We start from the raw sequence: 72,089 nt of genomic DNA, 5'->3' as shown, positions 1-72,089 counted from the left end.
AACTTCATGAGAATCATAGTCATTTGTTTAATCCAGCAATCGTAACTTCATGAAAATTGAACTTTTTACATGTGTGCACATGCTCTGACTTCCGATGGAGTGATACGATATTCAATAAAGTATTTTTAATGAATCCATCGGGTCCACAATATTATCGCAATTAGAGGTTTTAATTGTGACATTCCTTCAACACTTGCGATATGGCGGATGCGATGTTGTATTATGACATATTGTAATGGAACCATCGGGTCCACAATACTTCTCAGATATCGTTGTTATATTAAGGCGGATGCGATATTACATTAGGGCGTGTTTTATTGGAGCAATCAGGTTTGCACCTTATATTGCAATCGCAATTTTAGTGTGACACACGTTCAAGACTTGCGGTACATAACTTCCAATGCGGTGGACACAATATTACAATAAACATGTGTCGATAGTCCTATCAAGTCCATAATGCTCATATTTCATTGGGGATTTCAACATGACACATAATAAAGCTGCTGATATAATTTCTCCGATGCGTTGTGGACTTTTGTTAAAAGGTTTCCACGGTTTGTTTCTCGAATTAGATTCTTAGCTCCTCTGATATCGTTGTTCTTCCCTTTAACTCTTTCTCCACTTATGTGTTCCTCTTTTCTCTTTCTCTTTCTCTTTCGATGGCTTTCAATATCTTTCCTCCTCGGGTGCAATGCTTCTATTATGTCTATATTCAACCCTATCTCATCATATCATCATTTAGTATCCCAGAATATTGCTATATTGACATTAATGAAAATCTAGATCAAAAATCTCCCCCTTTTTCATTGATGACAATATTATTCTTCTCTCTCCCTTTGACATCAATGGCAAAGGAGTGCACAGACTCCCCCTGTCGAACTGCTCCCCCTATCAAGGTTCTTCTCTTATTTATGAATAATAGATTTCATGGGTATGTTACTCCCCCTGTCATGGTGCTCTTCTTTTTTCTCAAGATAGAAGGATTGTTGCCCATATTCAGTTGTCTCCATAGTCATATTTAAGAGGTCTTCATAGTCTGAAACAAGAGAAAATGCCACTGAAATTGTATTTCTCACTATGTTTCTTCAAATCTAAGTTCCTCTGTATTTCTATGCTTCTTCTTAAGTCATTGCCATCCAATATTTTAACATCATTGCATTTGGATGAAATGGTGAGAGGTTGTGCCTCACTGTTGCTATTTTTCGAAGTGACCAACATCAAACTGAGCTTATATTCGATTGTGCAACATTCTTCTTTCTATAGTCCTTTTGATGAGTCATTTTTCCTTGTGTTCTAGTAAAAGTTTTTGCAAGTTATCTCGACTAGCAAATCGATTGCCTTTTAAATTCTTCCTACTGATTGACAAATTTTTGCAAAACTTCAATTATGTTTGATGCTGCCAATTGCTCTTGCTTCAAGATTCATTCCCAAATGTATTTGTTTGTTTGAAGGTTGTCTCTATTTGTATCCATAACTTACCTGTTCTCACACTAAATCCATGAGTTGAGACATTCAACTTCTGTAATAACAACAACATAGTTATTTGCCCTATTTCTCTAGTATTAGATGGCCTTCTCTGCTGCTCCAATTTCTACTTAGTAATCAAGTGGAAGGACATCTTCAACAACAATCCATTGGATAGGTAAGAGATCATGTTCTTCAATGGAGTGTGAGGAATGATCTATCAAATAATGATTTTCAATATAGCTCAACAATGATTTCATAAGGACCCTTTCACGGATAGCTTCTGCAATAATGATCAAGAATAACAAGCTCCCCCTAATTGTATGCATGATCTTTCTTTTTGGTAGAATCCCATCATCAAACACTCGGAATATCAAGGACATCTTCATCAGGTCAACAACATGTGTTGTTGGCAGGAGAGTTCAGGAGATTTTTAGATTGTATTTGCTTTCTTCTCCATACTTGTGTAACTTTCTTCTTTGGCATAGTTCTAGATTGAGTAGGTGCCCAAGTCAAGTTACAATCACGTGCCATATGCCCAATGTTATGACACTTGAAGCACTATATGTTGTTCATGAATAAGAATTCATGATTTCTTGCAAAATTGCTTCTCGGAGATTGTCGGGGACCATAATGTCTATCTTTGTGATATGCCCTACAATCTTTTGCCATGTGTCCAAAGTTTGTACAAGAATATCAATAAGCAAGAAAGATACTTTTGTACCTGAGAGAAGAGGATTCCCTTGATGTACTTCTGAAGTCTTTTTACCTTGAGATCCTTTTATTATAACCATTGCTTCTTGCATCCTTGACATCATCTACATTTCTTCTTGGAATGAGACTTCCTTCATTGTTGCCGTGACTCTTATCCTTGCCTTTGGCCTCAATATTTCTTTCTAGCTTCCTCACATCCTTGTTCTTTGAAGCATTATCATTTTTGCTTGAGCATTTTCCTTCATAGCCAAGATCTGATTGATCAAATGAGGATCTTTGATGGTTGGGCATGTCATCCAAGGCTTGGGAGCTCTTAAAAAATATGTCCATCCCTTATATCTTTTTCCTGAGGGAGAAAATCTCTTGTTCCAATCTTCCAAAATCATTATTCTTCTTAGCAAGTTTTTTCTCCAACTCTTCCTTGATACATATTGCTTCATTTGCTTTTATTTTAAGGGAGATGATATCTGATTTCATTCTTAGGATTTCTCCATTTTCCTTAGCTAGATAGCTCTCCATTTCTTCCATGATCCTTGTAGCTTTACATGTTTCGGCCTTGAGAAGGTTGAGGTCAGATTTTAGTTCGAATATATCTTCATCCTTTTCTTTTAGTTGGCATATCATGGTGTTTCTCTCATTTTTTGCTTCATCAACCTGTCCTTCTATGATTACCAATGCTTCCATTGTCTTCTCAGTTCCTTGTACTTGTTTCCTTGCTTCTAGTAGTTGTGATCTAAGGGACCAGACCTCTTCCTTGTATTGACCAACCTCTGCTTCAAGTTTTTTCAAGCTCTTGTGCCTTTTTTCAAGGTGGCTTGACAAGTTATCTTCCCATTTATTTGCCTTATCCAATTGATTTGTCATGGATATGACTTCTTCATAATGCTTTCTTTTGTTTCGATGAAATTCCTCCTTTAGCTCGACAAACTCTTCATCTCTTTCTTGTACTTGAAGCTTGACAAGGTCAACTTCCTTCCTTGCTTTTCTTGCACACCAGCTAGTGTTTTCTTCTTAAGTTCTTTGTTTTCCTTTTTCAAATGTAGCCATAAGTTTAGTGAAGAGATCTTCTTCAAAGTCTTTTTCATTCTCTTCATCTTCTAGGTCTTCTTTAGCCTTGATGTTATCACTCTTATCTTCAGCTTCCAAGATGGGTTCTAGATTTCCTTCTTGCTTTCCATCATCTTCTTGACTAGTGGTCGTGGTCAATGCTCCTTTTGAGTGAAGGTCATGAAGTTTGTTCTATATACCCTTTGCTGACAAACACTTTTTTAAATTGTCCTTTATAGGATCTGGTAACCCATTCAAGATTGCCTTCCTTGCTTTTGCATTGTACTCCTTGGATTCTTCACCCATCATGTTATCAACAATTACTGATTTCCAGACTTCAATGCCTTGAGTCTTTCAACAATTCTTCATTCTTGCTTCCCATATATCAAAGTTTCCATTGAACGATGGAGCCTTCACAAGTTGATTGATTTCAACTTCGGTGGTTGAGGGAGACCCATCTTTAGGAGGATTGGAGACTTTCTTCCTTGGCTTCACCATTTGTGTTCTAATTGATCAACCTTCAAGATGTTAGGCTTTGTGTGAAGGTACTGGCTCTGATACCAATTGTTGGAAATACAGAGAGGGGAAGTGAATAAGTATTCCTTTTCAATTGTTACTTATACTAGTTAAATCAATTATATTTAGAACACAAAATAAGAAATAGGAATAAATTCTTTTATTAATATAATCTTTATAATGAATCAAGTACAATATATAGGGCTCCAACCCTTAATGAACACAACAATCTTCAATTCCCCAGGTTCCAACTTGTTGCCAAGCACCAACTTGGTCTTTTGTGAGGCTCCAACCTCTAGGGCTCCGACCCTATCTTGTTAAGGCACCAACCATGGATTTAGGAGCACCAACTCCAAGGACACCAATCCTTCCAATTTTGAGGCACCAACCCCAAGGGCTCCGACCTTATCTTGTCAAGGCACCAACCTTCGATTTAGGAGCACCAACACCAAGGACACAAACCTTTCCAATTTTGAGGAACCAACCCCAAGGGCTCTGACCCTATAGTTTTGCTTTGTCAAAAAATGTTTTGATTGTATTGCACTGCTCTCAAAATTGTCTTCATTGTGTTTTGTCAATCTACAGCTTCACTGTAGTCTCCATGCTACATCATCAATGACAACCTTGACTCATAGAAGGTGTCACCATTGCTCTTAATATTTACCCAAACAAAGCCTGCAAAGTTACCTCGTGATGATTTCAACAATGCATCATGATCTTCAATACTGTCTCCAAGATCTGCTAAAGCTTTTCAACAAGACATCTTTAATAGACTGCGCTAAGCCTCAATGTTTGTACAAAATCAATTCTTTGTTTTCAACCCTCTGTTCTTACTGTTGCGGTAACTATTTTAGATGTGATTGATTCTTACTGTTCTTACTACCGCGATAACTTACTTCCAAGAAACAAACTCACAAATACTTCAATGATGGTGTTGTCTACCGCTCCCTTCAAACGATGACGAATGAAACCTTATTTCGCTTCACAAAATTGTTCTTCAGGTTGCATTATGTACTTCTTCCATAGAGTAGCTCATCATAGGTCCAAGCCTTTTAAAGATTAACCCAATCAACAGAATTGCTCGACCTTCAGCTTCCTTCTTTCCTTCTATACCTTCAGCTTCCTTCCTTCCCGCTCGATCTTCAGCATCCTCGGTTTCTTCAAATTCATGATTTGTGAATGGTCCCTTCTTCTCTATAATTCATACCCGAGATTCTTACTTGAGGTGATGCATTTGACTTGTAATTATACGAGTTTCACTAATACCCAGAAGACATGTTTATTGGAGGGAGGCCGACTTGTATATTAAAATATATATTGGAGGTCCTTTCATCCAATTATATCATAGACTTGTTTATTCATGGAAACCACATAGGAGAGGCTATACCCACATGTAGGTCCCACATGCCACATCATCACCTTTAATCTCGCAATCGCAAATTCATGAGAATCAGAGTCATTCCTTTAATCCCGCAACCACAACTTCATGAGAATCAGAGTCATTCCTTTAATCCCGCAATTGCAACTTCATGAAAATCAAAGGTTTTACAAGTGTGCACATGCTCTGACTTCTGATGGAGCGATACGATATTCAATAAACTATTTTTATTGAATCCATCGGGTCCACAATATTACCACAATTGGAGGTTTTAATCGTGACATCCCTTTAACGCTTGCGATATGGCGGATGCGATGTTGTATTACGACATATTGTAATGGAACCATTGGGTCCACAATACTTCTCAGATATCGTTGTTATATTAAGGCATATTATATTAAGGCAGATACGATATTACATTAGGGCGTGTTTTATTGGAGCAATCGGCTCCGCACCTTATATTGCAATCGCAGTTTTAGTGTGACATTCCTTCAAGACTTGCGGTACATAACTTCCAATGTGGTGGACATGATATTACAATAAACATGTGTTGATAGTCCTATTAGGTCCGTAATGCTCATATTGCATCAGGGATTTCAACGTGACACATAATAAAACCGCTGATATAATTTCTCCAATGTGTTGTGGACTTTTGTTAAAAGGTTTCCACGGTTTTTTTCTCGAATTGGATTCTTAGCTCCTCCAATATCGTTGTTCTTCCATTTAACTCTTTCTCCACTTATGTGTTCCTCTTTTCTCTTTCTCTTTCTCTTTTGATGGCTTCCAATATCTTTCCTCCTCGGGTCCAATGCTTCTATTATGTCTGTATTCAACCCTATCTCATCATATCATCATTTAGTATCCCAGAATATTGCCATATTGATATCAATGACAATCTAGATCAACAATCTCCCCCTTTGTCATTGATGACAATATTCTTCTTCTCTCCCCCTTTGACATCAATGGCAAAAGAGTGCATGGACTCCCCTTGTCGAACTGCTCCGCCTGTCAAGGTGCTTCTCTTCTTTTTGAATAATAGATTTCATAGGTATGTTAATCCCCCTGTCATGGTGCTCTTATTTTTGCTCAAGATAGAAGGATTGTTTCTCGTATTTTTTTGTCTCCATAGTCATATTTAAGAGGTCTTCATAGTCTGAAACAAGAGAAAATGCCACCGAAATTGTCTTTCTTGCTATCTTTCTTCAAATTTGAGTTCCTTTGTATTTCTGTGCTTCTCCTTAAGTCACTGCCATCAAATATTTTAACATCATTGCATTTGGATGAAATGGTGAGAGGTTGTGCCTCACTGTTGCTATTTTTCAAAGTGACCAACATCAAACTGAGCTTATATTCGACTGTGCAACATTCTTCTTTCTATAGTCCTTTTGATGAGACATTTTTCCTTGTGTTCTAGCAAAAATTTTTGTAAGTTATCTCTACTAGCAGATTTTGATATCCAATCTGTGACTACCTTTTAAATTCTTCCTACTGATTGACAAATTTTTGTAAAACTTCAATTATATTTGATGCTGCCAACTTCTCTTGCTTCAAGATTCATTCCTAGATGTATCTGTTTTTTTGAAGGTTGTCTCTATTTGTATCCATAATTACCCCTTCCCACATTAAATCCCTGAGTTGAGACATTCAACTTCTTTAATAACAACAACATAGTTATTTTCCCTCTTTCTCTAGTATTAGATGGACTTCTATATTGCTCCAATTTCTACTTAGTAATCAAGTGGAAGGACATATTCAACAACAGTCCATTGGATAGATAAGACATCATGTTCTTCAATGGAGTGTGAGGAATGATCTATCAAATAATGATTGTCAATATAGCTCAACAAGGATTTCATAAGGACCCTTTCACAGATAGCTTCTGAAATAATGATCAAGAATAACAAGCTCCCCCTAATTGTATGCATGATCTTTGTTTTTGGTAGAATCCCATCATCAAACACTTGGAATATCAAGGAAATCTTCATCAGGTCAGCAACATGTGTTGTTGGCTGGAGAGTTCAGGAGACTTTCGGATTGTATTTGCTTTCTTCTACATACTTGTGTAACATTCTTCTCTGGCATAGTTCTAGCTTGAGTAGGTGCCCAAGTCAAGTTACAATCATGTGCCATATGCCCAATGTTATGACACTTGAAGCACTCTATGTTGTTCATGAATAAGAATTCATGATTTCTTGCAAAATTGCTTCTCAGAGATTGTCAGGGACCATAATGTCTATCTTTGTGATATGCCCTACAATATTTTACCATGTGTCCAAAGTTTGTACAAGAATAGCAATAATCAAGAAATATACTTTTGTAACTGGGAGAAGAAGGTTTCCTTGATGTACTTCTAAAGTTTTTCTGCCTTGATATCCTTTGATTATAACCATTTCTTATTGCATCCTTGATATCATCTACATTTCTTCTTGGAACAAGACTTCCTTCATTGTCGCATTGACTCTTATCCTTGCCTTTGGCATCAATATTTCTTTCTGGCTTCCTCACATCCTTGTTGTTTGAAGCATTATCATTTTTGTTTGAGGATTCTCCTTCATAGCCAAAACCTGATTTATCAAATGGGGATCTTTGATGGTTGGGCATGTCATCCAAGGCTTGGAGCTCTTAAAAAATTTGTCCATCCCTTCTACCTTTTTCCTGAGGGAGACAATCTCTTCTTTGAATCTTTTGCAATCATTATTCTTCTTAGCAAGTTGTTTCTTCAACTCTTCCTTGATACATATTGCTTAATTTGCTTCTATTTTAAGGGAGATGATATCTGATTTCATTCTGAGGATTTCTCCATTTTCCTTAGCTAGAATGCTCTCCATTTCTTCCATGATCCTTGTAGCTTTACATGTTTCGGCCTTGAGAAGGTTGAGGTCAGATTTTAGTTCAAATATATCTTCATCCCTTGCTTTTAGTTGGCATATCATGGTGTTTCTCTCATTTTCTGCTTCATCAACCTGTCCTTCTATGATTACCAATGCTTCCATTGTCTTCTCAGTTTCTTGTACTTGTTTCCTTGCTTCTTCTAGTTGTGATCTAAGGGACGAGACCTCTTCCTTGTATTGACCAATCTCTACTTCAAGTTTTTTCAAGCTATTGTGCCTTTGTTCAAGGTGGCTTGACAAGTTATCTTTCCGTTTCTTTGCCTTATCCAATTGATTTTTCATGGATATGACTTCTTCATGATGCTTTCTTTTGTTTTAATAAAATTCCTCCTATAGTTTGGCAAGATCTTCATCCCTTTTTGTACTTGAAGCTTGACAATGTCAACTTCCTTCCTTGTTTGGTCTTGGTCACCAGCTAGTGTTTTATTCTTAAGTTCCTTGTTTTCCTTTTTCAAACGTAGCCATAAGTTTAGTGAAGAGATCTTCTTCAAAATATTTTTCATTCTCTTCATCTTCTAGGTGTTCTTTAGCCTTGATGTTATCACTCTTATCTTCAGCTTCCAAGATGAGTTCTGGATTTCCTTCTTGCTTTCCATCATCTTCTTGACTAGTGGTCATGGTCAATGCTCCTTTTGAGTGAAGGTCATAATGTTTGTCCCATATACCCTTTGCTAATGAACACTTTTCTAAATTGTCCTTTATAGAATCTAGTAGCCCATTCAAGATTACCTTACTTTTGCATTGTACTCCTTGGATTCTTCATCCATCATGTTATCAACAATTACTAATTTCCAGACTTCAATGCCTCGAGTCTTTAAGAAATTCCTCATTCTTGCTTCCCATATATCAAAGTTTCCATTGAACAATGGATCCTTCACAAATTGATTGATTTCAACTTCGGTGGTTGAGGGAGACACATCTTTAGGAGGATTGGAGACTTTCTTCCTTGGCTTCACCATTTGTGTTCTAATTGATCGACCTTCAAGCTGTTAGGCTTTGTGTGAAGGTACTGACTTTGATACCAATTTTTTGAAATACTAAGAGGGGGGTGAATCAATATTTCTTTTAAATTGTTACTTATACCAGTTAAATCAATTACATTTAGAACACAAAATAACCAATAGGAATAAATGTTTTATTAATATAATCTTTATAATGAATGAAGTACAATATATAGGGTTCCAACCCTTGATGAAGACACTGGTCTTCAATTCCCCAGGCTCCAACCCTTGATGAAGCCACTGGTCTTCAATTCCCCAGGCTCCCACCTGTTGCCAAGCACCAACTTGGTCTTTTGTTAGGCTCCAATCGCTAGAGCTCCGACCCTATCTTGTCAAGACACCAACCTTGGATTTAGGAGCACCAACTCCAAGGACACCCACCAATCCTTCCAATTCTGAGGCACCAACCCCAAGGGCTCCGACCCTATCTTGTCAAGGCACTAACCTTGGATTTAGGAGCACCAACTCCAAGGACACCAATTCTTCCAATTATGAGGCACCAACCCCAAGGGCTTTGACCCTATAGTTTTTCTTTGTCAAGAAATGCTTTGATTGTAATAGACTGCTCTCAAAATCTTCTTGATTGTGTTATGTCAATCTACAGCTTCACTGGAGTCTCCATGTTACATCATCAATGACAACCTTGTCTCATAGAAGGTGTCACCATTGCTCTTCATATTTACCCAAACAAAGTCTGCAAAGTTACCTCATGATGTTTTCAACAATGCATTATGATCTTCAATACTGTCTCCAAGATTTGTTGAAGCTTTTCAACAAGATATCTTTAATAGATTGCATTAAGCCTCAATGTCAGTACAAAAACAATTCTATGTTTTCAACCTTTTGTTCTTACTATTGCGGTAACTATTTCAGGAGTGACTGCTTCTTACTGTTCTTACTGTCACGATATCTTACTTCCAAGAAACAAACTCACAAATACTTCAATGCTGGTATTGTCTACTACTCCCTTCAAATGATGATAGATGAAACCTTATTTTGCTTCACAAAATTGTTCTTCAGGTTGCGTTATGTACTTCTTCCGTAGATTAATTCATCACAAGTCCGAGCCTTTCAAAGATTAACCCAATCAACAAAATTGCTCGACCTTTAGCTTCCTCGGTTTCTTCAAGTTCACGAGTTGTGAACGGTTCCTTCTTCTCTATAATTCATACCAGACATTCTTATTTGAGGTGAAGCATTTGCCCTGTATTTATATAGGTTTCACCAATACCCAAAAGACACGTTTATTGGAGGAAGGCCGACTTGTATATCAAAATATATATCGGAGGTCCTTTCATCCAATTATATCATAGACATGTTTATTCATAGAAACCACATAGGTGAGGAAATACCCACATGGAGGTCCCACATGCCACACCATCACCTTTAATCCTGCAATCGTAACTTCATAAGAATCGAAGTCATTCCTTTAATCTCGCAACAACAACTTCATGAGAATCAAAGTCATTCCTTTAATCCCGCAATCGCAACTTCATGAAAATCAAAGGTTTTACAAGTGTGCACATGCTCTGTCTTGCGATGGAGCGGATGCAATATTCAATAAACTGTTTTTAATGAATCCATCAGGTCCACAATATTATCGCAATCGAAAGTTTTAATCGTGACATCCCTTCAAGACTTGCTATATGGCAGATGTGGTGTTGTATTACGACATATTGTAATGGAACCATCGAGTCCACAATAATTCTCTGATATCGCTGTTATATTAAGGTGGATACGATATTACGTTAGGGTGTGCTGCTTTATTGGAGCGATCTGGTCCGCACCTTATATTGCAATCAAAATATAAGGTCACTATTTTAGGAGTGGCTGCTTCTTACTGTTCTTACTGTCACAATATCTTACTTCCAAGAAACAAACTCACAAATACTTCAATGCTGGTGTTGTCTACTGCTGCCTTCAAGTGATGATAGATGAAACCTTATTTTGATTCACAAAATTGTTCTTCAGGTTGCATTATGTACTTCTTCCATAGATTAATTCATCACAGGTCCGAACCTCTCAAAGATTAACCCAATCAACAAAATTGCTCGACCTTCGACTTCCTCGGTTTCTTCAAGTTCACGAGTTGTGAATGGTTCCTCCTTCTCTATAATTCATACCTGAGATTCTTATTTGAGGTGAAGCATTTGACCTGTATTTATACAGGTTTCATCAATACCCAAAAGACATGTTTATAATAGGGAGGCCAACTTGTATATTAAAATATATATCAGAGGTCCTTTCATCCAATTATATCATAGACTTGTTTATTCACAGAAACCACATAGGTGAGGCAATACCCACATGGAGGCCCCACATGCCACGCCATCACCTTTAATCCTGCAATCGTAAATTCATGAGAATCGAAGTCATTCCTTTAATCCAACAATAACAACTTCATGAGAATAAGAGTCATTCCTTTAATCCCGCAATTGCAACTTCATGAAAATCAAAGGTTTTACAAGTGTGCACATGCTCTGTCTTCTGATGGAGTGGATGCGATATTCAATAAACTGCTTTTAATGAATCCATCAGGTCCACAATATTATCCCAATCGAAAGTTTTAATCGTGACATCCCTTCAAGACTTGTGATAATGGCAGATGTGATGTTGTATTACGACATATTGTAATGGAACCATTGGGTCCACAATACTTCTCCAATATCACTGTTATATTAAGGTGGATGCGATATTACATTAGGGAGTGCTTTATTGGAGTGATCGGGTCCGCACCTTATATTGCAATCGCAGTTTTAGAGTGACATTCCTTCAAGACTTGTGGTACATAAATTCTGACACAGCGAACACAATATTACAATAAACATATGTCGATAGTCCTATCGGGTCCGTAATGCTCATATCGGATCGGGGATTTCAACATGACACATAATAAAGACGCAGATATAATTTCTCTGATGCATTGTGGACTTTTGTTAAAAGGTTTCCATGGTTTGTTGCTTGAATTGGATTCTTAGCTCCTCCGATATCATTGTTCTTCCCTTTAACTCTTTCTCTGATGATGTGTTCCTCTTTGCTCTTTCTCTTTCTCTTCCGATGGCTTCCGATATCTTTCCTCCTCGGGTTCATTGCTTCTATTATGTCTGTATTCAATCCTATCTCATCATATCATCATTTAGTATCCCAGAATATTGCCATATTGACATCAATGACAATCTAGATCAACAAAAATACACTTGAAATACTAAATTTTAGTGATCCATGGTCAAACAACTTTTCTTAGAAGCCGAAACAACCAAAACTTCACTCGTTGCCAATTCCAAATCAATGTTTTTAAAACTGGAACCGGTGACCGGACTGGTCCACCTAATGAACCGATTTACCGACTGGAACTGGTCGAACTGGAACTGGTTTGGTCTAAATGAACCGGTTTTAGAAAAATACATTAAATAATTAATTTTTAATGAAACAAAACTATTTTTAAGATTTAAAACCATGATTCCAAACCAATAGAGACAAAATATGCAAAGATTGCTCATTTATATACCATGTAAAGGTGAATATATCAAAATGGCATCGAGTTCAATACATATCATTGACAAAATAGCAAAATACATACACAATGAGGCTCTAAATGGCCTATAAAGTCCAAAAACAATGCTGCAAGCTATGAGGCCATCGGCCTACTACAAGTCTACAGTGTACACATGATGAATCATCAAGTTCATCATCACTACTAGACACAGGATCATCATCAAGAGCTACATAGACATCATCTAGTTCAGAGTCTAAGGATGCCTCAACCTAATCCGCAACCTCAGTAGCAATGCCACCAATAACAATAGAAGTGGACCTAATGGAAGCACGAGTTTGTCGACCTGCATGACTAGTGCCTTCCATTGGTTCTTTGCCCTTCCTTGATGCCGCTACTGATCCTGGTTTTGATGCCGCCACAAAATCTGCTTCATCCCCTGCTAAAGCCATGTCGATATCAAAATCAGCCTCAAACACAAGATCTTCAGTCTCCTCCACCCATTCTGATGTTGGATCAATATCGTCCAACACAATGGGATCTAGATCGGGTGTTTTGTTCATCATTTGGTTCCTCCTCAGTCGAAGGTTGTATTGCACGTTAACAAGATCATTTAACTATTTTTGTTCCAAACGGTTTCTCTTCTTCGCGTGTATGCACTCAAAAACAGACCAATTGCACTCACAACCTAAAGCACTGCAAGTTAGCTGAGGACTCTAATTGCAAACCTTTGCAATTGATGACACTGGCCACCAAATGACTCCCACCAATGTACTACAAAGAAAGATATATTAATTAGTAACTTAGTTTATAATTTGAATTGTAAAGAACATAAACAATTTTAACTTGAAAAGAAAAAAAAAACAAATTGGAAATTGGAATTGCTTACCTAGTTGATACACATCCCTTGCCGTATTTGCCAAGTTTTTGCCAAAGGTACCACCTGCCATAGTGAAAACAATAAGTTTTCTATGTATTTCTAATGGGTCTTCATGGGTAGGGACCATGCGCTCCAAGCAATCAATCAATCCAGTGCTGACCTCCCCATCATGTAGATCTCCTAGCCGATCTTTATAATGATACTTTGCGTTCAAAAAAAACCCAGCTGCATGTATAGGATGATGGAGTTGATTGTTCCATCTGTTATCAATGAGCTCCCATATACGGCCACATTTTTCTAACCTGTCCTTGTAAGTTGCTCGTATCTGCTCCTTTGCCTGATCCATAGCCTCATAAATGTAGCCCATGGCCAATTTTTCCACATCCACCATCCTTAGCACCTTAAGAGGGGGCTCGGTAATTTTCAAAAGCTCTACAAACCTCTTCCAAAAATAATTGTCAAACACTTTCTTTTTGGCATCTTTTCCATCTTGTCTACGAGCCCGCCGAGTTTAGACCATTCTTCAGAAGAAAACATTTTCTTCAAGTTTTTCAAATCTTGTAATTGCAGGCCTAACAAGCTCTTTGTCCCCAATGTTTTTCCTCATTAGGTTAAATACCCATGAGTGGTTGTAAATGTATTTTGTAATGCACTTGGCATGCACTTGGCATGCTCTAAAATGTTTTTTACCCACTCCACTTTGCCTATGTCCTCAAGCATGAGGTCTATGCAATGTGCAACACATGGAGTCCAAAATATGGTCCTATATTTGGACTCAAGCATCTTTCCAGCAAGAACATAGTTTGAGGCATTATCGGTGATGACCCGCACAACATTCTGCTCCCCAACTTCCTGAATAATGTCATCCAAAAGCTCAAATAGAAGGGCCGCATCCTTCACCTTATTAGATGCATCAACTGATCTAAAAAACATGGTTCCTTGAGGGCAAGAAACAAGGAAATTAATGATAGTGCAGTTCTTTCCATTGGTCCATCCATCTGACATGATGGAACACCCTGTTTTGAGCCATGAATCTTTAAACTCAACCAAATACTCATCAATGGAAGATATCTCTTTTTACAAAAGAGCTCCCCTCAAGTCATGCATACTAGGGCCTTTGAAGCCCTTTCCTGCAGCTATAACAAAGTCCCACATAGCTTGGTAATAAGGTGAGCGAGCAGCATTAAATGGGATATGTGAATCATACCACCATCTAGCAATGTATTGATGAGAAGTTTCTTTGCATAGTTTTTTCCAATGTTGATCCAAAGTGGGTTGATGACTTGGCTGGGAGGAAGTGGGATTAGAAGAGGTAATGTTGGCAGAAGATGAGAAAAAACTTTGGATTTTTGTTCTCTTTGTTCCTTTTGATGGTTGGCTAGTGCTATTAGAAGGATGAACATAGTGAAAGGGGTCATTGGTGGAAGGGATAGAAGTTGAGTCTTGAATCTCATAATCATCATACCCACTCTCTTTCATGGCTTCTAATAATTCCCTCTTCCTTGCAATGTCATCTTGGATGGCATTCTCCCTAGCCTTATCCTCATAAAACTTTTCAAACTTGGAAATGTATTCTGCCCTAATAGGACCTAACATTACATTTGGTGCACCACATGTCATTACTTGGCCTCTTATCTCAGCCAAGTGTTGATTCAATCTAAGCATACCCCCACCTCTAATAGATTTATGGCATAATTTGCATATCATTTTTCCATCAATTTTATCACAATGAGCCCATCCACTGTCCTTTCCTTTTGGAGACATGTTTGCTTGAAATAATTACAATTTGCAAAGAAATCTGCCATTTAAAAAAAAATTGCAGCTAAGCAACATGGAAAACCAAAGCTAAATTTAGGAAAACAAATGCACATGTAGGCTACAAAATTTGATAGCATAGAACTAGAGATTTGATAGCATAGATGGTAGAAGTGAATTTTATAATTTTATAACACAAAAAAAATTTAATTCATGGATAGCAGTCAAATGAGGAATTTTCAAGTGAAAATCCTTACCTGACAATGCAAACTAGCTTTCTTAGTCTCCTCTTGAAGATGCCAACTCCACTGACAACTATAAAATATCTCCAAAATAGCTCCAACTCCAACTCCAAGACGACTACTCTAGCAAAAACTCAACACCCTCCAAGCTCCCAAGCAAACTCACAAATACTCTAAACACTCCAAATGAGATGCGTGAGACAAATGAGAGAGAGAAGAGCCTCTTAAAGGCTTGGAGAGGGTGTTTTTAGAGGGAATGGACCCTTACTTTCCCTCCAAAACCCCTAAACTACCTTGGAAAAACCACTTTGTGAGTCCTCGGCGAGCATGGCAGGTAACCGGCCGGTTTAGGATGGAACTGACCGGTTTGCTACAAACTGGCTGGTTCCATCCAAAACCAGCCGGTTAGGGCCAAAATCTCGCCAAACTGCCTCCTTAACTGGGTTTTTCAGCTGGTTCCAACTGGTGGCCCTGCTGGCCGGCCAGTTAGACTCGTAACCAGTTAGCTAAGCCGGTTTTAAAAACAATGTGAATCCAAATGTAACATTATTATTCTCGGTGTATACCTTAACATTGCAAATTACTTACTATATTCATGTCACAATTTTCTTGTTTTCCTTTGATATTCTTAACAATATCAAATTCATTCTCAAAATAAGGACAATTGACTGATAAAGGTCACAAAACCCATGCCTAATTTCAGTTCAGTTGCAACAATGAAAATGACACCAAATACTGAGGTTCTCCAGTCCTCCATAAATTAATATTTGTTATATCTCCACTCAAATGTATGTGCCTCCCAAGGATATCTTCAATTTCAATTTCAATAACTGAAGCTTGCCAGTATTTTAAATACTATGGAAAACTGTAAATACCAAAAAATTTCATCCAACACTCGATTGGGAAATAAATAACTGTTCTCACAAGTAAAAGTGCCACAAATTCTAGTAGTGCTTTTTAATCAAACGAAAAGCACCATCTTTCTCAAGCCCGTTTGCTTTTTGACTTATCTGTGATAGCCAAGGCTCATCCTTCAAGCTCTTTTCTGAATTGCTGAGATGTCAAGTATGTCTCCAAGTGGTTAATCACTGGATTTGAGTCTGGATCATTTTGTGATTTCAGCCTCTCTATAAACTCTCTTGATATAGCATTTAAAAGTTTTGTGAAAGGTCTAGGATATGCTTGATAGAGACACAAACCACCTATCTGCAGAATCAAACAGGGACAGAACTTATTGTATGCTATAGGAACATTAATGATGTGATACCCAAATATTGGCTTTTTAGCATATTACCTTCAAAAATATTTCTAAAGCAGCTGCTGTAAACCTGTTGGGAGGGAGTGCATTGAGAAATCGAGCCATCCAAGACCATCCATCCTATTGTACAAATAACAGAATAATGAAGAAAAAAAAAGAAACTTCAACAGAATAACCAAGACAAGAAACTGAATGGATTGGAATTTGTTATTCAACAATGAATCTCCGCACATTACATTTCATGGGCATTTGTTAGTTTTATATCATCGACCATCGTTACATAACTAATATTTTGGTATAAAACTATAAAAACTATCTAGTTACATTTTACCCAAAGTTACTAATTCGTTGTCAAACTAACAAACTCCACCTTGACAACAATTTTCCTAATTTCTTGCCTATGCCCATTCATCATCTTTTCTGCAAGCCAAGAGAAGCTAAACACCACCGCAAATTCTCTATTGTAATTGGCTTTGTGAACATGTCTGCACAATTCTCTCGCGTATGGACCTTTTGAAGAGCTACTTTTCCGCCATCGATCACATGTCTCAGAAAATGATACCTTACATCAATGTGCTTGGTTCTGCTGTGATAAGCAGGATTTGTAGCCAAGTGAATAGCGCTTTGACTGTCACAAAGTACATTCACTTTCTCTTGCGTCCTTCCAATCTCATCGAGCAGACCCTTTAACCAGATTGCTTCTTTACTAGCATCTGAAGCAGCTATGTATTCAGCTTCGATAGTGGACAACGCAACTGTTTCTTGAAGCTTTGACATCCAACTAATTGCTCCACCTGCAAGAGTAAATACATAACCTATAGTAGATCTTCTTTTGTCCAAATCACCTGCATAGTCAGCATCTACATATCCGCAGACTGATCCTTCACTACCATTAAAGACGATGCAATGGTCACTTGTGCCTTTTAGATATCGAAGCACCCATTTCACTGCTTGCCAATGTTCTTTACCTGGATTTGCCATGAATCTACTGACAACTCCAACTGCATGTGAAATGTCAGGTCTTGTAGATAACATCGCATACATTAAGTTGCCTACATCGTTTGCATATGGTACATGAGACATATACTGCTTTTCTTCATCAGCTCTAGGACTCAAAACCGAAGAAAGCTTAAAATGGGAAGCTAAAGGAACATTAACAGGTTTCAAATTATTCATAGAGAACTTTTCAAGTACCTTCTCCACATACTTCTGCTGTGACAACCAAAGCTTACCATTTTTCCTGTCTCTGTGTATCTCCATGCCCAAGATATGTTTTGCTGCTCCAAGATCCTTCATATCGAACGTCCTAGAGAGTTGAGCCTTTAACCTGTTGATCTCTTCCATGCTTTTGCTTGCAATAAGCATATCGTCAACATACAAAGCTAAGATAATGAATATGCCATTGAAACTTTTGAAGTACACACAATGATCATACTCACTTCTTATAAAGTTCTGGCTCACCATGAAGGAATCAAACTTCTTGTACCATTTTCTGGGAGACTGCCTCAGACCATACAATGATTTCCTAAGCTTGCAAACTAATCTTCTGCTGCAACCTCGTACAAAACCTTCTGGTTGTTCCATATATATCTCTTCGTTCAAATCACCATGTAGAAAAGTTGTTTTAACATCTAACTGTTCTAACTCAAGATTAAGCAACGCAGTTAGTGCCAACACAGTACGTATAGAAACAAGTTTTACAACTGGAGAAAAAATCTCATGAAAGTCTATACCTTCAACCTGAGAATACCCTTTTGCTACCAGTCGCGCCTTATACCTTTCGATACTTCCATCAACTTTTTGTTTCAGCTTGAAGACCCATTTACATCCAACAACACTTCTCCCTTCAGGAAGCTTTACAAGATCCCAGGTATTGTTCTTGGCTAAGGAGTCCATTTCTTCTTCCATAGCCATTTTCCATTTCTTGCTATCTGTATCATCTACTGCTTCCTGATAACAAGAAGGTTCCCCATCTTCAGTAATCAAAGCAAAAGATGAAGCAGAATCTTCATACCTTTTGGGAGTTTTCCTTTCCCTTGTAGACCTTCTCAGAGCGACTAGTTGCTGAACTGGTTCAGAAGCTTCAAAGGCTTCCTTTGTGTCTTCAACACCTTTTTCTCTAGAAGTCTCTCCTTCCTTTCGACTTTCACTGAAAGGTCTAGCCTCCAACTGAACTCGTTGACTTGGCGATAACTGTTCCTATTCAATTCTTTCAACATTTGATTTTAACAAAGAGGATTCATCAAATGTTACATCTCTACTAATGACTATCTTCTGCAATGTAGGATCCCACAACCTATATCCTTTCACTGCATAGCCATACCCAACAAAGACATAACATTTCGTCTTTGGATCTAATTTTGAACGCTGATTTTTCGGAATAAGAGAATAAGCATCACAGCCAAATATCCTCAAATGTGAATAGTCACAAGACTGGCCTGTCCAAACTTCTTCAGGAATTTTAAAATCAATTGCTACTGAAGGTGATCTGTTAACTAAATAACAAGCAGTAGATACTGCTTCTGCCCACAACTCCTTTTGCAAGTTAGCATCGCTGATCATGCTTCTGGCTCTTTCCATAAGAGTCCGATTCATATGCTCAGCAACACCATTTTGCTGAGGAGTATAAACAACAGCTTTGTGTCTAACAATGCCCTCATCCTTACAGGATTGTTTAAATTCAACAGAAGTGAACTCACCACCATTGTCAGTTCTTAGACATTTAATAGATTTGCCTGTTCTTTTCTCTACCATTACTTTAAATTGTTTAAAGACATTTAATACATCAACGTTCCTTTTTAGCATATAGACCCAAACTTTATGGGAGTAATCATCAATGAACGTTAAAAAATACAATGCACCTCCATATGACACAACAGGGGAAGGCCCCCACAGATCAGAATGATTGTATTCTAAAACATCTTTACTATTACGATTTCCAACTTTAAATCTCTGTTTACACTGTTTTCCATACACAAAATGTTTACAGAAATCTAAATTCAAGGATTTCAGACAGGGAAGAGATTTACGTTTCATCAGTATATGAAGACCTTTCTCGCTCATATGACCCAAACGCTGATGCCACAGACGAGTACCTACTTCTTCCTTTTCTGACGCAACCACTGCTTCACTGACCTGAGTACTTCCTTTTAACCTGTAAATATTTCCAACCTTTTCTGCCTTCATAACCACAAGGGCTCCTTTAAAGACTTTCAAGATGCCATCCTGACCTCTAAACTTATAACCATCTGAATCCAACACTCCCAAAGAGATTAAATTTTTCTTCAAATCAGGTACATGTCTAAAACTAGTTAATGTCCTAACTGTGTTATCATACATCTTAATCCTGATATCTCCCATCCCAACAGTCTGACATGACACATTGTTACCCATAAACACAGAACTACCGTTTACATTTTCATACGAGGTAAACCAATTTCTATGTGGGCACATGTGATGCGAAGCACCAGAGTCTAACAGCCAGCTATCAAAACCCTGAGAGACATTACATTCAGGTGAAGTTTCATCTATCATACATAATTCTTCAGTAGATAAAACTTCGTCTATCATACCTGAATCGACCTGATTCGCTTCGTTCTTCGGGTTTTCGGATTCCTTTCGTTTCCAACAGTCCTTCTTCAAGTGTCCAACTTTACCGCAGTTCCAACATTTTTCCTTACACTTCTTTCCCTTCGATTTCGATCTGGAAGACCCCCTTGGTTTTTCTCCTCTTTCCTTTGAGCGTCCTCTAGCGACCATGGCTTCTGATGCAGCTGTTTCTGTTGTAGACATTTTTGTGCCTTACAGCATAGAGCATGAAATGTCAATAATCTAAGGGATCCAAAGTCCCTAAACATGTTGTTCTTACCCTTAGAGGAACAAGGTCAGCAAACCACAGCACTACAGTTCAGTTCTCCACTGAAAAACACTCAAAAACAGGTCAATTTTGGATCAAAGCAGCTGCTCCACTAGGCATCTGCGCTGTATAGCAGGTACAACAAAGGCTACCTGCTATGCATAGCAGGTAGAACAAAGGCTACCTGCGCTGGGCGTACTTGGACATGTGGAGGAATCTTTTTCTCAAAGTGCCAGTGCCCAGGAATCTTCTAAAAAGACACTTGATCATAAGATTCGCCTAATGATGAGTTAAGAGCTTCTAAAACTCCAAGTGGAAGGCAGAAACTCTGAGTGAAGGACTGAAGAACAACTGGAGTTGAAGAGGACAACAAGTCACACATCAAGATGACTTACCTTCACTCCAAAACTCTATATAAGGATCTCATCCCATGGGATCTGGAGGCCGGAATTTAGCGCGAAGAATTGCTGTTGGTTTACAGTTGTGAGCATTGGGTGATTGCTTGAGGGAGGTGAAGAAGAGATTTCTCTCCGTCGGGAAGGTGATGCTGGATTGGACCTCTCATGGTTGTATCACCGCCTGAACCTTACTTCCATATATTAATAAAGCATTTTAGGTTCTTCTATTCGCATGTGTTTCAATAGTGTGTTGTCTTACTTGCGTCTTTGATTTATGCTAATCCTTGAATCAGTTATGCATGCATGCTTCTTGTAGTTTCCTTTCTTTGTCTTGTTTGCAGGATCTCGTGTAGCTGGGCCCGTGAAAAGACTTGGAGCTGGGAGCAAGTGGCAATCAAAGGAGATTGGATCGACCATTTGCGCAAGACATCAGTAAGTGGATCTATCCTTTTTATCTCTTGCATGTCATAAAGAAGAAACTTTAGATAGCTTTGCTTTCAGCTGTTGCTAAGGAACTGTCACCCTTAGAGTGGGTTAGGGTCATTTCGAGTTGGATACTTTCCCCCACAACAGATTGGCGACTCCACTGGGGATCGTGTCTTGTTGGTAGCTTGTGTTTCTTGCTATTCATTTCTTAAACAAAAGAGTACCGAATCGAACTGCATGCGAGTCCTTTGAATGCAAAGTAGAGGGCAGCTACTCTAACCCAGTGCTGGGCATGTTTATGATTTGAAGAGCTGATCCACAAGGACTCTTTTTAGCTCTTTGTGATAGTGTTCATCTTCCTTTAATCATCCTCTAGAGTATACTTGACTGACAGCAACTGATTTGGCCAAAAACCGTTGATTTTTGAGCAAACTGTGAGCTGGAATCTGAGAGAGACGAGAGTTGTCTCATCAGTGCAGCTGCAACAAAGGCTACCTGCACTGCATCGCAGGTCCCGAAGGGGCTACCTACGCTACATCGCAGTTTGACAGTGCAGCACCTGCGCTGATCCAGTTTTGCCTTGTGCAGCTGGGATTCCCCACTGTCTGTTGCCCAGTTTTCAGTATTGTTTTTGCAGCCTGTTGTCAACCTGTATACCCAGCTGAAACCACTTCTCTTTGCCTTCATTCCGCCTCAGTTGTATGAAGAAACCGTGATTGTTCTTATTGTATTTCTTGTTGTCATTCACTGTTTCCCGTAGCGAAAGTGAACTAGTCTTGCTATGACCTCTTGGATCTAGACCTGTGAGAAAGTGTCGTTGTGATTCTAAGAGCTAGTTTATTGTTGTTCATAGCTGCTTGAGCATTTGCTTTCGTTATATGGTTCGAATTTCAGTATTTCTTGTGTTGAAATGAGTGAATCTTAAGGTGTTCTTTTGATTATTGGACAAACACTTGTTGCTTTCGCTTGAAATTCAATTCGAAATCATACAACAGCTTTCTTTTTGTAATACATCAACATTAAGAAAGAAGAAAAGAAATACTTGCATTGTGCATGTGCATTTTGACGATTTGCATGTCGATTTAGGAAAAGTGCATCAGTGTGTGCTCTATGATCTGTTTGAAAAGATGATGTCTTTCTTTTCCTTCAGTAGTTAAGGTTTTCATAAGTTGAAAGAATTGAAAAAGCTTGCTTATCATTCTTAGACTGCATTTAGGAGTTGTAACATACATCACGTGGTGATCCATAAAGGCAAACTGCTAAGCAAGATCAACCTAAAAAGAACTGAATTTATCTAACAACGCTTTGAAACATAACGAAACACATTAGAGGTCTAGGTAGAGACGTGAACCGGCGTCGTTAAACATAGTGACTGTCGATCTCTACGAAGGTGGGTGATTCCTCCTAAGGGACGATAGCACTAATACGGACTTGTGCCCCCGCGTACCGTCGTGTATATTGGGGGACCCCTATAGGAACAAAGCCTTTATCCATAGGAAGCCGTGTCGGCCGCCCTACTGATCGTGATGCAGTGAACACAGCATTCACGAAGATCGACCACTCGTACCGTAAAACGTATTCTGTGGTTTCGCGAAAGGTTTGGCACACCCTTGCCTAGAACTCCAGAGTAGTTTCTTTTGGCCTTTTTCAAACTCTATAACTGAAAAAGTCCATCCGAGCATTTGTCACTTCGGGCTCGTTAATACATCGAAGGAGACTAGAGTCATCTTTAGCTTTTTCTCGACTCTTAAAAAATGAAAAAGCAAGTTGTGTCTTAAAAAGCGTCGTCATATAAAATTCATTCTAAACGGAACATAATCACCCCTTTATTCCTACATTGATCTTAAAGTTGAGAACATGGAGCACACCAACCGAGGGATTCCACATGATGGTACCCCTAGCCCTTGCTCCTCTTGGGGAGAAGTTGGTGCGCCCCACATGGCCACATTGTCGCTTCCAGGACTGACAATTGGCCTGCCAGTTTGGCTATTCTCAACCGCTGTAGTTCAGACCACCACGGTTCCTGAACAGTCGAGTCAACAGTTAGACCAGTCTAGAGCTACCCTCGAGCCTTCCACTTCTTATGAGCCTTCCTCTGCTCCTTCTTCTTCGAGAGTTCAAGCCGCCAAAAGTGCATCTCCCATAGAAAAGAAGAAGGAAAAGAAGAAGAAAGAAAAGAAGCAGAAGGAGCCAAAGGCGCCTGGGGGCAAGCAGAAGGTATCTAACGAAAACCCACACACAGCACGGACCGGGCCCAAATCGCCATGTGTCATATGTAGAGGAGACCACTTCCACAGTGATTGTCCCAGTATTCCCCGGATACTAAGGGACTGGTCCCCTCGTTTGCACGATTCGGAAGCGTCAACCTCTGACAACTAGGTTGAATGCTTACCGTCGACCAGCGAAAGTGAAGGTTCTAGACGACGGAGGGGAATGAGATCCCCCTGACAACTGTGTGAAGGAAATCACACCCTTCGTCATTGTCCCTTTTTAGACGAAGCAAAGAGAGTTTTGGAAGATCAACCGGTGGCACCGGTGCTACTTCCTCCTGGATATCAAAAACTCATGCCAAGTCCTTCGTTGGTCGAAAATACAGCTGCCCCGCTCATAGGGCCAGCTGAAGTGTCAGTCGCTGAAAGTGAACCTACTGAATCCGGACCGGACGAAAGTCCAAAGGTCGAAATGGCAGTTGACCCGGTTCTCCCTTCAGAAGTTTCATCTTCAAATACCACAGTCACTGAGGATTCATCTTCAGTTGACACCCCTACCGAAGAGAATAAGGATGACACCGTCCATATTCTTTTCGTCAACACCGATTCTGATGAGCATCTGGGCAATGCGCCCACTCCTTTATCGCAGGAAGGAGCATCGTTAGGATCATAGCCGGCCGTATATTCGGTCCCACCACCAAGCAACCTAGTTGCGTCCTTTGATTGGAACCAACTAGGCAGACCCCGGTTACCAGCCAGTATACCATTTAGAATTATAGTCCAAATATACAAAATGGTGATGGCTGGAACTATCATTGATGAAGGGGCATCTGTGAGTATTCTGTCCTCTATTGCTTGGAAAGCACTGGGTTGCCCGACGCTTTTGCCTGAGACAAGAAATCTCTCGAGTTTTGACAGAGGAACCAGTTGACCATTAGGGATTCTACCTAATGTGCCTATTACCTTGAAAGGGAAGGCCGTCAAGATGAATTTGATGGTCGTCCAAGGACCCTTGGATTATAACCTACTCCTTGGACGGGACTACATATATTGCATGGAAGCAATAGTCTCCTCTCTCTTTCGAATAATGTGTTTTCCATACGAAGGAAGAATGGTCAAGCTCGTAGACCAACTTTCATTTCCGGGATCACGCATCGCAAATAGTCACGTACCTATCCTGAATGGTCTATTTGATCAAGAAAGGTCTCTACCTCCGGTTCTTCTTCCTGATGAGGGCGAGTGATTCAGGAAAGAAGGCCGGAACCCAGGGGGCATGCATCCTGGTCTGCTCTGGAGGCAGAAAAAACCTTGGGTGTAAAGTAGAATTTCCGCGGGAGAATATGACTAGTCCGTACCCCGTCCCCTCCTTCATCTTTGTGAATCTTCCTCTGAGCCATCCTCTTCGAAAGGAAGAAGAAGGACAAGAAGACAAAGAGAGACTGGGAATCTCAGAAGGGGCTGTTAGGAGTGGGGTTGTTCTAGAATAGGATTCTTCTGTCAAGGTTACTTGTTTAACAAAGGTCATTCACCTTTGTCTAAATAGGTAGGCTCTACCAAAGAAGGGGATCCGTTTGCGGCAGCAAGTAGTAACCATCTTTGGATAAAAGGCAAGCCTCACCCATTAAAACAAATGTTTTAGAGGATAAGTAGGGGCAGCCCCCAAAGAAAGAGATTCTATTGCTGCAACAAATTGTAACCGTCTTTGGATAACCTAATGATAGACATCGCCGAAGAAAGTTTCTGTTTAAAAGAATTAACGGAACAATCTTTGGGTAACCAGAAAGAGGTAGGCCCCCCTCAAACCCACCAATGTTTTGTCTATTGAGAAGTGTTCTTCTCTTGTCGCAAGTAGCTGTTCTCTTGTCGCAAGTAGCTGTTCTCTTGCGATCTCGAAAAGGTCAGTTAAAAATTGGGCTGACGAGAAGACAAGTACCGCGTAAGACCCGTTAAAAATAACGAGAAGACAAGTATCGTTAACATTAGGACTGACGAGACGACAAGTAGCTGTGAACACCCAAAGAAAACCAAAAGTGGGGGAAAGGAGGGGCAACCTTGAAATTATACTTTATACCTGGGGGCATGCAAACCTCTTGGAAGGCAAGCATAGGCGACTTTTAGTTTTAGGTAGGACTAACCCCGCTAACCCGTAGATAAGTCGATACCCAGCTTGCACAAAGAGAGGATATGGAGCAAAGCGTAGGGAGATGAAGCTCCTTAAAAAATAGCAATCTTCCACAAGACCTTCCTACTTTGTGACTGGTAAAAACGAGCAGTTTTGGCAAAGTTCATGCTCGTTAAAAAATAAACGCAAGATACGAGCAATTTTGGCAAAGTTCATGCTCGTTAAAAAATAAACGCAATCTTGTGAGCAGGCTTCCCCCCAGAGTTCAAGCTCATTCAGAAAAAATGAACTGGTAAATAACCATTTGAGACCGTAAATTCATCAGCCATAAAAGCCTTGGTCGTGTTTGTGCACCGTCACCTCCACTTGTCATTTGGCCGATCATTCACATCCACTTGATTGTTTACCTATTTTGAGGAACAGCTGCGAAGAGTGATTCCACCTAGCCATCCTTGTAATACTGTCGTGATTGGAAAATTCCAACCCGTACCTGGAATCTGCTGCTATCCCTGTTTATCACTCGTTCCTCAAAAGACGAGTCTTCTTTGAGCTCTTTTCACTGACTCGTAAAATATGAAAAGTTTGCCGAGTTTTGGCCTTCCAGCTCGTTAAAAGGACCGGAAGAGCTATCCCTCCTCTAGATTTTAATCTTTTTGGACCTGAGGGATTATTGCACAAAAAGATCGAGTGCTTGTCTAGTTCGGCTTGATAAAGATATCGAACATTCATCCCTTCTGTATTGTTTTATACTTTTTTGGACTTAAGGGATTAGATGACGAAAAAGGACCCCTGGAGTCCACTTTATGTACCCTTTTCAGACTCTCTAAAAATGAAAAGGACCGAGTTGTCTTTGTCGCTGGGCTCGTTAAAAATAATAGATAGCGACAAACTTGTCTTTAGACGAGAACGAGTTTCCCTATCGCTAAGCTCATTAAAAACATAGCGATGGGCTTGCCCGAAGGGCAGGTTATAGATCAAGCATATGTTATCCTCCTCAAGCTTGACAAAAATAAAGAGGTACTGGTCAGAAATGACTGGGGAAAAATTGGGAAGAACCTCAAAGCTTAATGGTAGCAAGTCGCTCTTGAACATGACACTTTTGCCTCCGTAAATATCGGGTTGGGTTATTATCATTCACCGGTCCCTTCACCATGGTCTCGCCATACCATCCATACATGGGGTAATGCTACCGATCCATCACATCAGTGTCGTTATATGTTCAAGAGATGTCATTCAGAAAGTGTCAACCGGGTCCCATCCACTACCGTACATCATCTTTCATCCTTCCATGACCGCCACCCTGAATCATATTTCACAGATCGTTTTCACCATCATCACTAGCTCCGTTCCGTGTCACTGATGTGGGATTCATTAAGGCCCTCCTTTGACGGATCACTTCTTGTCGACATCAGCTCACTATCCAAGAAGTTGATCTAGGAACACCCCCTCAGTACTTTGAAGCTTGCATGCCTCAATGGCAAGTTTCTCACTCCCGGCGATAGGTATACATTAATGACCTTCGACCAGGAGAATTTGCGTGGTGTTCGACGTCAAATCCTATATTCACACCACGTGAATTGTGCTGTCGTACCTTGAGGGTCATCATCATTATCGATGATTCCTCTCGCGCTTGTTAACAGTTTACATTATTGACTGGTAATCAAGCGATGTCTTTCCATGTTCGACTTCAAGAAATTCTCACATGGATCGACTTGTACTAAAGTGAAGATCGGACAAGTTTGAAGACCCTGGATCTAGTTTCATCCATCCGGGCTGCGATATATATTCAGGAGATAAAAACATAGACATGTGCAGCAGATGATCATCCTACTAAAAAGGATGATAATTAAAAGCAGAGAATTATCAGTCTATTATCAGACGATCGTCTGTTTATGTACGACAAATGTATTTATAAAGCTGAGCATGGGAAATGCCCGCCTCAGCTAGATCATGAAAAGAAAGTATGAAAAGATAATGTATTGTATTGTATTTTGTTACAGGTCACCTCCCGACGATTGAATGAACTTCGGATCCTCCTAATAAAGCATTTCACCCGATAAACGACCTCATACTTTAGGGGGCAACTGTTGTAGACATTTTTGTGCCTTACAGCATAGAGCATGAAATGTCAATAATCTAAGGGATCCAAAGTCCCTAAACATGTTGTTCTTACCCTTAGAGGAACAAGGTCAGCAAACCACAGCACTACAGTTCAGTTCTCCACTGAAAAACACTCAAAAACAGGTCAATTTTGGATCAAAGCAGCTGCTCCACTAGGCATCTGCGCTGCATAGCAGGTACAACAAAGGCTACCTGCTATGCATAGCAGGTAGAACAAAGGCTACCTGCGCTGGGCGTACTTGGACATGTGGAGGAATCTTTTTCTCAAAGTGCCAGTGCCCAGGAATCTTCTAAAAAGACACTTGATCATAAGATTCGCCTAATGATGAGTTAAGAGCTTCTAAAACTCCAAGTGGAAGGCAGAAACTCTGAGTGAAGGACTGAAGAACAACTGGAGTTGAAGAGGACAACAAGTCACACATCAAGATGACTTACCTTCACTCCAAAACTCTATATAAGGATCTCATCCCATGGGATCTGGAGGCCGGAATTTAGCGCGAAGAATTGCTGTTGGTTTACAGTTGTGAGCATTGGGTGATTGCTTGAGGGAGGTGAAGAAGAGATTTCTCTCCGTCGGGAAGGTGATGCTAGATTGGACCTCTCATGGTTGTATCACCGCCTGAACCTTACTTCCATATATTAATAAAGCATTTTAGGTTCTTCTATTCGCATGTGTTTCAATAGTGTGTTGTCTTACTTGTGTCTTTGATTTATGCTAATCCTTGAATCAGTTATGCATGCATGCTTCTTGTAGTTTCCTTTCGTTGTCTTGTTTGCAGGATCTCGTGTAGCTGGGCCCGTGAAAAGACTTGGAGCTGGGAGCAAGCGGCAATCAAAGGAGATTGGATCGACCATTTGCGCAAGACATCGGTAAGTGGATCTATCCTTTTTATCTCTTGCATGTCATAAAGAAGAAACTTTAGATAGCTTTGCTTTCAGCTGTTGCTAAGGAACTGTCACCCTTAGAGTGGGTTAGGGTCATTCCGAGTTGGATACTTTCCCCCACAACAGTTTCAGTGCTAGATTTCCTTTGTACTTCTTCAGACAGGAGAGCTCCCACGACTGATTCAAACTTCAAAGAATCAGCAGAGCTGAAGCTGATTGAAGTTACGAAGTGACCCCATGATTCAGGCAGAGAACACAGCAAGTTTATGGCTTTATCTTCTTCCTGTATTTTGACTTCCATATCTGTTAATTGACATATTAGTGTATTAAAAACATTCAAATGTTCTGCAATGTTTGAACCTTCGTTCATTTGAAGACTGTATAACTATCGTTTCAGATAAATTCTGTTGGTTAATGATTTTGTCAAATAGATATTTTCAAGTTTTTCCCACAATCCTGACGCCGTAGTCTCTTCAACAATATTGAAGAGAACTTCATCCGCTAGGCATAACCGGATGGTACTGAGAGCTCGGGCATCCAAGTCCTCCCAGTCTGAAGTAGTCATGGTTGCAGGTTTCTTAGTTGCCCCATCCAATGCCTTGTGCAACCCTTGTTGCACAAGCAGATCCCTAACCTTCAGTTTCCAAAGAGAAAAATTGCTCTTTCCGGTGAATTTCTCCACCTCGAATTTTGCATTCGACATCTTGGCCATTGTCTAAGACTCTCAATCTTCAGTCTAGGGTTTTTTCTTTAAAAAATTTCCAATGCCACCAAAGGATTTCCAAGTTTTAACTCTCCCTACTTCAATTCTTTGAAAAAAAATTTGTTGAATATTTTTCGGGGAAAAACCTTTGTTTTTTTTCAATTCAAAGAAAACCCTTTTAAAAAAAACTTCTTTTCTCCTTTCCTTTAAAAAAAACTATCTTCTTTTCCTCACTATCTCACATTCACCACTGTATTCAAAAAAAAAATTGAAACAAAAATTCTTTTTTAAAAAATACCCAGATCCAACACGCAGATCCTGCTGGCAGCAACTGGTAGCGAACAGCGACTGCAGACCACCCTTCCTCCACGCAGGCATTCTGGACTTCACGCAGCACGTAGATCCTGCTGGCAGCAACTGGCAGCGAACAACGACTGCAGACCACCCTTCCTCCACACAGGCGTTCTGGACTTCACGCAGCACGCAGGCAGACACCCTTCCTCCACGCAGGCGGTTTGGCAACGGAGGTAGTTCGACTGTTCACGCAGCACGCAGGCAAACCACCCACGCTCAGGCAGATCCAGCACGCAGATCGATAATACACAGAACAGCGCTTGCCTTTACGCAGAACGCTGGACACCGCAGCTTCTTCACACACGCAGACGAGGTTCCCTCCTCACGTAGGCAGATTCCAGATTTTTCCCTGCAATCTTTATGCAGGCCAACCACTCTTCCTTTCTTACACGTGCTCCTCACGCAGGCAGATAACTGGCCGCAAGCTCTCACGCAGCAACAATCAGGAAGAGGGTTTGGCACACAGAAACCGCTCTCACGCAGGCTGATTGCCTTTTCTTCAACGCGGGTTCTGGACTCTTCTTCACGTAGGCAGGGTCTTCACGCCTTCACGCCCATTCACGCAGACAGCATCAAACCGCTCTCACGCAGGCTGATTGCCTTTTCTTCAACGCAGGTTCTGGACTCTTCTTCATGCAGGCAGGGTCTTCACGCCTTCACGCCCATTCACGCAGACAACATCAATTCTTCACGCAGGCAGGGTTTTCATGCCTTCATGCCCAATCGCTCGGCCCTGTTAGGCTCTGATACCACTTGTTGTACAAATAACAAAATAATGAAGAAAAAACAAAGAAACTTCAACAGAATATCCAAGAAGCTACTCTTAATTGAGCAATAAGAATTTTGGCTCTCCAAGAGATATTGGCCTCTATGTATGCTTTTGGTTGATGACTATGAGTGGTATTAAACACTTCATTATATTAATTTTTCTTTCTTCCTAGCTCCTTATCCCAAGTACGCTTGTGGAACTTTTCCATAACAAAAGATTTTATGTCTATGTTGTTTATGGGATACGCATTCAAGCTAATACCCCATTTACTAAACCATTTGTTATTTTGCTGCATCCAAGTTTTTTTTCTCTTGCACAATCTATCATTAAAGACAACCTTAGGCCATCTACCCTCTTCCATTTGCTCAATTTTTTTTAAATACCTTATGACTCGCACCATAGCAATTGCTTCAATTGATGTAGTCCAACTAACTGTTGTGATTCATCCAAGAAAATATGAATCAATGTTGCACGCCTCGTACTCATATGACTCATCTGGGTATTGACTTGACGAATCGTATAGGAGTTGAGAATGACCCTTATAAGGCTTAGCAAAATACAAAATCCCTCCATTTTCCCTTTCCCTTTCCCTCCACCTGGTGTCAAAAAAAGAAGAAGAAAAAAATGAAATTTGTTGCCAGGGACGGGTCGTATATAGGGCCGTACGAGTTTGATATGAGTCGTATGCGAGTCAATGGGTCCAAGGCTGCTTGGGAGCAAGAGCAAGGAGTGACATTTTCAAAAGCTCCCGCATCGGGAGCAAATTGAGAGCGAATTTTTATATAATATATATTTTTATATATTTTGATGCATATATGTCAACAAAAGCATGTAGAATGATAAATTAGATATAAAAAGCATAAAAAATGGATTAAAGGATATAACACCAATCATCTAGAAGTTATAATCTTCATCAACCACATGTCCACAACTTACAAGTTCTCATTTCTATAGCATGTAAGGGTGCACATAATCAAAAAGTATCGAGTGCAATCTATCTTTGAACCAAAAATACATCAACAAATAGGTTCTAGATGGTCTCTAGCATCCAAAAAAATCATGCTACAACAAATACCTACATATCATCAAAACCATTGCCTATCTTGGGATATTTGTCATTAATATCACCCTCTAAGCAATTAACATAAGATAAAAAAAATGTAACATGTCAAGTCAAGATTTTGTTTGAGTGATGGGTACATTTTAGTAGGGTCATGATAGAGGAGTTCGACAACCAATGTCACTAACATCAAGGTACATAGAGGGCTTGATTAAATACAAGTTCCATACCCTAGTACATGAAAAAATCCAATGGAAACATTGCAATCCTCCCAATATTGAAATCTTAAAAAACTGATAAGTCTGCTGGATTTTGAGTGAGATCTAAAATTCTAATTTCTCCATATGAAATCCATTGAGGTCGGAACCATTCTCAAATGTCCCGAGTCATTTCATAGTAATGTTAAAAATTTAAGTAAAAGTGGAATTCTCCTTTATCTTTCATTTTCAATGAAAGTGACATTCTCCTTTATCTTTTATTTTCATCCTTTTACTTTTACTAAAAATGAAAGATAAAGGAGAATGCCACTTTTCCTTTAAGAATTGATTATTACCATGAATTGTATATCAATACTAGGACCATAGGATTGAATATTAGGCTTCCCTACTCAAAACCTCTTGTTTCTTTGAACTTTTTTTGCGTTTGGAGCATCCTTGTGATACAATTTTTGAGAAAATGATAGGGAGCGATTTTTTTTTGCAGAAGCATGCTTCAGGAGTGGATTTCGGGGGTGGGGGGTGCGGAGGAACACTCCCACACAACCTTGAATGGGTCAACGCGAGTCTTGTGCAAGTCAATGCGGGTAAGAGTCTTATGTGTAGGTTCTATGAGAGTGACTCGCTTTGACATATGATTCGTCAAGACCTGCGAGCCTTGAAGGGCTGTGCTTCACTAAGATGAATCAATGCCTAGTTAGGGTACGTGCATGTGTCCATGCACAAATTCTCCACTTATATCAACCAACAGAGTGTGACAGAGTGATTTGCAGAAAATCAAAGGAAAAATGCATACTCATATGGACTCTATGATGTTATAGAGATTTAGTTCCCTCAACCACAATTGTCTAATAGGAAAAATCATATTTTGAAGCGAACAAAGTTCCTTCTACAGATTAATTACTCCAGAAGACTTGGAATATAAAGATATCCATGAGGATACAAATATTATATATTAAATATGTGAATAAGAATCATTGTACAATGAGAGTGGGAGGCTTGCTTATATACCAAGCAGGTGTGTCTTCATGGAGAGTCATGTCTCATTTAGACATGACTCTTCAACTTAATTATTAATTAACTAATAATTATATATGGTTATTATCATGTACATTATTTTACATTATTTCCTATATATTTATTCATAACATTGCCTTCCTCCTCAAAAAGCTTTGTCCTCAAAGCTTGTTAATGAGAAAAGCTTGATCTCTTTTTCGGCTTTGAATGTCTTTCTGTCTCGGAACTGTCATCTTTGTCGATACATGCTGATATGATATTCTAAGTGACAAAAAAAACTATCGCACTGAGAAGGGATCGAACCATCCTAGATTAATCTTCTGTGTAGTATTCTGATCACTGGAATTTTGTAATTACTTGTCATCATAGGACTGGATTGAGATTACATCACTATTCTCTAGAACATCAGTTTGTTGTTTCTGTTCTGAATGGTCCTGATACATAGCATGGTTGAGTTGTCTACTCTCATGATTTGGATGTCGATAGGGAACTTTTTTAGTTTGACATTCCCTTATTAAGAGTTTGGAATTTTTTTTATTTACTTCAGGGGATGATGTTGCTGAGTTGGTTACACAACCTTCACTTGGGATGTTAATCATCTGAACTGCAAAATCTAAGTGTGTTGTTTCTTCAACTGACTTGTCTTCTTGAGTTGTCATACTCACTGGGTATCCGTTCCCTTATTTTCAACCTGGACTGTTACGACTGGAGATTTCGACACTTCTTCTTGAGTGAATTGTTCTAACTTGTCTTTTAATGCTTTCTTATCATCCTTAAGTTTCTTAATTTGAGTGAGTATACTTTGATTATGATATCTCAGATGTAAAAGTTCTTTGATTTCTAATTTATCAACCTTATTTTCAGTGTTTTGAATTTTACGCTTTTCATCTTTTAGATCTTTGATTTGTTCTAATAAATTTTTATTAAGGTTCTTTAAACACAAGGTTTCCTCTTCTTGTTCTGATAAGTGCTTCTTGAGTTCTTTCTTTGTGACATTAGTCTACTTCGGTTGTGTCAGTGATTTTTTGATGTGGTCCTTGAGACGAGAAATTTCATTGTCTTTTTCCATTATTTCTTTGTAATGCATATCCACAAGATTTTTATGTTCATGTTCTAACGCTTTCTTTTTTCGATGAAGTTTGGCTATTTTGTCATTCTCTTGATATTTTAGCTGCACTTTCTCGGTACACTAGATTACATCGTTTTGTGGGAATGATGATGGACGTTAAACATGGAATAGGGATTCTATTTTCTTTCTCTCCTCATTAAAATCAGCATGTTGTCACTCAAGTATTGTCATTAATTGTTCTATATCGCTTGCGAATGATTGTTTTTGTTCATTACTTAGAGATTTCATATTTTTTTTCTTTTTCTTTTTCTTCACTTCTTGTAACTTTGTATGGCATATGTATATATATATATATATATATATATATATATATATATATAAAATTGAATTAGTTATATGATTATAAAACTATATAATTATAATATATAACTTATATGGTTAAAAACTTAAAACTATATAATAATTTTAGTCATATAATGAACTATATAGCTTATATATATCAGCGAAAAAAATGAAGTCGTGAGTCAACTAAAACAACAGTAGAACGAATGTTGGACGGGCATGACGATTTGTGGAAGAGGCAACCGACAGAACACACGATTAGATATGGTGGTAGAGTGTGTCAAAAAAAAATCGACAGCGGGGGAGCAGTGGGGAAGAATGACAGACTGGAAAAAATGTGTCGGTTGAAGGCGGGAAATCAATGAGAAGGTGGCGGTGGCGATGGTTTTTGAATGCAGATGAGGTTGATCGAGTGGATCTGGTTGGGAGGTTAGTCAGCGAAGAGCGGTGGCGGGGGCAGCAAGGAGTGTTGGACGACTATGAGGAAGGCGGCAGATGACCAACAATGGATGGAACCTAAGGATGAGGTATTTCGACAGTGATGGAGGTTGTCAATAGCGTTGTCGATAGCTATGGGTTTTGTTTTTATTTTATTTTCTTTTGTTGCAGTAGTGCAACCGGGGTAATGGTGACAAGTGGTGGAGCAGGGTGGATGTAATAGGTCAGGGGCAAAGAGACAACAACGAGGTGTGTTGCATTGTTGTGACAATAATCGGTGGTACAAACGACGAACAACGGAGTTGTCGAAATGGACAGAGAGCACAATAGGGATGTAGGTCAACAAGCGGGATGGTGGCATCAAGCAGCGGCAAGGGAAACAGTTGATGCGTGTAGGACGAGAGCATCCACAACAAAGAAGGCAACTAGGAATGAAATGATGGAAGTGAGGTTTGCAACAATGACCAAATAATAATTTTGAATTGGAGGCTTATTTGTAGCACTACATTGAGGTGGGAGGGGACTCACGATGACTTGTGGCAGATTGCAGACATGCAACCAGTAGCGGTGTCTGCAATGGCGGTTTGCAGTTTGATGGAATCATCCAAGCGGCAACAACATCAAGGTTACAATACCTACTGCGACTTCCACTATTGTTGGTACCTATGATTTTGATTTTGATTTTTTTTTTTTTTTTTTTTTAAATTACTCCTTTTTTTTGCCTTTTTTTTTTAACTTGTATGTATGTATATGTATTTTTTTAATATAACTTTTTATTTTTATTTTTTTATAATTTAATTATATAATTGAATTAATTATATGATTATAAAACTATATAATTATAATATATAACTTATAAGGTTAAAACTATATAATAATTTTAATCATATAATGAACTATATATAACTTATATATAGCAGTGAAAAAAAATGAAGTCGTGAGTCAACTAAAAAAATAGTGGAATGAATGTTGGACGGGCGTGACGGCTTGTGGAAGAGCCAACTAACAGTACATGCAATTAGATATGGTGGCAGAGTGTGTAAAAAAAAATCAATAGCAGGGGAACAGTGGGGAAGAATGATAGACTGGAAAAAATGTGTCGGTTGGAGTTGGGAAATCAATGAGAATGTGGCAGTGGTGATGGTTTTTGAACGCAGATGAGGTTGACTGAGTGGATGTGGTTGGGAGGTTAGTCAAAAAAGAGCGGTGGCAGGGGCAGCGAGGAGTGGTGGACGACTATGAGGAAGGTGACAAATGACCAGTGATGGATGGAACCTGTGGCTCAGGTCTTTTGATAGCGACGACAGTTGTCAACAGCGTTGTCGGTGGCCATGAGTTTTGTTTTATTTTATTTTCTTTTGTTGCAGTAGTGCAATCGGGGTAGTGGCGACAAGTGGTGGAACAGGAAGGATGCTATGGGTTGGGGGCCAAGAGACAACAACAAGGTGTGTTGCACTGTTGTGACAGCAGTCGGTGGTAAAACGACGGAAAACGAAGTTGTCAAAATGGACAGGAAGCACGGTAGGGACGTAGGTCAACAAGTGGGATGCCGGCATCAAGCAGTGGCAAGGGAAACAATTGATGCGTGTGTGACGAGAGCGACCACAACGAAGAAGGAGGTTGGGAATGAAACGATGGAAGTGAGGTTTGCAAAAATGACCGAATAATAATTTTGAAGTGGAGGCTTATTTGTAGCACTACACTAAGGCGAGAAGGGACTCACGACAACCTGTGGCAGAATGCGAACAAGCGGCCAGTAGCGGTGGCTACAATGGTGGTTTGCGGTTTCATAGAATCATCCAAGCGGTAACAACATCAATGTTACGCTACATACTATGACTTCCACTGCTGTTGGTACCTATGATTTTGATTTTGATTTTTTTTTTTTTAAATTACTCTTTTTTTTCTGCCTTTTTTTTTTACTTGTATGTACGTATATGTATTTTTTTATATAACCTTTTTTTATTTAATTACATAATTGAATTAATTATATGGTATAAAACTATATAATTATAATATATAGCTTATATGGTTAAAACTATATAATAATTTTAATCATATAATGAACAATATATAACTTATATATAGCAATGAAAAAAACTAAGTCGTGAGTCAACTAAAAAAACAGTGGAATTAATGTTGGACGGGCATGACGGTTTGTGGAAGAGGCAACCGACAGAACACGTGATTAGATATGGTGGAAGAGTGTATCGAAAAAAATCGACAACGGGGGAACAGTGGGGAAGAATGACAAAATAGAAAAAATGTGTCGGTTGGAGGTAGGAAATCAATGAGAAGGTGGCGGTGGCGATGGTTTCTGAATACAGATGAGGTTGACCGAGTGGATGTGGTTGGGAGGTTAGTCAGTGAAGAGTGGTGGCGAGGCAACGAGGAGTGGTGGACAACTGTGAGGAAGGCGTCAGATGACCAGCGATGGACAAAACTTGCGACTCAGATCTTTCGGCAGTGATGACGGTTGTCAACAGCATTGTCAGAAGTCATGGGTTTTGTTTTTATTTTATTTTCTTCTGTTGGAGCAGTGCAACCGAGGTAGTGGTGAAAAGTGGTGGAGTAGGGTGGATGCTATAGGTCGGGGGCCAAGAGACAACAACGAGGTGTGTTGCGTTGTTGTGATAGCAGTCGGTGGTTCAAACAACGAACAACAAATTTCAAACGACGGACAACGGAGTTGTCGAAATGGACAAGGAGCACGGTAGGGATGTAGGTTAACAAGCAAGATGGTGGCGTCGAGCAGTGGCAAGGGAAACGATTGATGCATGTGGGACGAGAGCAACCGCAACAAAGAAGGTGACTGGGAACGAAACGATGGAAGTGAGGTTTGCAACAACGACCGAATAATAATTTTGAAGTGGAGGCTTATTTGTAGCATTACATTGAGGCTGGAAGTGACTCACGACAACCTGTGGCAGAATGAGGACAGGCGGCCAAAAGCGGTGGCTGCAATGGCGGTTTGCGAGTTGATGGAATCATCCATGGTGGTTTGCGAGTTGATGGAATCATCCAAGTGGAAACAACATCAAGGTTATGCTATACACTGCGACTTCCATTGCTGTTATACCTACGATTTTGATTTTGATTTTTTTTTTGCCTTTTTTTTTACTTGTATGTATGTATATGTATTTTTTATATAACATTTTTGTAATAATTTTTTATTTTTTATTTCTTACAACTGCATAATGGAGAAGCTCCTTGTAGCGAATGCTTGATTGACGACAACAAGGTTGTCGGGAGGTTGATGGCCAAAGGCCTAGTGATCAGCCAACGTGGCTCTGATACCAAATGAAGCGAATAAAGTTCCTACTACAGATTAATTACTCTAGAAGACTTGGAATATAAAGATATCCATGAGGATACAAATATTATATATTAAATATGTGAATAAGAATCATTATACAATGAGAGTGAGAGGCTTGCTTATATACCAAGCAGGTGTATCTTCATGGAGATTCATGTCTCATTTAGACATGACTCTTCAACCTAATTACTAATTAACTAATAATTATATATGGTTATTATCATTTACATTATTTTACATTATTTCCTATATATTTATTCATAACAAATTTATACGAAAAGTATTAAATACTCTGATTTCAATATTACCTTGCTGGCTTTCTTAAGTTCATATATACTTCTGCCTGTATCCATTCTGACCAAGAAGAACACCCATTGAACGTACATTGGTCTATTTTAATGAAAATTAACATTTTTAACTGTAACTTCTGTAACTGACGGGTACCACAATACTTTTGATCTAGGTTAAAGCAAGTGCCCCTATTTGAAGAAGATAGCATACCATCATCTTGTCAATTAATTGATTAAATTACTTTTGCAGTTGCTCTTCAATTTACCACTTGCAGGTTCAAGGTAGTTCATAAAATACCCAAGTATATACAATCAAATACATAATTAAAGCCTTAGTTAATTTTATATGAATCAATAAGTAGACAACTCTTCCGAAACTCACAACTATTTATTGATCTATCCATTCAATGTTATACAAAGGAATCCCATTGTCAATTGTAATCATCACTTTGACGAAACCCCAACCTCAGCCTCTAGGGACTGCGTCAGCGTCTCTCTGGCCCAGCGTTTGCCCAGTGTCACTCTGGCTTGGCCTGCGTTAGCCTCTGGAGGCATTGCATCAACCCTCTAGCCCTCTGCATCACCCACGCTGGCCCTCTGAGGCACTGCGTCAGTGCGTAGCTCCTGGCTGCCTTTGCATGAGCCCTGGCTGGCTCTATGTGAACCCCTGGCTGGTTCTGCGTCTCTATCTCGGCTACTACGCTGATTCTCCCGGTGCTATCTCTACCTCTCTGTTTCTGTATTCACTGCCCCTCAACTACAACTCTGATCACTCTCTCAACTTTCTCAACAAACCCAACCCTAGAAAGTCAAAATCTTGATCTCTTGGTGTGTTCTCCAAGTGACCCTCAAGCCTCCTCTTATACTTTTTTCGTTGACAATTCAATGGCCGAGATTAAGTCCCTAATCAATGGCTAAGATTAGATCTGGCTTGATCCATAACTTTTGGAGAATTCTAACACAATTTTATACTAATTCACATTAATATTTTAATTTCGACTCCATTAAAAATATTAATTATTTTAATATCTCCCAAATTGTTTAGAATCTACCCAAACTCTTTATGGGTATTGGAGATCTCATGTGCCTTAGACTCTCCACCAATTTTCGTGACTAAAGCACATCCGATGCTACCCCAAATCACACCCATTTGTACTGAAGAATAGCTGATTAGAAACTATTCCTCTGCTGCACCGGTTTTCCCACATTGGGTTTTTTCGGGGACATTTGTCCAAAAATATCTGTGTTGATGTGTTTGATTCTTGTACATGTATTTGTTTCTATATTATGGTGTGATATCTACAGCAGAATTTATGTTAATGATTATTGAAAGGTTTTCGTAAATAACTTATTGGAAAATAAGTAGGTAAAATAAATCAGTTGTTGCAATGATAGAATTTTCACATTTTAATGCCTCGTTGTGCTTAATAGATCCAGGCTTAAGATGGATCTATACTAGTTATATAATATTTTTATCCTTTATGGACTACACGTTTTGTCCATTTTCTTATAATTCCTGATGGCTCCTTGTAACAATAGTCAAGTCCATTACAGGTGGTATCAAAGCTAGTTTGAGACATGCTGACCTGTAGCCAAATTTGTTGCCAATAGCGGCAAGCTTCCATGCACCTTGCTCTAGTAGCCACTCCATAGTTCACCATTCCACACACCTTGCTCCATACACTCCATAGTCATTATGCACACTTCCTTCCCATATACACAGACAAGTATAGAAACTCACCACAAAAAAGACAATAGCAGGCATGTAACTGTAACCAATCTATGATTATTAAGCTGTAAGTACCTTTCCATAAAAAATACTAACAAAAAAGCTAAAGTCTAGAACATGTTAATCGGCTAATGGAATTTTTAAATCCAAAGAAGGGGTAATGACTCGACGTAATTAGCTAAAGTATGGTACTATAAAATATGTTTGATGTAAAGCAGCATTGAAAGCTAGATTGGGTCTAATCACTAAGATAAGAATTATGTCAGGTTTGCCATACCTTTGAATATGGAATATATTTTGGAACAGTAAAGATGCAAGACTTATGCAACTTGACAAGCACAAGATCCATTGCAATTGGAACCTATAAGAAACAAAGGACCATAAGATCATCATGATAAACTAATCATTATCATAAAATCTAAAAGAAAAATTATTTCTAGAGAACACTAATTCATTCTATGTACACCCTTGTTATATATGATGAATTACAGTTGTGTAAAAGTAAACTGCAAAACAATAGTGTCCATGAATCATAACTTTAACCTATGGCAACTCCCATAACCATCAAGCTTTACATTGTTCTAAACAATCGTAAAAGAAACATGAAATATAGCATACTTTTAGGAAATGAACTTTTTTCGTGGCATTTTAATAAATTTGTTTATTAATTATATAAATTAGCCTAGGTGTTTGGGAGCACATAAATTATGAGATAAGATGGAATTAATGAGATAATTAGATAAAACATTAAAAGCCCAAGATGGGGTGATAGGGAGGGCACTGTGAGAATTTCACTGTAGTGATTGATTTATTTCTCCTACTTATTTACAATAATAAGTTATTCACCAATGCTTCAGTAAATATCTAAATAAATTTAGCTGTAGACTTCACAAATTAAGAAATGAAAATTCAATAGACAAGGGAAACACTAGCATATAAACAATCACATTGACACACTTGTTTTTGGACAATCATTCCTAGAAAAACCCAATGTAGAAAATCAGTGCAACAGATTTGAGAGTAAATTTCTGAATACAATCTGGATGCCCCAGAGAAAAAATGGCAATCCACTCAAATAAGATAACTAATAGATACATAGTGAGAATTTTCTCACACTGAATCTAGAGATTCTACATTGGCCCCAGCTCCTAGATGACCCACTGCGCAGTCTCTGCATGAGCCTACGCAGTCACTGTGTGGCTTCTCCGTGGAGACTCCCTCTTACTGCGTCACCCTAGTTGTTGCTGAGAAATCAAGATTCCTCTTGCCAATCACCCATAGTGATTCCTAGCACTAATCACTCTTATCCCCCAGCAATTCTGCGTCAACCTTCTCCAATTGTTGAGCTGTCTCTCCTTGGCACTGCACTGGCTCTTTGATCCTTCACTGTCTTCTCTGAAGTATATTCACTGGAACTAGAAATCACTTCCTTCCAGTTCTGCCTTTGATCCTCACTACTTGATCACTTGTTCGAATTCCTTAGCAAACCCTGCCCTAAGAAAATCGAACTAACTCATCAACCCTCTGTGTGTCTACAAATGAACCCCAAGCCTCCTTCTTATACTTTTCTCGTTGAGACTTCAATGACCGAGATGAAGTCTCTAATAAACAGATAAGATTAAATCTTGACTTGATCCGCCTTATAGATCACTCTCACCCATATTTTGATTAATACCCATTAATACTTTAATTTTCCTAAGTTTAGACTTAGGAACCTCATTAAGAATATTAATTATTTTAATAAAATACAATCCTGGTGGAATTTCACCAAACGGTTTCTGGGTTCTTTAGAAGTCATGTGCCTTAGCCTCTCTACCAATTTTCATGGCTAGAGAATATCCGATGCTAAAAAAAACTAATGCTCCCTCTTAGCGAGGAAAGTGCTCTAGCAACAATGTCCAACTGCATGTTGCTTTGTTTCTGAAGCATCTCCTTTTCTACACTATTGCTGCCACTAACATTGTGTTGTTGCTTCTGCTACCCATGACATTGCCACTGCCACTGCTGCATCTGTACTACAACTCCCTCTCAAATGCTGCATCACGCTATTGAAAGGGATTTTCCATCATACCTATTTGCTCCCAAAATTGAACAAACTTTGTTCTTCCTAGAGCCTTGGTGAGTACATCTACTACCTAAATAAGTCACCTGACACATGGATTCAGGATTCATGGTGTCAGATTCAGACACGTTGACCCCCGGAACAGGACACATAGGATTCATTATATATTATTTTATTATATATATATATATATATATATATATATTGCTCACTGTAAAATTCCCTTTCCTTCAGTTTTCATAAATTTCAACAATTTTTGGGTTTGTGTTAAAGTTTGTAGAATGATATAAGCAAGATTAAGCAAGAACAATAATAACTAGAATTTTGGAACTTTCACAATTGTGAGAATTACATTTCAGTTGGGTTTATAAATGAAGGAACAATGGAACTTGATTTGTGGCATGAAATATATATCAGTTTCTATCATTGATGATGTGAAAAACCGTCCTTCTTCAGCATTCTGAGCTCAGCAAAAGGTGGCAAGGATCGACCCACTTCAGCGCACTGTGTACTTTGATCAAAAGAGTCTTGCTACAACATTAATACACTCAAATCATGATGCCTTCCAGGAATAATAACGTCAAGCTTGAATCTTTGTTGGATTTGTATGTGATTTTTTTCTTCTTTGACTTGACAGTGAATACGCTTAGCACCAGTCTCAGATTTGGCCCGCAAAGAGTCGTATGGCAATCTGTCACAAGAGACAAATTTCATGTTCCTTGCAATCTTTAATTTGGGCACTTCAAAATGTTAATGTGGTCCTCTACAAATAATAGTTGACCCTGTTAGTGTCAGTCTTTCCAGCCTTCCTCCAGTGATCAAATATGCTCTTACAAAGTGGTCTCAGAGTGTCAAGGTCAAATTTTGTCATTTCAAAGAGTTTTCAAGCAAAATTTGGTCACTAGGCATTAGGTCTAGGGTTTGTTTTCACACTTTTCAAAGTTGTCCAAATTTTAGTCCATGTAATCATTCAGCTGAGCCTATCATCATTCAGAGGGTTGCTATCATCATATTAGGTTCCATTGGGTCATGTTACACCTTATTCATGCTTCAGTTGTGCATAGGCAAGGTCATTTCCCTCTCCTAGGGTTTTGAAGGAAATTTCTCTTGGATGGTCAAATCACCGGCAAAACTTGTTTCTTGATGTTCATACACCTTCCCCTATCCTTAAAGTACCTTATCAAACACTCCCCATCCCTTAGATCCGCCAAATTCCTCATTTTTGCATAAACCCTAGTTTCTAGCTACACCCTGGCAATTTTCTAGGTTTGGCCTGTGTTTTGCCCTTTTGGACCCCTTCCCCTCACTCAATCTATGAGATTCCACTTTCCCCTACTTCCTAACATCCCTCCCTACTCCCCAAAATTTCCCCAAGAATTTAGAAGCCCCTTATCCCCTTCATTTCGCTTCATTTCGACAAAATTCCTTGTTTCACACATCGGGATAAGTTTAACTAAAATGATGTTTCTGAGCAATCAAAGATAATTTTTTCAAAAATGAGAGAGGTTTTTTTCCACAACATGCCAAGGAAGAAAAACCTCCTTCACTTTTTGCACAGGTGTCATGGTTTTAAAGAAATGTCAAAAATACCGGCGAGAATGAAGGTGCTCCAAGGACGGTTGGCTAAAGCACAAAAACGAAGGAAAACGCTCGATCCACTCCAAATTTTGGCCAAAGCCTCTTTGACTGAGCATGGTACCTTATCGGGGACTCCCAGCCCAAATTTCAAGAAATTTGGAGAAAATGTTGTCAAATGTGAATTTTTTGTGCAATTTGCAGGTTTTTCCCATTAACGGGTCTCACCCCGCGCGCGACCCTTCATCATGGCAACTCCTTTTGGCGAAAACTCAGCATTTCTAGATTTTTCATGCAAATTTACATATGCCCATGGATGGACTTGAGATTTTGTGCAGTTTTGGTCCCCCAAAAGGTCAAAAAACTACCAAAAAATGACTTTCTGGCCCTTTTTTGAGTTGCAGAAACCAGTCTTGGGAGAATTAAGTTTTGATAGGGCAAATGAACTCCAAATTCAAAAATTCTAGTTGGGTTGGAAAGTAGACTCACAGAAATTTCCAACAAGCCCACTTTTGCTCAATTTGGACACCTACAAGTGCCTAAAACATCGCTCCAAAGGCGCGCGACCCGTCAGGCAGTTTTTGCCAGATTGCATTGTACAGCCCAGAAAACACAGTTTTGACCCATTTTGACTTTTTGGGGTGGAAGATGATTATCTTTGATGTAATTATTGTAACTCTAAGACACTTTTACTCTTGTGTAACACTTCTAGAAGATTCATTCATGAAAAGGGTAAATATTAAATGAATGAATTGGTTTCCTAGCTTATAGAGGCAAGTTGTTTTGACTGCCTAGTTTGTAGTGCTTAGTTTAGAAGTGGTTGAAACAACTCCTAGGATAGTGAGCTCGACCCATGGAGGCAGGGAAAGAGGTTAGATCATCTATATTATGTACTTTCTTGCTCATTTTCATGGTTGGACTCTTGAGGGAGAAGCTATCATTGTATTATTTCACTTGTATCTCTGCAATTTTTGGCTAAGGAAGACCAGGGTTTTGCAGTCCTTTTTGGGATTCTTGTGGTTTCATGTATTGATGGAGTGCTTCTTAATGTTCTTGTAAGTGTGTTATGTGATTCATCTCCTTTCTTTCCTTCTGCATATTAAACAAATGAAGTGTTAAAGTAAGAATTCATGCTTGCCATGCTCTGCTTTTAAATTTGTTTAATTTCTATGTTTTCTACTGTTTAAGGAGAATTCAAAGTATTATTTGCTCTCCTTAGCTCCTCACCGGTATTTTCCATCCACTCACCTCAATCAAAGGCATCAATACAGTCTCCTACCTCGCCCCAAAGAACCCCCTGCAAAAACTGTGTCAAATCCCCGCACCCAAAATTGCAATTCCTCAATTTGCCACCAAAAACCCAAAAAACCCCAAATCAACCTTTTTAATCAGTTTACTAGCCTAATATCAGTGTTACCTTGTTGGTCATATCATCCCATTGAAGATCTGCCGAGATTGACCGGAGAGAGCCTTCTCCTGCCCCGTAGGGCTAGCTACGAGGCTAAATGGTTTGATGTTGCCTTGAGGTTTACCTTTCTCAGCCTGAGGTGAAACTTCAAGCGCTAACAGACCCCTTCAACATTCTTTTATGGTTGATAGTAAATACTTCATGTCCATGACAGTGTTAATCTTGTCCAACCACTAATATGATCCCGGAGACTTGGCAAATGCCCCGGCTAACCTTACTGCGCACACCAACGCACATATCAATGCTTTTGAACAATGAATTCAGTGTCGCTGTAGACAAATTTTGGGTTTATTTTTTTATTTTTTCTTTTGATAGAAGTTCAAATTGGCTTGCACCTTTCCCCACATGCATTTCCAATCGAATCCCTTTGTGGTTAAGTTGAATGGTGTAAATTTTGTCTCATGACAATGTGCGCTGACCAAAATGAAACTCAATGATATACTCGCCGTCAACAAATTCGGCCCTGAGGCCTCTCGCAAATGCTTTTTCCACAACCGGCTTCCGTCTATGCAAAACTTGATTTCTAATTTGAACGACTTTCCTTCATCGTTTCAATGACAGTAGGTTCGGTGACACAGTCGCCGCCCAATTCCGCCTGACACGATGTCAAAAATCGTGACACGCTGGTGAATTTCATGGCACACTTGGGATTCAACGTGTCATGTTTTTTGGACATGATTTTCGGGTGAATCGTGTCCAACACGCCGAATTTGGATTCGTGGACCCTATATAACGAATTCGGTTACAGGGCTACCTAATTTCCAATGGGAGTATACTCCAACTGTACCACCCCCCGTTGAACACCGTCCCTGATAAAATGACACTGAATAGCAATGTGTTTGGAGTGATCATGAAACACTGATTTTCAGAGAGCTTGATACAACTCTAATTATCACAAAAGATTTTTGCTGCTTCCATCCTTTTTCCCAAATAGATTTACAAGCAGTTTCCTGAGCCATATAGCTTCACATGTTGCTTTGCTAGCTGCCATATACTCAGCTTCAGTCGAACTCAATGCTACAGATTTCTGCTTCTTACTACACCAGTAGGTTATCCAAGATCCAATACTGAAGCAAATACCCAGTGGTACTTTTCCTATCTAGTGAACTTCTTGCCCAAAAACAACGATGTCACTTGCGTGCTTGGTTTTGTTTCCTTCAGTTGATGATCTGCAATGTGTTGAGCATGTACTTGTATTTATTTTCAGTATTTACATGGTAAATAACTTGTTAACTAATCAGAACAAGTAGGAAGAAATAAATCAAAAAGTACATGAAGGGTTTCTAACTATTAGACTTAGAAACTTCAACATGTGGCAACTCATCTGGAACACAAAACTCAACATTAAACATCAAAGATATATGTTTTATTAATAATGAATGAATTGATGCTTTATAGAGTAAGAGGCCCAGGCTTAAATACAACCCTACATACCTCTTGGTGATGCCCTAATTAAACTAATAGTTGACAAAATAATTAATTTTTATATAACATTGCCCTCCTCCCAAAAAGATGATTTGTCCTTAAGCATACGTAACGACGGATGTTGTTGACGAAACACTTCAGTCTCCCAAGAAGCTTCTTCTTCTAGTAAGTCCTTCCACTTGATCAAGTATTCTTTGATTACTCGTGATTGCAACTTCCTTTCCCTACTAGATATGATACCTTTTGGCTCTAGAATAACCCCTCCTTCATCATCTAAAGTCAAAGTGTTGTCTATGTTGATTGATGTTCACCAAGTATTGATTTGGGGTAAGATCGGATGTGCTCTAGCCACGAAATGTGGTGGAGAGGCTGGTGCACATGAGATCTCCAATACCTAGAATGGGTTTGGGTAGATTCTAGACAATTCAGGAGATATTAAAATAATTAATATTTTTAATGGAGTCCTTAAGTCTAAACTTAGGGAAAATAGAATATTAATGTGTATTAATATGAAATTGTGTTAGAATGGTTCAAAATACATGGATCAAGCTAGATCTAATCTTAGTCGTTGATTAGGGACTTAATCTTGTCCGTTGATATGTCAACTGGAGAAGTATAAGAGGAAGCTTGAGGGTCACTTGGAGAGTACAACAGAGTGATCAGTCATTCTATTCCCTAGAGCAAGGTTTGCTAAGAGAGATAGAATCAGTGATCGAGAGTTGTAGCTGAGGGGAATTGAGTACTGAGAGACAAAGAGGCAGAGATAGTTCCAGGAGAGCAAGGCAGTAGCTAGGGAGAGTAACACAGAGCCAACCAGGGCTCACACAGGGCCACACAGAGGCAGCCGAGAGCTGCGCAGAGCCTCAGAGAGGCCAGCATTGTTGACGCAGAGGGCCAGAGGGCTGACGCAGACCCATTTGGGGTGACGCAGGGCCAGCGCTGGGCATAGAGGCGCTGACGCAGTTCAGAGAGAGGTTGACGCAGGGGTTTCTAGGGCAGATTGGTGCTGAGTAGCTGCTGGAAGGATTATCCAGGGTTTTAGCCAAGGGATTTGTTAGAAGCTGAGAGGTATTACTGCCTAGGAAATTCTCTGTTGGGTAGGTCAGTTTCGGCACCCAAATTGTACTCTGATATTGCTTAATAAGAAAACCCTCAGATAGCTGCACCGGTTTTCCCACATTAGGTTTTTCCGCGAACAATGATCAAAAAATAATGGTTTCATATGGTGTGATTGTTTCTGTTTCCTTTAGTTGTTGATCTGTAATATGTTGAGCATGCACTAGTGTTTATTTTCAGTATTTACATTGTAAATAACTTGTTAAGTAAAATAACAAGTAGGTAGGAATAAATCAGATAAAGTGCATGGAGGGTTTCTAACCAAGTATTTACAAATTTCAACATGGTATCAGAGCATGATTGCAGATCACAGGAGGATTAAGGACATCAACTGAGCAAAGAAATAGCAGCAGAAAATAATTGTCCCGAGGTGACAAAAGTTGTTTCTAGCAGAGCAACAACAAGGGAAGGGTGACGCAGTGCCTACATCATGAAGGGTGAGCCAAGAAGAGGTAGCACATAGGCTAAGTAAGGCAAAGGGAGCCTCGGGTAGAGTCATGCAGTAGCTGGGAGGGTTGATGCAGTTGGTCGAGGAGGTCGGGTTGTTGGTGCTGGGATTGCGCAGAGCTTAGGAGCTCTCACCTTCAGGTTGCCGGGGTACTGTAGTCAGAACAGTACCTGACAAAGCAAGGCCAAGAGGAGCTGCTACCGAGGGCTTCTAGCCGAGGAACCCGGATCAGTGGTGTGGTTGCACAAGACAATCAGAGTAGGGGGCATCTCGATAGCGGCAGAAGGATTTCCAGGAGGGAAATCAGGACTCAGAGGGAGTCCAGAAGTGAACTTCCAGACGGGAAGTAGAGACTCAAACGAGTCAAACAGAGAACTTCCAGGAGGGAAGTAGACGAGCATTATGGCACTACACGGAGTAAGAGACCAGGATAAACTGGACAGAGCATCGAACTTTGCAATCTGGAAGGCCAGAATCTTATCCGTACTTGACAGAAATCGTGTCAAGAACTTCGCCTTGAAGGTAATAGCTATCCCAATCAATCCCAATGATAATGACAAGTACGAGGAGGCAATGGCGAGGGCCAAGAGCATCATCCTTGATGGGATCAAGGATCATGTAGTACCACACATAGCTGAGATAGACACGACATTTGAGATGTGGGAGGCTCTCAAGAAATTGTACCAGTATACTTCTGTGCAGAGAAGAATGCTACTTGAGAATCAGTTGAGGTCATATCAGATGAAGAAGGGAGAGCCGATTGACACCTTCCTCGGAGGGCTGAATGAGATTCGAGATCAGTTGACTGCTATAGAAGCGACACTAGATCAGGAGTTGATGGTGAGGACATCCATGAATGCTGTCTTAGAATATTGGGAGGTATTTGTCCAGAGTATACTAGGCAGAGGAACTCTCCCACCTTGGGATGAGATGTGGGCAGCTCTTCGCCAGAAGAGATCAGACAACAGTCAGAGATGGGTAGTAGCAGTAAGGGGATCAAAGTCAAGCAAGAGGAGGAAGATGTTTCCCTAGCATCTGCGGGAAAGCAGGGAAAGTGGAAGAAGAAAGAGATCTCCAAGATGAAGTGCTTCCACTGTGGGGAGCTGGGTCATTATGCGACCCTGTGTCCAAGGAGGAAGAGTAAGGGAGAGTCTTCCGAGACTAAGGAAGTGCCAACATGGGTAGAGAAGGAAGTTTTGACAGACAATGATTGTGCCATGAGTGCACACACACCACTTGAGCAGAAGTGGGGAGACATCAAGCTGTAGTCAGGCGGACTACAGGTGATGAGGGGCAGGATCCTCGAGGTACCCAGCCTCTTGGATTAGACCTTGCTACGGGAGACCCGAAGAGGAGTAGCAAGACTGGCTGATGTGGGTAGAGACAGATGCAGATGGAGTGGCAGAGAGAGCTACCGTGCAGGAGTCCCAGGACAACGCAAGGCTAGCAAGCTGCAATAGTGCGATAAGCACAGGAGTGTTGGACCAGTGCAGGTTGGCATCGAGAGGTGTGCAATGGTGCGAGATGTAGGGAGTTGTTGTAGCAGCACAGAGGTTAGAGGGAGCACTTGTCAGCAGCAAAGGGAGCTTCAGTATCAATGGGTGTCTCTAGCCCAACAGGGAGGTCAGATTGGGAGATCAGTTACTTACTTCTCAGTAACCGAGTTGCAGTGCAGTAGTGGGCAGCACAATGCAACATGATGTGAGGAGGTGCAATGCGGATGCAGTGCTGGGAGAAAGGACTAGCAATAGCACGGATGTAGAGGGGCTTGTCGTATAGATGCAACAATGGAAGTGGTAGAACCATGGGAAGCAGTACAAGATGCAGTAGTGTAGAGGATGTTGGGGAGGAATGCCTAGCATCAGCATAGGTACCGATGCCAGATGATAAGAGTAATACTCAGTGAGGAGTATTGATAGAGCACAATCCTCGCTAAGAGGGAGTGTTGATTTGGGGTAGCATCAGATGTGCTCTACCCACAAAATGTGGTGGAGAGGTTGGGGCACTTGAGATCTCCAATACCCATAGAGGGTTTGGGTAGATTCTAAACAGTTCAGGAGATATTAAAATAATTAATATTTTTAATGGAGTCCTTAAGTCTAAACTTAGGGAAAATAAAATATTAATGTGTATTAATATGAAACTGTGTTAGAATGGTCCAAAAGACATGGATCAAGCCAGATCTAATCTTACCGTTGATTAGGGACTTAATCTCAGTCGTTGATATGTCAATTGGAAAAGTATAGGAGGAGGCTTGAGGGTCACTTGGACAGTACACTAGAGTGATTAGTCATTCTATTCTCTAGAGTGGGGTTTGCTAAGAGAGATAGAATCAATGATCGGGAGTTGCAGTTGAGGGGCACTGAGTATTGAGAGATAGAGAAGCAGAGATAATGGCGGGAGAGCAGCGCAGTAGTTAAGGAGAGTAACGTAGAGCTAGCCAGGGCTCACACAGAGGCAGCCGGGAGCTGCGCAGAGCCTCAGAGAGGCCAGCATTGCTGACGCATAGGGCTAGAGGGCTGACGCATGGCCTCCTAAGGCTGATGTAGACCCTGTTGACCATTACGTGTCAACTCCCCATAGCAAGTACACCCCCTTTTCTTCGCAAAAGGGATAGCACTTGATTGACATGTCCGTGCCATTCGACAATCATCATCGACTTGATCATACTATGTTGTAAACCCAGTCTGCATGTGTGAATTGTAAATAATCTTAGCAGATATGAGTCATGTATGTAAATTGCCTAGGTGGACCTAATTTTCTAGTGATAATCTATGTTCCGGAAGGTTTTTTGTCTCACCGATCCATGATCGACAGAGTTTTCCTTCAGCCTAACCCCAAATCTGGAATGAATTTTGTCATTAGAATCTTAGAGGAATCCTAGTGTTGTTAATCTGCTAGATTATAGTTGTATCGCAGAACTGGGTGGTTTATGAGGATCTATGTCAAATTGGTTTTCCCCCTTGAGATGTAAAGTTGTAAAAGTCATGATGTAAAGTGTCTTGGGGGTTAGAAAATGTTTTAATCCCCTCATAAGTCCTAAGTCCTAAGTCCTAGGTCCTAGGTGATTTTTCCAAAGGCTAAGTTCGAGGATCCATTAAAAAAAATTAAAAAAAAAAATAAAATAATATATATATATATATATATCTATATATATATATATAGATATATATATATATATATAATAATAATAATAATAATAATAAAATTAAAAAAAAATAATTAAAAAATAAATAATAAAATAATAAAATAAAATAAAAACTTAGAAATAATAAAATAATAATATTTTTGAGTAAATAAATGCAGAATTTCAATTTTTAATGCATTAAAAAATTCGACGGATGAGATTAAGAGATATCTTGATCCTCCTTGACGGTCGAGATCATTTTGACGTGGATCACTCGAACTAGCTGTTGGGAATTTTTCCTTTAAATAGGGTGCTAGGGGTCATTTGAGATCATTCAATCTGTGAGTCTTGTGCTGAAGAAAGCTCTCTTGTAAACTTTTTGTGGTGCAAATAAAGAAAGACTTTGGGGTTGAAATCTTGCTGGTGTTACTCTCCTGAAGTGCTGTGAGCTATTTTATTTTCTGCATAATTTTATTTTCAACCATTAGTAATAGCTTGATGTAGAGTATTGTTGAACACAGGTATCTTGTTCACTTACTGGGGTTTGAATGGTATTAGAATTTCCGAAATAATGGCAGGTATCTCCATTGCATCTAGGATTTAGTACTGTTTTTTTTCTCTTTATTGATGGTTGAAGTGAGCTGTGCAGGAAACCCTTATTCAGAAAATCAGTGGGCATTTGGAGGAGTTCTCGGCTGAACCAGCCAACTCCCATAAAGCACTCTCTTGTAGAGCCCAACCAATTTTGATTCTGGGTTCATCATCTAGAGTTTATTTCTGAGTTGCATGAGAGTTTTTTCTAAAGCATTTCATAGCAAATCTGAAGTTCTGAAAATATTACTGTTGATTATTGATAAATCTGGCTGATTAAGAGTCGAAAAGTTGTAATTACTGTAATTGTTTAGCTGATCTAGGGTTTTAGTTTCGTTTTTCTGCACATATTATTTTTGGGTGTTTGTCTCTCCATTACAGGTTGCAGGGTTTTTTGAAGATTTCCAAGGATTTATCTAAGTTGTTTTTGTTGTCCAAGGGTTTTGATTAGCCCCTTGGTATTGCATCAAGGCAATCTCTTGCAGGGGCACTATTTCTGCAATCCAGGGTTTTCAAATTTTATCTGAAGAAGAATCTGCAGGGATTTCATTTCTAGGAAAAATATTTCGAAATTTTTTCTTTAAAAGGAGGCTGTGTGGAGCTCCTAGATTGTTGCGAGGTTTCAGATTGCCATTTTCTCACCCCAATTTCCGCGTTGCAGCCATCAATCCATCTCCAAGCTTTGCCCAGAACCTTTATTCCTCACAATGTCCACAAAACCTACCGAATTCATTCACGTAGTTCCACCACTGCTATAACCTCAATATTTCTACGCAGTGCCATTTGCTCTATCCACGCAGCCTTATTCTTTGTTGTATCTTCCCATCTCTGCAAACCCAAGCTTCCACACTGGGTAGATCCTGCCTATCTACCTGCGCAAAGAAACGCAATCCGTCGAGTTCCTCCTGCCTCTTGCGTGAAGTTTCTGCCATCGCTCAGTTCTTTTCACCTGCACATCAAACCTGCAGCAATAATCTGTCCCGCAAATGCCCAAGTCCATAGCGTGTTGATCACCTTCGAATGCTCGAGCTCCTATTCAAACTCCACGTAGTCCCTCGAGCCCCTTACGTCTTGCCTTTGCTGCCATCAGGAACCTGCACTTGCCGAGCATAACCAAACAGTCGAACTTTTTTTTTAATTTTGTTATAGTTTCTTGGGTTTTCATGGTTAGAGTTGATTTTATTTCAGTGTAACTTTTCTTTTTTTTTGGTTTCATACGTATAATGCTTTTCCTATTTAGCTTAGCTTAGTTTGTAAAAATTTCAATGTTGGTTTAGTTTTATGCTCTAGATTATATTTGATTTAGTTTTAAGTTTACAACATTTCTAGATTTATTTAAAAATGAAAAATGATAAAAGTGATAAATCATAAAAAATATAAAATATAAAAAGACTCTTTTTAGACTTTAGTTAGGGTTTTAGTTTTATATTTTGTTTAATTTTTAGATTTAAAGCTTTAGTTTTAGATTTTAATAATTTTAAATTTTGTTTACTTTAGTTTTAGTTTAGATTTAAATTTTAAGTTTTCTTTTAAAAATATAACAATAAAAAATTCATAAAAATTATAAAACTTTAAAAAGCATAAAGAATTTCTTTTCTTATAGTTTTGATTTTGATTTAATTTAGCTTAGATTTAATTTTGTTAGAAGTAAATAAAAATAAAAATGATAAAAGGTTTCTTTTAATTCAGTTTAGATTTTAATATTATTTAGATTTTTTATTTAAAGGTTTCATTTAGTTTTAATTCTTGTTTTATCTGAAAAATATAAAAAATATTTGGGGAATTTTTTTGCAAATTTCAGTCTTGGCTTAGGAATTTCTTATGTTTTATCTCTTCTGTTGAGGCTAAAATTTTGAGGGAATTAATGTTTAACATGCTTTAATGTTTATCTGAAGATTAACTACATGAATGTGATCTCCGGTTATCATTTTATGTGATTATTTCAAGCATTTTTTGAATATTGTTACTGAGTTTTAATTGCTGGATCACTATTAAAGCATTTTGCGTGATTTTTTAATGCACTTTATCTTTTGAAATTTTAATTGCTGGAGTATCATTAAGTCATTGAGCATTTATTGATTATCTCATGTTTGGTAAAAGTTAAGCATTGATGGTAAACAATTGTTGATGAGTCCATATTTCTACAACATTGGATAAATAATCGTTTAGTCATTTATTTCATAAGGCACTGGTCTATTAACTTAGTAAAATCAATTTAGTGCTTGTTTCCTCGTGTCTCCCAACCCAACTGTTTCACAGTTGGTCATTTATTTTCCCATAGGGTCTACCCCCGTTAGCCGCGGGAGATAGGCTTAAATGGAGAGATCGAGAATCAGAGTGACAGCCCCCGGTCTGAGCGTTGTCATCATAATCTGTGCGACAACAGACCCATTCGGGGTGACGCAGGGCTAGCGCTGGGCAGAGAGGGGCTGACGCAGTTCAAAGAGAGGTTGATGCTAGGGTTTCTGGGGCAGATTGGTGCTGAGTAGCTACCGGAAGGATTATCCGGGGTTTCAGCCAGGAGATTTGTCAGAAACTGAGAGGTATTACTGCCAAGGAAATTCTCTGTTGGGTAGGCCTGTTTCGACACCCAGATTGTACTATGATATTTCTTAATAAGAAAACCCTCAGATAGCTGCAACGGTTTTCCCACATTGGGTTTTTCCAAGGACATTTGTACAAAAATAATGGTGTCATATGGTGTGATTGTTTCTGTTTCCTTTGGTTGTTGAACTGTAATATGTTGAGCATGCACTCGTGTTGATTTTCAGTATTTACATTGTGAATCACTTGTTAAGTAAAATAAAAAGTAGGTAGGAATAAATCAGATAAAGTGCACAGAGGGTTTTTAACTAAGTAAACTTAGAAATTTCAACACCAGGTGCCCCTTTGAGGCAGGATACATGAAAGACATTATGAACATGACTTTTATCAAGAAGGCTTAAATTGTATGCGACTTGGCTGATCTTTTTGTTGATCTGATATGGTCCATAAAACCTTTGTGCCAATTTGTTTTTTCCTTTTTGTTTTAAGGACAACTGCTTGTATGGTTGAAGTTTGACAAATACCCAATCTCTAACTTCAAATTCTCTCTTGGTTCTATTTCGGTCAAATTGCTGCTTCATATGATTCCTTGCATTATTTAGATTTTTTTTTAGAGTTTGGATGACTTTTTGGGTTTCTTCTAACTGGTTTTTAACAACTGGCAGCTTCGTCTTGATGATAGAAAATTCCTTCCATTTCGGAATTTTGTAACCATACAAAGCTTGAAAAGGAGTTATTTTCGTTGATGTGTGGTACATGGAATTGTACCACCATTCAATGAGATGTAACCACTGAACCCACTTATTTTGTTTGTCTATGGCATAACAACGTAAGTAGGCTTCTAAACACTTATTGGCAACCTCTGGTTGGCCATCTGTTTGAGGATGGTAAGCTGAACTCATGTTGAGATAGGTTCCTATATGTTTGAAGAATTCCTTCCAAAAATTACCCTTAAATTTGGCATCTTCATCACTCACAATAACCTTGGGAAATCCATGTAATTTGTAAACATTTTTACAAAATGTTCCAATGATTTGTTTTGTTGAGTTTGATTTCCTCATTGCAATAAAGTGAGCATACTTGGTGAGTTTGTCGACTACTACAAGAATTTTGTCCTTACCATCAAACATAGGTAAACCTTCAATAAAGTCCATTGATATTTCCTCCCATTTCTAATTCAGAATGATTAAAGGATGAAGTAGTCCAAGTGTCATAATATTTTCATTTTTATTCCTCTGGCATTTATCCAATTCGGCTACATATTTTTGAATATCATTGCTCGTTCCCTTCCAAAAGAATGACTGCCGTGTGTTGTAGGTTTTATAGTATCCTACATGTTTGGCTGACAGTGAATCATGTGACTCTTTAAGAACCTTGGCTTTAAATTTGGAATCCGCATTCAGATAAATTCTTCTCTTGTACCATAGAATATCGTTCTTCCATTCAAATTTTGAATTCTGAGGAAGATTATTGATTATAGAACTTGTTGTTAGATCTTTTGCGTATTCACTTCCAATCTCATTAAGCCATTTGGGAACAACCACTGACATTGCAAGTAATAATGGTTCTTCATATTTCATCGACAAGGCATCGGCTACTATGTATCTTTCCCTTTCTTGTGTAATATATCCATGTCAGAGGTAGCGATTTTTTCTATCCATTTTTGTTTTTCTGTAGATAGCATTTTCTGTTGGAGGAAATACTGAAAAATATTATGATCTATTCATATTAAGAACTTACTTTTGAAGAGATATTGTCTCCATTTGCCTAATGCGTGCATAATAACAAGCATTTCCTTGTTGTATGTGTTAGACTCCGTCTTGTATGACTGATTCTTCTTCAAAACCCTGTTTTGAAGAAGAAATCACTAAATGTATTTTTTAGAATATGTATTAAAGTCTCCAGCTCTTCAAATGGCAGTGGTTTCATTAACTCCTATCCCTGCAAGCAGACAAAGAAAAAGCCTCTCATCATATCGATTTGCAATGATACTGGTGACATGCTTGTCAATCCTGGCTGTGGACTTCAAAATATTTCCCACTTCAAAATATTTCCCAGGCAATTTCATCAGAAGAGTTTGAAATGGATTTTGTTGATAAAAAGAGTGATGATATCTGTAGAAAATGTAATGCAAATGACACAGATTTTCAAACATACATCAGAGTTCAAAAGGGCCCACATGATGGAGGAGGGGTAGGTGATGTGAGTATGGAGAATCTCGTAGTAGATATTGCTACTGACTTCACAAATCATGCTTCTCACCAGAATAACACAGGCCACTCGGATAAAGTCATTACTAACAAAGACCTTACTGTTGAAACAGTCAGTCAGAGTAGTGGTGACATAGCTCTATATACATCAGTCAAATCCGTCAATGAATTCACTTATGAATGGTTAAATGAGGATTCTCTCATTGACACACAAAACGCAGAGGACCATACACACAGGAAATATAGAAATGATTTATCAATGAAGGAACCTGTTGGAGTCATGGTAAGTGAAGGTGCTGGTAGTAAAGAAACTTCCAATAGCTTGGCCAGCATAAATGGTAAGTTTGAAATGAAGAGAACTCTTACTATTAATACAGATTTAGTTTCCTCTGATAATGCTAATCAATCTCAAGCTGAGAGAAATAGGCATTCAGTAAGGTCTCCTCACAGGAGAAGGTCATCTTCTCCAACACGACAAGTTCAAATCGGGAGAACAGGATCACGTCGATCTAACTCTGTAGTGATTAAAAGTATAAGCTATTTTCAAGATTTGCCTATCAAAGACACGGGTTCATTTAGGGAATTGAGAAGCAGTGACAGTGATGATGCTGAGAGCGATAATATTGACAACAATATATCAGGGTCTGCTCAAAAGCCTGAGCACACTCGAAGATTGAGTGTCCGGGATGCCATACATCTCTTTGAAAAGAAGCAAAATGAAATGAAACAGTGTGGAGGTGAGGGAATTAGAAAATTTGGAAGCACTGCAAAGGTATCTACGATGGTACGAGTTCATATATTTCTTCAGGCAGAATCGACCCAAGCTTTTAGAAATGGTGTCCATCCCACGCATTAACTCGGTACCCAAGGATTCGAGGTTTCCAAACTTGGCTTAGGATGTATGGGGTTTTCATTTGTCTATGGCACCCCTGTTGCCGAGGAAGATGGAATTTCTTTGGTTCATCATGCTTTCAACAGAGGCATCATGTTTTTTGACACTGCAGATATGTATGGGGCTTTCACAAATGAAGTCCAAGTTGGCAAGGCTTTTGTTGTGAAAGCCATTTTCCAGAGTGATATGCGATGTGAAGGCCCCGTGTAACATCATCCAGACCAAGAAAGATGTAACAGTTCCATTGCGAATACCATATTACATGCAGTGCAGCTTTGGAGGAAAGAAGAATTCGACACCTGGCTCTTCACTTCAGCCAAAAATAAACAGAGACATCTGATAGGATTCTATTCCTATTTCCCAGAATTTAGTTAATGATTCAACGGGATCTACGCTCCATGTGTCGGCCATCAGAGGATTTTTAGGGAGACGCTGTTTTAGTTTAGAATAGAGGAAACGCTCTTTTCCATTTTTATAATTGCAGGTGAAACAACGCCCCTGTTTTGGGGTCGATTTGTTTTTCCCTTAGCATCATTTTATTTATTGTATTAAAAATTCATTTGTAAAGAGTTAAAGGGAGGAGAGAGGGGAGAGAGTTCTGAGTGCTGAGAGGTGTGTGTAACAGAGCTTCATTGTACAGTTTTTGACAGAGATTTTTAATGAAATTACACAGCTCTAACTTCTGAGATTCCTGTGGTATGAAAGTTAGCATAAGTTTTTCTTCTGTTTCGTATGTAAACTGTTATGTTTCATTTCACTTCATGATCATTTCGAATTGAACAAATGAAGTGTTAAGGTAGAATTCATCATTTGTATGCTCTGCCTTTAAGTTTGTTCAATATTTAATGTTTTCTTCTGTTTGACAAGGATTCATCTTCTATGCCCTTGTCAGCTCCTCAGCAGTCTTGCCATCCCATTTAATCTCAATTTGATGTTAAATTTCTTGCCTACCTTGCCTCAGTTGATAATCTGTGTTTTTTATTATATTTCTCTGTTCAAGCTGTTACTTTGCCCATGCAGCCCAGAAAAACCCCGTCATTTTATTAAAAACCCCTTTTTATCAATTTACTAGCCTAAAATCAGTATTCCTTATTGGTCATCTCAGTCCCTTTGAAGAATTTTTTGCCGAGATAGACCAGAGAGAGCCCTCTCCTGCTCCGTAGGGCTAGCTACGAGGCTAAGTGGTTTGATGTTGCCTTGGAGTTTACCTTTTTCAGCCTGAGGTGAAATTTCAAGCGCTAACATATTGGCGACCATAATGGGGAGAACAGTCGACTTGTTGATTGTCTTGTCCCAGTACATGAAATCAAGGCGCAGATCTGATGTTGATGGTGGACAGCAGTCAGACACATATGCAAGCCGAACCATTCACCTGGCGACTCCAATTCGATCCAGACATTCCAACGCTTGCTGATCCATTTATGCAATGGTAAGGTATGTGGCAAACCCTACCCTGTGTGAAGCTCTAAACGAATTTAGAGAATGGTTAGTGGATATTGAAATTAATGAAGAATTTTTCAGTACCTTCCTTCATTTGTTGAAATCTCCAAAGTTCCCTTGGTTTAAAACTGGTGTCTATGAGTTAGTTGTTGAAAGAATCGAGGAGATTCAATGTTTAAATGAGCAAATCCAGTCATATGATTTCCATGACCCTAAAAAGTTCTTGGAAATCCTTCCTCCTTCGCAACAAGAAATAACAGACTTGCCTACAGATGTTTACATTGACAGTGTGCAGCTGGAAGTATGTGTTGCAGAGTTGGGGCAGCCAACAGAGTCTGGCTTCTATGATCCTATTGCGGCATATATGGACATGTTTTTCAGTTTGATTGACAGATCAGGCTGTCTTTTCCGTGACCAGGCTCATTACGTGCATGAAGGGTTGTCAGCAATTGCATCTGTGACCTGGTGGAAGCTTTCTCAACCGGCGTCATTCTCAGGTTTACTTGAATGGTTAATCTGGCATTTCAGTATTACCTGATCTATTGTTTGTACAGCAGAGTAGGGTAGATTTTGTAGATAAATAAGAAGCCATAAGGGCAACATCTTGTTTTAGTTTGCTTGAAGATTGTTTGAGTTCAGTTTCAGTTTGAAAATTAAGTCAAGAGTTGTGTCGATGATGACTCAATTGCCCAATAGATCGAGGCACTGTCTGCTCTCCCAAAGTTCTGCGGTTCTTGGCACCTCCACGAAGTGGCAGCTGCCATCCCAAGTGGAGTCGATGTTAGACTTCGTCTTGTATGACTGATTCTTCTTCAAAACCCTGTTTTGAAGAAGAAATCACTAAATGTATTTTTTAGAATATGTATTAAAGTCTCCAGCTCTTCAAATGGCAGTGGTTTCATTAACTCCTATCCCTGCAAGCAGACAAAGAAAAAGCCTCTCATCATATCGATTTGCAATGATACTGGTGACATGCTTGTCAATCCTGGCTGTGGACTTCAAAATATTTCCCACTTCAAAATATTTCCCAGGCAATTTCATTAGAAGAGTTTGAAATGGATTTTGTTGATAAAAAGAGTGATGATATCTGTAGAAAATGTAATGCAAATGACACAGATTTTCAAACATACATCAGAGTTCAAAAGGGCCCACATGATGGAGGAGGGGTAGGTGATGTGAGTATGGAGAATCTCGTACCAGATATTTCTACTGACTTCACAAATCATGCTTCTCACCAGAATAACACAGGCCACTCGGATAAAGTCATTACTAACAAAGACCTTACTGTTGAAACAGTCAGTCAGAGTAGTGGTGACATAGCTCTATATACATCAATCAAATCCGTCAATGAATTCGCTTATGAATGGTTAAATGAGGATTCTCTCATTGACACACAAAACGCAGAGGACCATACACACAGGAAATATAGAAATGATTTATCAATGAAGGAACCTATTGGAGTCATGGTAAGTGAAGGTGCTGGTAGTAAAGAAACTTCCAATAGCTTGGCCAGCATAAATGGTAAGTTTGAAATGAAGAGAACTCTTACTGTTAATACAGATTTAGTTTCCTCTGATAATGCTAATCAATCTCAAGCTGAGAGAAATAGGCATTCAGTAAGGTCTCCTCACAGGAGAAGGTCATCTTCTCCAACACGACAAGTTCAAATCGGGAGAACAGGATCACGTCGATCTAACTCTGTAGTGATTAAAAGTATAAGCTATTTTCAAGATTTTCCTATCAAAGACACAGGTTCATTTAGGGAATTGAGAAGTAGTGACAGTGATGATGCTGAGAGCGATAATATTGACAACAATATATCAGGGTCTGCTCAAAAGCCTGAGCACACTCGAAGATTGAGTGTCCAGGATGCCATACATCTCTTTGAAAAGAAGCAAAATGAAATGAAACAGTGTGGAGGTGAGGGAATTAGAAAATTTGGAAGCACTGCAAAGGTCTACGATGGTACGAGTTCATATATTTCTTCAGGCATAATCGACCCAAGCTTTTAGAAATGGCGTCCATCCCACGCATTAACTCGGTACCCAAGGATTCAAGGTTTCCAAACTTGGCTTAGGATGTATGGGGTTTTCATTTGTCTATGGCACCCTTGTTGCCGAGGAAGATGGAATTTCTTTGGTTCATCATGCTTTCAACAAAGGCATCATGTTTTTTGACACTGCAGATATGTATGGGCCTTTCACAAATGAAGTCCAAGTTGGCAAGGCTTTTGTTGTGAAAGCCATTTTCCAGAGTGATATGCGATGTGAAGGCCCCGTGTAACATCATCCAGACCTAGAAAGACGTAATGGTTCCATTGAGAATACCATATTACATGCAGTGCAGCTTTGGAGGAAAGAAGAATTCGACACCTGGCTCTTCACTTCAGCCAAAAATAAACAGAGACATCTGATAGGATTCGATTCCTATTTCCCGGACTTTAGTTAATGATTCAACGGGATCTACGCTCCATGTGTCGGCCATCAGAGGATTTTTAGGGAGACGCTGTTTTAGTTTAGAATAGAGGAAACACTCTTTTCCATTTTTATAATTGCAGGTGAAACAACGCCCCTGTTTTGGGGTCGATTTGTTTTTCCCTTAGCATCATTTTATTTATTGTATTAAAAATTCATTTGTAAAGAGTTAAAGGGAGGAGAGAGGGGAGAGAGTTCTGAGTGCTGAGAGGTGTGTGTAACAGAGCTTCATTGTACAGTTTTTGACAGAGATTTTTAATGAAATTACACAGCTCTAACTTCTGAGATTCCTGTGGTATGAAAGTTAGCATAAGTTTTTCTTCTGTTTCATATGTAAACTGTTATGTTTCATTTCACTTCATGATCATTTCTAATTGAACAAATGAAGTGTTAAGGTAGAATTCATCATTTGTATGCTCTGCCTTTAAGTTTGTTCAATATTTAATGTTTTCTTCTGTTTGACAAGGATTCATCTTCTATGCCCTTGTCAGCTCCTCAGCAGTCTTGCCATCCCATTTAATCTCAATTTGATGTTAAATTTCTTGCCTACCTTGCCTTAGTCGATAATCTGTGTTTTTTATTATATTTCTCTGTTCAAGCTGTTACTTTGCTCATGCAGCCCAGAAAAACCCCGTCATTTTATTAAAAACCCCTTTTTATCAATTTACTAGCCTAAAATCAGTATTCCTTATTGGTCATCTCAATCCCTTTGAAGAATTTTTTGCCGAGATAGACCGGAGAGAGCCCTCTCCTGCCCCGTAGGGCTAGCTACGAGGCTAAGTGGTTTGATGTTGCCTTGGAGTTTACCTTTTTCAGCCTGAGGTGAAATTTCAAGCGCTAACATATTGGCGACCATACTAGGGAGAACATTCGACTTGTTGATTGTCTTGTCCCAGTACATGAAATCAAGGCGCAGATCTGATGTTGATGGTGGACAGCAGTCAGACACATATGCAGGCTGAACCATTCACCTGGCGACTCCAATTCGATCCAGACATTCCAACGCTTGCTGATCCATTTATGCAATGGTAGGGTATGTGGCAAACCCTGCCCTGTGTGAAGCTCTAAACGAATTTAGAGAATGGTTAGTGGATATTGAAATTAATGAAGAATTTTTCAGTACCTTCCTTCATTTGTTGAAATCTCCAAAGTTCCCTTGGTTTAAAACTGGTGTCTGTGAGTTAGTTGTTGAAAGAATCGAGGAGATTCAATGTTTAAATGAGCAAATCCAGTCATATCATTTCCAAGACCCTAAAAAGTTCTTGGAAATCCTTCCTCCTTCGCAACAAGAAATAACAGACTTGCCTACAGATGTTTACATTGACAGTGTGCAGCTGGAAGTATGTGTTGGAGAGTTGGGGCAGCCAACAGAGTCTGGCTTCCGTGATCCTATTGCAGCATATATGGACATGTTTTTCAGTTTGATTGACAGATCAGGCTGTCTTTTCTGTGACCAGGGTCATTACATGCATGAAGGGTTGTCAGCAATTGCATCTGTGACCTGGTGGAAGCTTTCTCAACCGGTGTCATTCTCAGGTTTACTTGAATGGTTAATCTGGCATTTCAGTATTACCTGATCTATTGTTTGTACAACAGAGTAGGGTAGATTTTGTAAATAAATAAGAAGCCATAAGGGCAGCATCTTGTTTTAGTTTGCTTGAAGATTGTTTGAGTTCAGTTTCAGTTTGAAAATTAAGTCAAGAGTTGTGTCGATGATGACTCCATTGCCCAATAGATGGAGGCACTGTCTGCTCTCCCAAAGTTCTGCGGTTCTTGGCACCTCCACGAAGCGGCAGCTGCCATCCCAAGTGGAGCCGATTTTAGACTTCATCTTGTATGACTGACTCTTCTTCAAAACCCTATTTTGAAGAAGAAATCACTAAATGTATTTTTTAGAATATGTATTAAAGTCTCCAGCTCTTCAAATGGCAGTGGTTTCATTAACTCCTATCCCTGCAAGCAGACAAAGAAAAAGCCTCTCATCATATCGATTTGCAATGATACTGGTGACATGCTTGTCAATCCTAGCTGTGGACTTCAAAATATTTCCCAGGCAATTTCATCAGAAGAGTTTGAAATGGATTTTGTTGATAAAAAGAGTGATGATATCTGTAGAAAATGTAATGCAAATGACACAGATTTTCAAAAATACATCAGAGTTCAAAAGGGCCCACATGATGGAGGAGGGGTAGGTGATGTGAGTATGGAGAATCTCGTAGTAGATATTGCTACTGACTTCACAAATCATGCTTCTCACCAGAATAACACAGGCCACTCGGATAAAGTCATTACTAACAAAGACCTTACTGTTGAAATAGTCAGTCAGAGTAGTGGTGACATAGCTCTATATACATCAGTCAAATCCGTCAATGAATTCGCTTATGAATGGTTAAATGAGGATTCTCTCATTGACACACAAAACGCAGAGGACCATACACACAGGAAATATAGAAATGATTTATCAATGAAGGAACCTGTTGGAGTCATGGTAAGTGAAGGTGCTGGTAGTAAAGAAACTTCCAATAGCTTGGCCAGCATAAATGGTAAGTTTGAAATGAAGAGAACTCTTACTGTTAATACAGATTTAGTTTCCTCTGATAATGCTAATCAATCTCAAGCTGAGAGAAATAGGCATTCAGTAAGGTCTCCTCACAGGAGAAGGTCATCTTCTCCAACACGACAAGTTCAAATCGGGAGAACAGGATCACGTCGATCTAACTCTGTAGTGATTAAAAGTATAAGCTATTTTCAAGATTTGCCTATCAAAGACACGGGTTCATTTAGGGAATTGAGAAGCAGTGACAGTGATGATGCTGAGAGCGATAATATTGACAACAATATATCAGGGTCTGCTCAAAAGCCTGAGCACACTCGAATATTGAGTGTCCGGGATGCCATACATCTCTTTGAAAAGAAGCAAAATGAAATGAAACAGTGTGGAGGTGAGGGAATTAGAAAATTTGGAAGCACTGCAAAGGTATCTACGATGGTACGAGTTCATATATTTCTTCAGGCGGAATCGACCCAAGATTTTAGAAATGGCGTCCATCCCACGCATTAACTCGGTACCCAAGGATTCGAGGTTTCCAAACTTGGTTTAGGATGTATGGGGTTTTCATTTGTCTATGTCACCCCTGTTGCCGAGGAAGATGGAATTTCTTTGGTTCATCATGCTTTCAACAGAGGCATCATGTTTTTTGACACTGCAGATATGTATGGGCCTTTCACAAATGAAGTCCAAGTTGGCAAGGCTTTTGTTGTGAAAGCCATTTTCCAGAGTGATATGCGATGTGAAGGCCCCGTGTAACATCATCCAGACCAAGAAAGATGTAACGGTTCCATTGAGAATACCATATTACATGCAGTGCAGCTTTGGAGGAAAGAAGAATTTGACACCTGGCTCTTCACTTCAGCCAAAAATAAACAGAGCCATCTGATAGGATTCGATTCCTATTTCCCAAACTTTAGTTAATGATTCAACGGGATCTGCGCTCCATGTGTCGACCATCAGAGGATTTTTAGGGAGACGCTGTTTTAGTTTAGAATAGAGGAAACACTCTTTTCCATTTTTATAATTGCAGGTGAAACAACGCCCCTATTTTGGGGTCGATTTGTTTTTCCCTTAGCATCATTTTATTTATTGTATTAAAAATTCATTTGTAAAGAGTTAAAGGGAGGAGAGAGGGGAGAGAGTTCTGAGTGCTGAGAGGTGTGTGTAACAGAGCTTCATTGTACAGTTTTTGACAGAGATTTTTAATGAAATTACACAGCTCTAACTTCTGAGATTCCTGTGGTATGAAAGTTAGCATAAGTTTTTCTTCTGTTTCATATGTAAACTGTTATGTTTCATTTCACTTCATGATCATTTCTAATTGAAAAAATGAAGTGTTAAGGTAGAATTCATCATTTGTATGCTCTGCCTTTAAGTTTGTTCAATATTTAATGTTTTCTTCTGTTTGACAATGATTCATCTTCTATGCCCTTGTCAGCTCCTCAGCAGTCTTGCCATCCCATTTAATCTCAATTTGATGTTAAATTTCTTGCCTACCTTGCCTCAGTCGATAATCTGTGTTTTTTATTATATTTCTCTGTTCAAGCTGTTACTTTGCCCATGCAGCCCAGAAAAACCCCGTCATTTTATTAAAAACCCCTTTTTATCAATTTACTAGCCTAAAATCAGTATTCCTTATTGGTCATCTCAGTCCCTTTGAAGACTTTTTTGCCGAGATAGACCGGAGAGAGCCCTCTCCTGCCCCGTAGGGCTAGCTACGAGGCTAAGTGGTTTGATGTTGCCTTGGAGTTTACCTTTTTCAACCTGAGGTGAAATTTCAAGCGCTAACAGTATGTAGACTTGAGACGTTCTCTCTTATTGAGCTTCCTATTGTCAAACGCGATTGGGTGACCATCCTGCATTAGCACTGCTCCTATGCCAAAACCAAAAGCATCACATTCAATTACAAATGGTTTTGAGAAGTCTGGAGTTGCCAATACAGGAGCATTAGACATAACTTCCTTTAAGTCTTCAAAACACTTTTCTGCTTCATCAATCCATCAAAATGAGTTCTTCTTTAGAAGGTTTGATAGGGGTGCGGTTATATGGGCATAGTTTTTAATAAATCTTCGTTAATACCCAATCAACCCTAAGAATCCTCTTAGCTTGGATATATTAACTAGTTTGGGCCATTCCCTTATAGCCTTAATCTTGTTAGAATCTAGTTAAACTCCTTCCTTGGATATTATATGTCTGAGATATTCTACTTCTTCCTTCCCAAAAGTGCTTTTGGACTTCCTGGCATAGAACTGATGCTCTTCCAACACCGTAAGAACCTTCTCCAATTGTTGTAGGTGTTCCTTCCAAGTTTTATTGTAAATTAAAATGTCATCAAAGAACACTAACACAAACTTCATTAGATATGGACGGAATAACTCGTTCATAGTAGCTTGCAATGTTGTCGGTGCATTGGTTAAACTAAAAGGCACTACTTTAAACTCGTAATGACCTTCATGTGTTCGGAACACATTTTTGATAAATCTTCCAATCTTATTTTGATTTGGTAATATCCTGACCTTAGGTCCAATTTGGAGAAGTATTTAGCACCATGTAGTTCATCCAACATTTCATCGATAAAAGGAATGGGAAACTTGTTTTTAATTGTTATTTTGTTTAATCCTTGATAATCGATGCATAGTCTGAACGATCCATCTTTCTTTCGAACTAATACAACTAGAGCAACATACGAACTTTTACTTTTTGAGATGATGCCACACTTTAAAAGATCTTGGACTAATATCTTAATTTCAATTTTTTGATGATGTGGGTATCGATATGGTTTGATGTTGATGGGATTTGATCTTACTTTGACTTCTATTGTATGCTCAATATCTCTTTTAGGCAGCATCTTCATCGGAAGGTCTTGGAATACTTTTTCGTGCTTTTGAATTAGCTCTTGGACTTCTAGTGCTTCTTCGTTGACTAGATTCGAACTTAACATTTCTAATTGATGACACTGTACTACATAGGTTGGCACTCCCTTCTGAATCATTTTCATCATCTGGGATGATAACACAATTTGGTTCTCAGGTGGCTGGAACCCATATAATTTGTATTTTTGTCCTTCCCATTTAAATTTTATAAATTTCTTTTGATGGTTGGCAGAGTAAGTACCGAGGGTTTGTAACCATTGGAAACCTTTTGAAATTTCTGAATCTGACACGTCAGAAATCCCTACTACATTATCTGGTTTATTTTCTCCTAATTGTTCTCTTCATTAACAAGTTATTTATAAATATAAATACTGAAAATAAACACAAATGTAGCCTTAACTCATATACAGATTAGCAACTGAAATAACTGAGACAAACACACAAGGGACACTGTTATTTTAGAACAATTGTCCCTGGAAAAACCCAATGTGGGAAAACCGATGCAGCAGATATGAGGGTTTTATTATTATGCAGTTTTTGAAACATCTAGGGTACCAGAAATGGCTCAACCAACAGAGAATTCCCTCGGCAGTAGTACCTCTCCTCGGAGACAGATATTCCGACTGATCAATCACCAGATGAACGATCCCACAACAACAATGGCAGCTCCTTAGTTGGACAGCAAAAGTTGGTCCAAGCTTCTTTGCTACTCAGCGTCACCCTTCCTGACTCACCAACACTCAATCTGCCCCACAAAAATTCTTTCAGCGCTGCCTCTTGCCCCTACGTCAGCTCTGTTAGCCTCTGAACAGCTACTGAAGCCTCTGTGTTAGCCCTCAAATCCTCTGCATCACCCACGCTGGCCTCTTCAACCTCTGTGTAGCCCCCAGCCACCTCTACGTCATCCTCTCTAGGCTCGACGCAGTCTCTCTGGCACTATCTCTTCCTCTTTGCTATGTGTTGGAAATACTGAGAGGGGGATTAATCAATATTTCTTTTCAATTGTTACTTTTACCAGTTAGATCACTTATATTTAGAACACAAAAATGAACAACAGAAGTAAATGCTTTTATTAATACAATCTTTATAAAGAATCAAGTACAATATGGGTAGTGCTCCAACCTTTGATGAAGACACCCAAGCTCCAGCCTAGGATGTGCCAAGCACCTACTTGAATTTAGTGAGGCTCCGACCTCTAGTGCTTCGACCCTATCTTATCCAAGGCACCAACCTTGAGTTTAGGAGCACCAACTCCAAGGACACCAATCCTCAATCTTCCAGGCTCCAACCTATATTTGCCAAACACCGACTTGGACTTCCAAGGATCCAACCTCGTCAATTTTAAGGCACCAACCTCAAGGACTCCAATCCTATATATGCTTTAGGCACCGACCTGGTTTCTTGAGGACTTCGATCCTCTAGGGCTCCAACCCTATTCTCCAATGCACCAACCTTGTTGTTCAAGGTTCCAACCTTTGGGCACCAACCCTCTAGGCTCCAACCCACTCTCGTACTTCGTCTAGATGTGTTTGATTATACTTCATGGCTCCCTATGTCTTCTTCAACGAGCCTTGTCAATCTTCAGCAATGTATGCTCAAAATTACTTCATCAATGACAACCTTGTCTTCACATGAAGGTGTCTCCACTATATTACCCAATCAATTTCTCCAAGTCACCTCATGATGACATCAATGATGCATCATGGTATTCAATACTATCTCCAAGATTAGTCAAGGCTTTTTAACAATGCAAATTATAGAACAAGCATATGTTATCCTCCTCAAGCTTGACAAAAAATAAAGAGGTACTGGTCAACAATGACTGGGGAAAAATTGGGAAGAAAACTTGAAGAAACTTTATTGGTAGCAGGTCGTTCTTGAACATGACACTTTCACTCCGTCACCATGATTGAGTTGGGTTGGGTTATTTCGTTCACCAGTCATATCGCCATTGGTCCACCGTACAATCCATTTTTGGGGTTAATTCTACCAATCCATTTCAGTGTCGCCGATATGTTCAGGAGAAGTCTCTCAGAGAATTCACCAACCTAGCTTGTGTCTTAGCCGCTGCAATACCTTCACACTTCATTCTTTCATGATCGCCACCCTGAACCTTGTATCATCAAATCGTTTTCACCTCCACAAATTCATTTGCTCCATTTCATGTCATAGATGTGGGATTCATTAAGGCCCTCCTATGATGGGTCACTTCTTGTCGACATCAGCTCATCATCCAAGAAGTCGAGCTAGGAACAACCCTTTCAGTACTTTGAAGTTTACATGCCTCAATGGAATGTTTCTCACTTCTAGTAACAGGTTTACATTAATGGCCTTCGACCAAAAGATTTTGCGTGATGTTCGACATCGACTCATGTATTCAAACCACATGAATTGTACTTCAGTACCTTGAGGGTCATTATCATTATTGGTGATTCCTCTCACGCCTGTTAACAGCTTACATCATTGGCTGGTAAGTAGGCGATGTCTTTTTATGTTCGACACCAGAACATCTTTTCACATGGACTGAATTGTACTTCGGGCGAAAATTGAACGAGTTTTGAAGACCCCAGATCTAGTTTCATCCATCCGGGTTGCGATATATTTAGGAAAATAAAGACATCAAATGTATATCATTGCTACACAGATAATCATCCAAGCCAAAGGATGATGGCTCTACCAAAATCATCACTCTGCCACACGGATGGTTGTTTGTCTTATGTACATGAAAATGAATTTATAAAGCTGAGCATGGGAATGCCCGCCTCAGCTAGATCATGAAAATATTATGAAGATAATGTATTGTATTGTATCTTATTACAGGTCACCTTCCAGTTCGAAAAACCTTGGATCCTCATGATAAAGCATTTCACCCGACATCAAAAAGATTTACGACCTCATGCTTTAGGGGGCAACTGTTATAGACATATTTAGGCACTGCAACCCCAATCACATATGTCCATAAAACCAAGGGCTTCTAAGTCCCTAAAAGTTTTGTTTCATACCCGAAAGGAGCAAGGTCAGCTGATTACATAATCTCCCAGAAGTTCTCCATGAAAAACTACTCAGAACTGGTCAAAACTGGACCATACAGACTGCTCAGTGCTAATGGTGCGATGCATCTCACTTGCCACATGAAAAAAGTGCAATGCATATTGGAAAGCCCTTCTGTAGGGTGCAATGAGCAAGAGCAGACAAATGTCAGAGGCAGTTGGCTAGGTGGAAACCCAGAGAATCTTCTAGAAGCTGCTCGTTTGACACTTGCCTCTCTGAATTCGCCCAGGGATGAGTAAGAGATCATGAAATATCCAAGTGGAACCAAGAAATATCAGAGAATTGACACTAATCAAAATCCCAGAAGTTGACTCACCCACCTACAAACATCTATATATGGATCCCTCATCCTAGAGATCCAGGGGCTGGAATTTTGTATTTTGTAAGGAAGTGTCGTTGGTTTCTCTATGCAACATTGTATTGTTGGGTGATCTAAGCTTTTCATGAGGTGAAGCGGGCTTTCATGCTGGGAGGATGGCTCTGGGTCAGACCAATGGGTTGTAATCCTCTCTTCTACTACTTCTATCAATAAAGTTATTTGAGTTTTCTTCCATATTCTTGTGTATTTCTGAATCTTGTATTGATATATGCGTTTGTATGGTTAATATACATATGATCCTATATTGTTTATGGTTATAGATCTCTATGCTTTGATGGTATCATGTTGCTTTGACTCTATAGGTGTTCTTTGAAGCAGGACAAGTGAGGAAGCAATGGCGAAGTTCTGTCAAAGGGGAAAGGAAACAAGCAAGGAGCCAAGCGAAAGAATGAGGTTGGTACTCTCTGCTTCTTTCTCATCTATCTCTCATAAAGGAAAATGCAAGTAACTTTCGTTTGTTTGTTTCTAAGATAGATACCAATCTTAGTGGGACTAGCAACTCTGAATGGACACTAGTTTTCCCAATAACAAGGTGGTCAGTCAACGCTGGTCAAACCCAACCATTTTAGCAGAAATTCTAGATTTTGTGAACAAATTTTGCTATTTTTGGGATTTTGCTCAAATTGAGGATCTGAACTAATTCAACCTCCTTTGATGTAATTGTTAGGATTTCGTTAGGATTATGAGGAGTAAAAATAGCTTCCTCTTGTTGTGAAGATTTATGATAAATAATGCAAAAGGAGAATTATGTAGTTTAGTAGTTGTTGATACACGAACTTGGGAACACAGTTTATGTATTTTTGATTTCCAGACTTGAATACAGAGATACAGTGTTGGAGTCCATATTTATGTTTCAGATCCAGTAGTTGTCTTCATTTGAATTAGTTTAAGGTGTTCTTGCAAAGTGTGGAGGGCCCCCACTACAGAGCTGGTATACTTTTCCTTGAATTCTCTTTTACAATTACATAGATAGATCTGATACTTAGAATTTCCATTCAATTTATATGCTGCAAGTTTATAAAATTGGAAATTGTTAATTGAAAAGATCCACATCTGTTGTGAAAGAGTTTTGTAAGAAAACCTCAATTGATATTCATCTCGAAATTGACAATTGTGCTTGAGATTTCATGGTTTTTATCTCATAGCTTGATCTATAGTTTGCTGTTCATTGGTTATGATTTGTAGTTACAGAGCTCAATTGGTAGTTTGTTGACTGGACCTTGTAATAGGTTCCACTATTGTTGATCTCAAAAGCTACATATTTCATTCACTGTTTTGTGTGATAAGTATTTAGGACTCCATTTTCCATATAGGCAATTAGATTTGCTTCATTTAAGTAAATGCTTAAGTGTTAAAAAGACAAAGAGAAAACCTCTTGTAAAAGAGCATTATTGATTTTTCCACATTAAGCTATATTTTAGAAAATAAATCCTTTTAGATCTATATATATTAGATAGTGCCTCTAAGTGTACCTACTCGGGTTGACAGAGAAATTGAAGCCTGATTTACATCAGTAAGTAAGGCCTAACATTTTGGCGTCGTTGCCGGGGAGGTGCAACTAGGAAGATTTAAAAAAAATCAAAAAAATCTTAAATAAACAAAACAACAAAAACACAGATTTAATTTTAATTCTTTAAGCCATGATTCTTTATGTATAGACCTAGGGATGAAAAAGGAAGATTCACAAAACCCCCCCACCTAACAACTAACCCTCCATTGGGAGAAGAAACTTTAGAGAGGATTGAGTACACAACACCAACTGGAAAAGTTACCATGGGAGAACTTGAGGAAAAACAAAGATCAGGCCAGAGACTTACTCTCATTGAAAGACAAATCCTACTAGCTTATGAGGCAAAGAAAAGACATATACTTGAGCCTTCTACAGTAGGGAAACTAAAAGATAG

General features: G+C 39.1%; 1 protein-coding gene across 1 annotated transcript; it reads right to left on the bottom strand.

Moving 5' to 3' along the window:
• Positions 1-16,407: 16,407 nt before the first annotated feature.
• LOC149211013 (mRNA export factor GLE1-like) lies at positions 16,408-52,703 on the bottom strand. Its single transcript, XM_089399166.1, has 3 exons — positions 52,608-52,703; positions 16,676-16,759; positions 16,408-16,587 (listed from the first exon to the last, which is right to left on the bottom strand). Exons 1-3 carry the CDS (start codon positions 52,701-52,703, stop codon positions 16,408-16,410), a joined length of 360 nt encoding a protein of 119 aa, XP_089255292.1.
• Between the last annotated feature and the right edge of the window lie 19,386 nt (positions 52,704-72,089).

The sequence above is a fragment of the Pinus tabuliformis genome, chromosome 1_2, assembly GCF_031772625.1.
Source record: "Pinus tabuliformis cultivar Carrire ecotype Pingquan chromosome 1_2, CPIR1, whole genome shotgun sequence".
Classification (NCBI taxonomy): domain Eukaryota; kingdom Viridiplantae; phylum Streptophyta; class Pinopsida; order Pinales; family Pinaceae; genus Pinus; species Pinus tabuliformis.
The sequence above is the reverse complement of the archived record's forward strand: the minus strand, read 5'-3'. Positions and strand labels throughout refer to the sequence as shown.

Bases quoted from the DNA above. Each gene is read 5' to 3' on its own strand.
- LOC149211013 (XM_089399166.1), bottom strand. From the start codon at position 52,703: ATGGCAGAAACTTCACGCAAGAGGCAGGAGGAACTCGACGGATTGCGT. The intron at 16,760-52,607 runs GTTTGCAGAGAT...TTTGTACAATAG, and splicing joins TACCCAGTGTGGAAGCTTGG to GATGGATGGTCTTGGATGGC. The intron at 16,588-16,675 runs GTAATATGCTAA...TTGATTCTGCAG, and splicing joins CTTTAGAAATATTTTTGAAG to ATAGGTGGTTTGTGTCTCTA.